This window comes from Danio aesculapii, chromosome 14 (genome assembly GCF_903798145.1).
Source record: "Danio aesculapii chromosome 14, fDanAes4.1, whole genome shotgun sequence".
Taxonomy (NCBI): Eukaryota; Metazoa; Chordata; class Actinopteri; order Cypriniformes; family Danionidae; genus Danio; species Danio aesculapii.
In genome coordinates this window covers 55,430,436-55,502,524 of record NC_079448.1, presented here as the reverse complement: position 1 = coordinate 55,502,524, position 72,089 = coordinate 55,430,436, and the positions used below count along the sequence as shown (strand labels likewise).

At 35.7% G+C, this 72,089-nt stretch overlaps 2 protein-coding genes across 3 annotated transcripts in view; one reads left to right on the top strand and one right to left on the bottom strand.

The window, feature by feature from the left end:
- LOC130241275 (diacylglycerol kinase theta) overlaps positions 1-17,490 on the top strand; it is a 71,680-nt gene extending 54,190 nt beyond the window's left edge. Inside the window, exons 14-23 of the mRNA XM_056472995.1 lie at positions 949-987; positions 4,541-4,656; positions 5,272-5,423; positions 5,752-5,900; positions 6,147-6,325; positions 6,946-7,046; positions 7,116-7,262; positions 7,896-8,007; positions 14,517-14,669; positions 17,031-17,490. Of these exons, the coding sequence (XP_056328970.1) occupies positions 949-987; positions 4,541-4,656; positions 5,272-5,423; positions 5,752-5,900; positions 6,147-6,325; positions 6,946-7,046; positions 7,116-7,262; positions 7,896-8,007; positions 14,517-14,669; positions 17,031-17,126 (1,244 nt within the window). The 3' untranslated portion in view covers positions 17,127-17,490. The remainder of the gene's footprint in view (positions 1-948; positions 988-4,540; positions 4,657-5,271; positions 5,424-5,751; positions 5,901-6,146; positions 6,326-6,945; positions 7,047-7,115; positions 7,263-7,895; positions 8,008-14,516; positions 14,670-17,030) is intronic.
- Positions 17,491-30,872: 13,382 nt separating this feature from the next.
- Positions 30,873-66,550, bottom strand: LOC130241001 (metal cation symporter ZIP8). 2 transcript variants are annotated; one of them, XM_056472699.1, is made up of 8 exons: positions 66,298-66,550; positions 60,559-60,721; positions 60,234-60,403; positions 43,959-44,081; positions 43,386-43,514; positions 35,201-35,390; positions 32,551-32,735; positions 30,873-32,025 (listed from the first exon to the last, which is right to left on the bottom strand). In XM_056472699.1, the coding sequence occupies exons 1-8, from the start codon at positions 66,517-66,519 to the stop codon at positions 31,876-31,878; spliced, it is 1,332 nt and encodes a 443-aa protein (XP_056328674.1). In that variant the 5' UTR covers positions 66,520-66,550; the 3' UTR covers positions 30,873-31,875. The 2 variants fall into 2 exon arrangements, with proteins under 2 accessions (XP_056328674.1, XP_056328675.1); XM_056472700.1 differs by having other exon boundaries at positions 43,386-43,511.
- Between the last annotated feature and the right edge of the window lie 5,539 nt (positions 66,551-72,089).

The following is a 72,089-nucleotide window of genomic DNA, read 5'->3' as shown; positions in this document are numbered from 1 at the left end:
ACCAGTTTCTAACTGCATTTTTGCTAGTATTTTTACTCAAATAATATTTTTGCTAGTCATAATTGAATAAAGTGATTTGTAAATGTATTTTTAATAGTAAGCATTGAAAAAGCACTGTGTAGTTGTATTTTACTGGTAAGAATTGAATAAAAGTACTCTATAATAAAATTTTACTAGTAAGCATTAAAAAAGCACCGTCTAATTGGATTTTTCCTAGTAATAATTTAATAATAGCATAATCTAATTGGATTTTTACTATTAAGAATTGAATAAAAGCAGTCACTAATTGTATTTTTTTAATTATTTTACTCTAATTGTATTTATCATGAGTAAGAATTGAATAATGGGGCTCTCTAACTGCATTTTTACTAGTGAGAATTGAATAAAAGCACTATTGAATTATATTTTTACCTGTAAGAATTGGTCACACTTTATTTTGATATTTTGATTTTTGATGTCTGTTTGTTGAATTTAAGTTACTTTGCATCTACATGCCCACTAATTCTCACTAGATTATAAGTAAACTGATAGATTGAGGATAGGGTTGGGGTTAGGGTTATTGTAAGTTGACATGTACTTGCAAAGTTTCTTATAGTCAGTTAAATGTCTGTTGAAGGAGCAGTATCAGCAGATATTAAGCAGACAGTCTACTAATACTCAAATGCACCATCAAAATAAAGTGTTACCCTGTTTTCTAGGTAAATATTGTTAGGATAATAACATTAATAGGATAAAAAATAGTCAAGAAATGATCTGCTGTTGATATCAGACTTGAGTTCTCTCACAAAATATGCCTTAATGTTTGTGTATTTGTTGGAAATGTTAAATTTGGTATAATTAATCTGGTGTAATTAGCAATCTCTCTCTCTCTCTCTCTCTCTCTCTCTCTCTCTCTCTCTCTCTCTCTCTCTCTCTCTCTCTCTCTCTCTCTCTCTCTCGCTCTCTCAGGTCATCTGGTGTCCATCACTCATGTTTATGCAGGACAAGGTAAGCCTGATCATTCATATTAAATCATCATTTAAATCTTACTTTTTAGCTTTTATTTGATTGTTAGATCCTTCACTATTATTATTTGTTATGTGATTTTAAATTATTGTTATTATTATATATTATTATTATATTAATCTTGCATTCATCCTTGTATGTATCTTTTACTGCTGCACATTTTATATGTCTGTAAAGATGCTTTGAGATGCTACTTCTAAAGGTGCTATAGAAAAATAAAGTTGTTTATTATTATTATTATTCATTTTAAAGCTTTATATACTCAGCCACTAATCTATCTATAAATATGTTATAAATAGTTGAATAAACATAACCTAGCACAGACTATACAAGTCCTTTATGTAATACAGTACATTATTGTGTGAGATATTTAGCAAGACATGGTGTTCATGGTTTAAAATAAAAGCCAGTGGTGCGATGTGATGTTCATTCACAATTAAGCATTTGTATTTCCTATTGAGTCCTTGTAATATGGAGGGTTGTTTTAACATATTGCAGTTTGCATTTTGTTAGCATAACGTTGTATTTTAACATTGTATTGTACTACAATGCATCCCATAATAACCGTGAATCAATTGAAAAAACACAGTGAATCAAAAAACACAATGCGTGAAAAATGAATGAACTGATATGTGTTGCACAGAGCATTGAATATAATCATCTGAGGCCTCAGAGGGAGAACAGGCTGTAGACTCTACAATAATGTGTGTCTTTGTGTTTGTGACTGTATTTGATAACTGTGTGTATGGGCGACGCTGTAAATAAAGCCCCTGTTCTCCACACACACACACACACACACACATGCCATCATCTGCCTCAGACACACTCGCACTGATGAGGATGTGGGGGATTTTAGAAATGTGTTGGTGTTAAAATATGCAGCGTTTGTCACCGGTTTCTGACACCTACCGCTCTTATTGTTCCTCTCACAAACAAACTGTGCTGTGAGCATTTCTGCTCTGCTTCTGATAGATCTGCTGAGGCTTTAAAATGGTAAATATTCAATAGGTGTCACGGTGGCTCAGTGGTTAGCACTGTGGCCTCACAGCAAGAAGGTCACTGGTTTGAGCCTCGGCTGGGTCAGTTGGCATTACTGTGTGGAGTTTGCATGTTCTCCCCTTGTTAATGTGGGTTTCCTCCAGGTGCTCCGGTTTCCCCCACAGTCCAAACACATGCGCTATAGGGGAATTGATGAACTAAATTGGCCGTAGTGTATGAGTGTGTGTGAATGAGTGTGTATGGGTGTTTCCCAGTACTGGGTTGAAGTTGGAAAGGCATCCGCCGTGTAAAACATATGCTGGAATAGTTGGTGGTTCATTCCGCAGTGTCGATTCAATTCAATTTTTCAATTCACCTTTATTTGTATAGCGCTTATACAATGTAGATTGTGTCAAAGCAGCTTCACATAAAAGGTCACAGTAAATAGGAACAGTGTAGTTAAGTTTGTAGTGTTTAAGTTCAGTTCAGTTTAGCTCAGTTCAGTGTGGTTTAATAATCACTACTGAGAGTCCAAACACTGAAGAGCAAATCCAACGATGCGCAGCTCTACAGATCCTGAACCATGCAAGCCAGTGGCGACAGCGGAGAGGGAAAAAAAACTTCACTAAAGGCGGAAGTGAAGAAAAAAAAACCTTGAGAGAAACCAGGCTCAGTTGGGCACGACCATTTTAATTTCTCCGCTGGCCAAACGTCTTGTGCAGAGCTGCAGTCTCAGTGGCGGAGGCTGGAAGCTGGCCTCAGCGAAGACTCGTCTGTCTCTGGAGCGTCATAGGAAACAGTCTCATGTTCTCCACTCTTCCATGACCATCGCAGTAGTTGTTCAGGATTCGGCCAGGTCCAGGATATGGAAACCTTGGGATCATCTCGTCGTTGGTCTTGGATCGAATCAGTGACTCTGCATAGTCTGAGGGCCTCGGGAAGAGTATCCCCAGGTGGAAATGGAGAATAAAGAAAATAATTAGCGTAGCTGATGTTCACAGTGTATATCAGCAAGATGCATAACCTGTGTGGAAGCCCCCTAAGTGGTGCACTAAGTGTATGCTTTACTGAACTTTATCGACCCCTGATAAATAAGGGACTAAGCTGAAAGAAAATGAATGAATGAATGAATGAATATTATTAGCCTCCTAAAATGATAAATGACTTGCCTAATTAACCTAATTACTCTAGTTAAGCCTTTAAATTGCACTTTAAGCTGAATAGTATGTGGCAAAATGCTGTCATCATGGCAAAGAATTTAGTTATTTAAAATTAGTTCATAAAAGGGTTCTGTGTAGAAATGTGTTTAGGTTTTTGAGTATTTTTGAGGTTATATATATATATATATATATATATATATATATATATATATATATATATATTAGTGCTGGACAAAGGTTAATCGCGATTAATCGTATCCAAAATAAAAATAAATTATTAGTGTGTTAAATAAATTTATCATGTATATGTGTATTTTTCATATCAATTTTCATTCATTCATTTCATTTTCCTTTCGGCTTAGTCCCTTTATTAATCTGGGGTCGCCACAGCGGAATAAACTGCCAACTTATCCAGCATATGTTTTACGCAGCAGATGCCTCTCCAGCTGCAACCCATCTCTGGGAAACATCCATACACACTCATTCACACTCATACACTACGGACAATTTAGCCTACCCAATTCACCTGTACCACATGTGTTTGGACTGTGGGGGAAACCGGAGCACCCGGAGGAAACCCACGCGAACGCAGGGAGAACATGCAAACTCCACACAGAAATGACAACTGACCCAGCCAAGGCTCAAACCAGCAACCTTCTTGCTGTGAGGCGACAGCACTACCTACTGCGCCACTGCGTTGCCCCCATTTTAATTATACATGTATTTTATAATATAACCTGAACATAACCTGAACATAACCTACTCTACAGCCAGTTAACTGTGCAATGTTTTACCCTGGCAACTAGGAACAATTAAAGCCAAGCTACCTTTAAGGGACCTAAAACCCAGGATTGGTGCAAACTAAACTAAATCTAACTGGCTAAGCAGCCTCAAAATCCTTAAAGTTATTGATGTGTAGAGGTTTGCACTGTAACTTTTGTCTTTTAGTAAAGAAAACTCTGTAATATTAATATAATAATGTGAGCTGTAATCATCAGTTGTGTGTGTGTGTGTGTGTGTGTGTGTGTGTGTGTGTGTGTGTGTGTGTGTGCGTGTGTGTGCGTGCGTGTGCGTGTGTGTGCGTGTGTGTGTGTGCGTGTGTGTGTGTGTGTGTGTGTGTGTGTGTGTGTGTGTGTGTGTGTGTGTGTGTGTGTGTGTGCGCAGAACTCCTCCACTTTTCTGATTGTGACTGTAATGTAGTAATAACGTGCACCTTTTATAAAGCTGTATGGAATCATAAGTATTGTGTAAAGAGCTATACAAGTAATAACTTTAATTAGTAAAGATAATTCAGAGCTATATTAATCAGCTGTGTGTGTGTGCGAATGTGTGCGTGTGTGTGTGTGTGTGTGTGTGTGTGTGTGTGTGTGTGTGTGCGCGCGCTTGTGTGTGTTTAGGTGCTGTGGTTCTGCAGATCAGCTGTTTCTCTGAGGCCGAGCGGATCTACATGTTGGCCAAAGATGTCAGTATCAGCGGGAAACAGCTCTACTCGCTGGTCATCCCGGAGATCATGGTGCGCAAAACACACACGACACAATGCGTGCTATACACCGACAACACGTATAGTTGACTTCAAAATTATTAGCAAAATCTGGTAACACTTAGATTATTAGCTCAGTTAACTGCTAATTAATTAGCTGTTTAGTAATAGTTAGTAAGGTAGAATTTGAGTTTCGGTATTGACTAGGATTAGGGATGTTATCATACGTGTATATATATATATATATATATCACCAAAGACCACAGATTCAGCTTACAATCGTCTTTATAGAGGATGTATTATGCAAAAATCACTTTCATGCTGGGTTTAAATCCAGTTGCTTCACAGTTAGGATCAAAGCCTAAAAGGGTCAGTTTCAGAGAGGTAGACAACATTATGAGTGTGCTATTCTCAGCTCAAACTGAGACACACACACTCAAGAGACAGCAGAGATGCATTTACGTCTTGTAGAACGGGGTATAATAGGTCCTCTTTAAGACTCTTGATGTTGGTTCAGGCGTTATCTTTATCTCCCTCTTGTGGCTGACAGAGAAACTGCAGTATTCACTCTACCCACACACACACACACACACATGCACACACACACACACACACATGCACACTGATGTTGTTGTTGTGCGTCCTCAGCACCGCCGGCTGGAGAAGCGCAGTGTGCCGCTGCTGGTGTTTGTGAACCCAAAGAGCGGCGGGCTGAAGGGCAGAGAGATCCTCTACAGCTTCCGGAAACTGCTGAACCCACATCAGGTGTTTGAGCTGAGCAGCGGAGGACCACTAGCTGGGTCAGTCTGTATGTGTGTGTACAGGTGACAAGTCATTGTATAACAGTGGTTTGTTCTGGAGATAATCCAAAACTAATATTGCTGAAGGGGCTTATAATATTGACCTTAAAATGGCTTTAAAACAATTAAAAGCTGCTTTTATTCTAGCTGAAATAAAACAAATAAGACTTTCTCCAGAAGAACAAATATTAGAGGAAATACTGTGAGAAATTCCTTAAACATCATTTGGGAAATACTTGAACAAGATTAAATATTTCACTAATAATATGGACCTCGACTGTATATATATATAAGTATATATATGTGTGTGTGTGTGTGTGTTGTACAGGCTGCACACCTTCAGAGACGTCCCTCACTTCCGTATCCTGGTGTGTGGTGGTGACGGGACGGTGGGCTGGGTTCTGGGTGTGTTGGAGTCCATCCGCCACAAAATCTGCTGTCCAGAGCCCGCCATCAGCATCATCCCTTTAGGCACAGGTGTGTGTGCGCGCGTGTGTGTATGTGTGTGTGTGTGTGTGTGCGTGTGTGTGTGTGTGTATTAGGGCTGCATGATATGTGGAAAAAAAACTGACATTGCATTGTGTGTGTATATGTGTATATGTATGTATGTATGTATGTATGTATGTGTGTTTGTTTGTGTTTATCTGTGTCTCTGAATGTGAATATGTGTGTGTGTGTTTGTTTGTGTATGTGGTGTGCGTGTATGGTGTGTGTGTGTGTCAGGGAATGATCTGGCTCGAGTGCTGCGCTGGGGTGCGGGGTACAGTGGTGAAGACCCCTATAACATCCTGCTGTCTGTGGACGAGGCTGAGGAGGTGCAGATGGACCGCTGGACTATTCTTCTGGACGCACAAGAGATGACTGAAGACGGAAAAGAGAACGGCTTCCTGGAGCCGCCAAAGGTCATTTTTGTGTGCGTGCGTGTGTGCGTGCGTGCGTGCGTGTGTGCGTGTGTGGGTGCATATATAAATAGTCAACATTTGTAGTGGAACATCATCACGTTTCCTCAGAGTGGTTCTGAAACTATTGAACAACACACATTCTTGTGTTAGGATGATTTTAAAAACAGTTTTTGATCCACTTCAAATATGTAACTGTATACACTCACCGGCCACTTTATTAGGTACACCTTACTAGTACTGGGTCGGACCCTCTTTTGCCTTCAGAACTGCCTTAATCCTTGGTGTCAGAGATTCAACAAGCTACTGGAAATATTCCTCAGAGATTTTGCTCCATATTGACATGATAGCATCACGCAGTTGCTGCAGATTTGTCGGCTGCACATCCATGATGCCAATCTCCCGTTCCACCACATCCCAAAGGTGCTCTATTGGATTGAGCTCTGGTGACTGTGGAGGCCATTTGAGTACAGTGAACTCATTGTCATGTTCAAGAAACCTGAAATCTGTCAGTTGATCTTTGTGTGTGTGTGTGTGTGTGTGTGTGTGTGTGTGTGTGTGTGTGTGTGTGTGTGTGTGTGTGTGTGCGCACCCATGCCCATGTGTGTGTGTGTCTGCTGTAGATTGTGCAGATGAATAATTACTTTGGTCTGGGGATTGATGCTGAGTTGAGTCTGGATTTTCATCACGCGCGCGAGGAGGATCCGGACAAGTTCAACAGCCGGTGAGTGTTGTGTTTGTGTGTCACAGTGAAGCTCTCGGTGTGTGTTTTGACCGTGTGTGTGTTCTGCAGGTTCCACAATAAGGGTGTGTATGTCAAGGTGGGTCTGCAGAAACTGAGTCACACACGAAACCTCCATAAAGACATCAGACTGCAGGTGGACAAGCTGGAGGTGGAGCTGCCCAACATAGAGGGACTGATCTTCCTCAACATCCCCAGGTACACACACACTCATATTTATTTACTCACACACTCATTTACCCACATACACACTCGTTTACACTCAAGTCACTACTATGTGTGTAGTGTATGATTCAGTGTGTGAGAGTGCAAGTGTACTAGTGTGTTTGAGCATGTTTGTTTGTTTGTGTGTGTGTGTGTGTGTGTGTGTGTACGTGTGTGTATTTTTGTGTGTATGCATGTGTCTATTTGATTGTTTTTGTTTCTGTTTGTGAGTGTGTGTATCTTAGTGTGTGTGTGTTTACGTGTCTGTGTGTGTAAGAGTTGTTTGTGTATAAATGACTGTGATTGTGTGTGTGTTCATGTGGGTTCAAGTCCGTGTGTCAGTTTGTCTGTGGGTATGCACGAGTGATTGTGTGTGTGAGATCATGTGTGTGTGTGTGTGTGTGTGTGAACAAATGCAAGAATGTGTGTGTAGTTCTAGTATTCATTACGTCAGTAGGAAAAGCTAGAGCCTGTAAAACATGAATGTGTGTGTGTGCGTGTGCGTGTGCGTGTGTGTGTGCGTGTGTGTGTGCGTGTGTGTGCGTGTGTGCGTGTGTGCGTGTGTGCGTGTGTGCGTGTGTGTGTGTGTGTGTGTGTGTGTGTGTGTGTGTGTGTGTTTGTGTTCAGCTGGGGCTCTGGTGCTGATCTCTGGGGTTCAGACAGTGACTCTCGTTTCGGACGGCCCAGGATTGATGATGGGATGCTGGAGGTTGTGGGAGTCACTGGTGTGGTGCACATGGTGAGTGATCATCCATACACACTCTTTCTTTATGCACACGGCTGCTCTAAAAACACACTGTAGCTGTGTTTCCATCTAAAGATGCGAAATATATTCATGCACAAGCTGTAATATCACATTAAATCATTAGTGAATAAAGCAGTGTTTGCATCTAATGATGCACAGAAGAGCATCACCTCCTCAGCTCCTGCTGCTCCTGCACAGATATCACTGAGAGAGGTGGAGTTTAATGCTGCACTGTTGGGATTCTCCACTGCGGTGTTTGTTCTGTTCTAATAAATGACGGGAGCGCAGACTGATGCTCAAGACAGTTCTGGAGCAGGCCCGTAGCCAGCCTGGTGAAAGGGGTGGTTCTTTTTTCTCTCTCAAAAAGTGGACCTTTTTGCAGTTATACGCCTCAGTTTCTATTTAACTATGAGATTTAAATACTGCATTTTAGTGAAATTTTTCTGCTGAATTAGCTAGTCAGATTTCATCATAACCACACTTTTTGATTTACTAAAAATATTTCCTAAAAATTGCAATAAAAAAATCTAAACAAGACTAATTTTTAAAATACAAAATTATTACATCATATATATATATATATATAGGAAAAAATAGGAATCTGTTAAATCTTTACAGTAAAAAAACTGTAGCCTACTGTCATTTACAAACTGGCCACATTCAACTGTCCCCAGTCACAATTTGGCCATTTCAATTTATAAAAAAAGTAAACATAATAATAATAATAATAATAATATTAATAATAATAATAATAATATTAATAAAAATAATCATTATAATAATATAAAAAAATAATAATAAGGATAATAATAATCATAATCATAATATTATTAATAATAATATTAATAATAATAATAATCATAATATTAATAATAATCATAATCATACTAATAATATTAATAATAATCATAATAATAACATTAATAAGCATAATAATAATCATAATGACAATAATCATAATAATAATCATAATAATAATCATAATAATAGTAATATTAATAATAATCATAATCATAGTAATATCAATAATAATAATAATCATAATAATAATTATAATATTAATATTAATAATCATAATAATCACAATCATAATATTAATAATAATAATAATAATAATAATAACAATATTAATATTAATATTGATCAAAATAATAATAATAATAATAATAATAATATGACTGATAATCATAATAGTAATATTATTATTAATAATAATTTTATTATTATTATTATTATTATATTAATAATAATATTAATAATAATATTAATAAAAAAATAATAATAATAATAATAATGATGATGATACAATAATAATAAATACTTCAGAATTTTTCTAGCCTGTTTGGTAAAAACAAAAGTACATTAGAAAATTCCTGGATATCAACAATAGCCTAAATATATTCAAATGAATTTAATATGGTCTGCTTCTGGTGCTTCACACCTTTTTATTGCTCATTTTTATTTCATTGGTCCGTTTTAGAAAGGACCATTTAGAAACAGGTGATTAATAATTATATGAACATATGATCTCATGCAGCTGTCCCCCCCACTTTTAAAATAAAATGTCCGCTACACCCCTGGTTTGAGCGATCGCATTTATATCCGATCAGAATAAAATGAATGAAGTGACCAAACAGCCTCAAAAACACAGACGTGACGGGATTAGGGCCTTTTGCTGTGAAGTGACATCTGACGGCTGAGGACTCCGCTTGCCATTAAAGCCTTCATCGGACAGTTATTAAAAAAAATAATCATTGTACAGGACAAGTAAATAAATATACAGGACGTCCTGGCTAATGCGGCCAGTTAGCCTAGAACCTCATGGATGGGGCAGATTTTCAACTGTTAGGAAGTAACTTTAGCCTTACCCTGTTTGACAGTCTTTTTGAACATATGTTCAATATTTAGCGATAATGACGCCGCTGCCTGCCTTCTTGCTCTTTTCGACCCATAGTGTTGCTCAGTATGGATGTCGCATCAAAGATTCAAATGTTACCACTCAGTGGGTTATGTCACATGACTCGCATCTCATTATTGTGGCTTTGAGGCTCTATGGGATTCGAATTACTGGCCGTAGATATTTAAAATGACACTTTATTACAATATATATTGAATATAAATATATATTAAATTTATAATAAATCTATTATTTAATATTAAATTACATAAAATAATTAAAAGGACAAAAATTCTGATTTAAACCACCCGAACCCCACCCCTGGCTACAGGCATGTGGAGGGAATAATAATAGAAGAAGAAGAATACTGAAGCACTGTGATGACGGACTGATGGAGGCTTTTTACAATCAGCACAACAACATTTCAGATCTGCAACTATGGAAAGCTGGAAACATGCTGTGAACTTCATAGATTTATGTGCAAACTGGAATATTGCATAACATATTTGCGAAGAAAGCAGCTTTTCCATTGAATAACAAACAAAATACTTGAATGGAGCAAATTTCAGACAGAAAAATGATGTTTTGTGCGGCAGGAGAAGACACTGTGAGCTTTTGTTTTTCCTCTAATAAATCGGTTTACGATGGTATGAAATGTTTTTGTTATGATTGATTGCTGAAGCTTTCATCACAATATACTGTCATCATCATATTGACCCACACTGCAAATAAGCCTCTTTAACAGGTATGATAACAAAAAATACTGTTTCTTTATGCAGTGCAGTGGTGTAAAGTAACTAATTACAAATCCTCAAATGACTGTAATGGAGGAGTTGTTCTCAGAATTTGTAATTTACTAAGTAGTTTATAAATGTGTACTGTCACTTTCCCTTGAGTACATTTTTAGTGCTGAATTGGTACTTTTACTCCACTACTTACCTTCAACCTGCAGTCACTACTTTATTTCTTGTCTAAGGAGATTAGAAAAATCAGTCCTGTGATTCCAATCAAATCACACATACAGTAGAAGGTAAATCACATCATAATAATCTTCCTCAAGACATGAGCGATTTATAATTACAGCAAACTGTTTGGAAGAATTAAAAGTGTCTAAGATGTCCAAAACCTTTACACGCATTGACCCAGAGACTGTTTAGATGCATGTCACTGATGAGAACATGACGGATGTTTACTGTATGATGACCGAAATGGCCTTAAACACCCAGCAGGCACAAGACGTCAACATGACGTCAAATTGACGTTGTACCCTAACGTCATGGGGACGCTGTATTTTGTTTGCAAATAGAAATCGGGTTGACGTCAGAACTCAACGTTAGAACTCAATTCAACAGAAGGCCAACATCAATGTCCAACGTCCAACCTAAAAACAACCAAATATCAACGTCTAATGATGTAACAGCTTGACGTTGTGTAGACGTTACCACTATTAACATTAATCAGACGTTGGATTATGGTTGCCATACCTGACGAATAAATGTCAGTATTTGACGTCAATATGATGATGGTTTTAGATGTTGGGTCGATGTTGGATTTTGGTTACTTTCCAACACAACCTAAAATCAACCAAATATCAACGTCTAATGATGTAACAGCTTGACGTTGTGTAGACGTTACCACTATTGACATTAATCAGACTTTGGATTATGGTTGCCATACCTGACGAATAAATGTTAGTATTTGACGTCAATATGATGTTGGTTTTAGGTGTTGGGTCGATGTTGGATTTTGGTTACTTTCCCACACAACCTAAATTCAACCAAATATCAACATCTAATGATGTAACAGCTTGACGTTGTGTAGATGTTACCACTATTGACATTAATCAGACGTTGGATTATGGTTGCCCTACCTGACGAATAAATGTTAGTATTTGACGTCAATATAATGTTGGTTTTAGGTGTTGGGTCGATGTTGGATTTTGGTTACTTTCCCACACAACCTAAAATCAACCAAATATCAACATCTAATGATGTAACAGCTTGACCGTAGTGTAATATTTATTCCGTTTTTATATCAGTACTTGTAATATTACTAAATAATATACAAATGACTTGTGTACAATACCGTTTGTAGCGTGAGGTTTTCTTTTAGTGCTTGTATTATATGAGACCAGCTGTAGTTTTGTTCATCAAACAAGTGCTTGGATTAGTTTAATTAACTAATGTTAACTATTGGAGCCTCAATGCACAGTGTTAAGGTACAACTGGCCTAATATTAAATTATTAATTATTGATAAATGAGCTGCGCCTCAGAAGACGAAACGCAATGAACGCGGTGGCTTCTAAAAGCGTGAGATGGGAGAGCAGATAGAGGCTCAAGGGAATAATAATAGAAGAATAATAATACTGAAGCACTGTGATGACGGACTGATGGAGGGCTGAGGCCTTTTACAATCAGCACAACAACATTTCACATCTGCAACAATGGAAAGCTGGAAACATGGAGAGCTGCAGACCAACATTAATGACTCAAAGACCCTCACACACACATTTATATCTGTCAGATCATCTGAGAGAAACTACATCCCTAAAGCACAGATACTGATGAAGCGCAGGCGCAGCACACTTCACTCATTACAGCTGTTTACTGCACAGTTTAGGAGCATTGGTTCTGTTTGCATAATCTAACCTACTCAGTTGTGCGTATATGTCTTTTGCACATTTTCAAAATGTATGCGCATCTTGGCATTTCCATCAAACATTTTATGCGAATTTCCAAAATGTGCCTAAAATAGGGGGGGTGGAAGCATAGCTAATGACATATAAACATTTAGCAGATTTCTGGAAAAGTCTTGTCTGTTCACCGTAGCTGCATTTCTTTAATCTAAAAGACAGTGAAATATTAAACTATTCAAAGCTGCATTTGTTTTTATTTTATTTTTTATTTTATTTTGGGTTTTCACCTTTAATGGACAGGACAGTAGAGTTTATTGACAGGAAAGTGTGGGGAGCAGAGAGAGGGGAAGGATCAGCATAGGACCTCGAGGCGGGAATCAAACTCGGGTCGCCGTAACTAAAATCATAGCAAAAACCTCCTTCGTTTTCGTATTTGTAAATGTATTTAATACATAATCCTACTGTAAGCCTTTTAGAAGTAAATCTATTTACTCCGCTCTGCAGGTGTTTGACCCCCACAGCACCTCAGAGTCTGTAATCCTGCTGCCATTGGCCAAATCGAGCCGATTCCCCTCCTCATGACATGACAGCAGCACGGTGACAGCATTTAATACAAAGACTTAAAATTAATAATTTAACACATCTGTGCCCAATAATGGGTTTTATTTCTGAATCGCGATCGCGAACGAATCTTTTAACCTGATCTTCTAAATGAATCGGTTGAGCTAGTTCACCAAATCGAACTGAATCATTTGAAACGATTCGCTCCAGTAAGCACTCTTATCCACAAACCTCTTACTTTTTAACATGCCTAATACCCCCATCTGACTCGAAATAAACCAATATATACTGTTATTCAGCTATTCGCGCATCTTGGCATTTCCATCAAACATTTTTATGTGATATTCCAAAATGTGCCTAAAATAGGGGGGGTGGAAGCATAGCTAATGACATATAAACATTTAGCAGATTTCTGAAAAAGTCTTGTCTGTTCACCGTAGCTGCATTTCTTTAATCTAAAAGACACTGAAATATTAAACTATTCAAAGCTGCATTTGTTTTTATTTTATTTTTTATAAATTTTTTAATTATTTTACTTGGGTTTTCACCTTTAATGGACAGGACAGTAGAGTTTATTGACAGGAAAGTGTACCACTAACCACTGCACCACTGGCGCTGACTCATTTTTAAATTTTTTATTAAATAAAATAAAATAAAAAGGAAGTAAAAAGGATAAGTAGCTGATGAAATTGTGTATGTGTATGATTCTATATGAATGTGTAGTAAAGTGAAATTCAGAGTTGTGATGAATTATCAGCTGCATTACCGTTTAGAGTCTGATCCTGAAATCAGTCTGATATGATTTAGGGCTCCACGATTCTGGCTAAAATAAATGAGAATCACATTTTTTTTTATTTTGCTTAAAATCAACATCAGGATTTTCTCAGCATTTTGTAGATGTAAAATCAAGATTAATATGAGTCGGCTATTATTTTTGTTAATCGCAAACATATGCTAAAACAACACTAATAATATTAGGCCTGTGTGGAGCTCTACTGTTGACTGAAATGCTAAAAGTTGTATAGACTTGGAAAAATGGACTTGACTAGACTGAAACCTTGAAAATATAATAATTGGCTGAATCGTAGAGATTATGTGGGGGTCGAATCAAGATTGTGATTTTTTTTTTTTATTAATTGTGCAGCCCTAATATGATTTGATGATTAAGAAATATTTCTTTTTATAAGAGTTAAACAGTTTGTATAAATAGAGTTAAGAGTTAAACAGTTATCTATATATATATATATATATATATATATATAAAATGTATATATTGTTGTGTTGTAATTAGTGTTTCGCTGTTAATACTGATGTGATTATAGTTGTATTATGAATACTGTTGTGATTACTGCTGTATTGTGATTGTGTTGTGATTACAGTTGTGTTGTGATGGTTGTATTGTTGTGCAGGGTCAGGTTCAGAGTGGTCTGCGCTCCGGCATCCGCATCGCTCAGGGCAGCTACATTCGCATCACAGTGAGCAAAGCTCTGCCGGTGCAGGTGGACGGAGAACCCTGGATCCAGTCGCCCGGACAGATCATCATCTCAGCCGCAGGACCCAAGGTATCAGAAATACTCCAATAGCACACCCTTGACCATTTAGTATACACTAACATGTGCGTTATTCAGACACAAGATGGCGCCAAACAGTCAAAAACACATGCTGACAGAAACAAAACCGGCCAATGAGGCATCTATTCACCCAGGGGTGTATAAACTTGAGGCAAGTCGGAGCTAAAATCTGCGGGACACCAGCCCTCCAGGACCCAGTTTGGGCACCCCTGCACTAACCTATGTATTATTCATTCACAAGACCGTGCCAAACTGTCAGCATCACGGTGACAGCATTAAATACAGAGACTTAAAATTAATAATTTAACACATTTGTGCCCAATAATGGGTTTTATTTCTGAATCACGATCGCGAACGAATCTTTTAACCGGATCTTCTAAATGAATCGGTTGAGCTAGTTCACCAAATCGAACTGAATCATTTGAAACGATTCGCATCTCCAGTAAGCACTCTTATCCACAAACTACTTACTTTTTAACATGCCTAATACCCCCATCTGACTCGAAATAAACCAATATAACATGTTATTCAGCTATTAGAACAGTAACGTTACATTGAAATCAGATTTAAACTGTGAACCGATAATACTGCGCATGCGTGATTCAGTGAACCGAACACAAACAGTGTCTGCTGTGAGTGAACTAAATTTAACTGCTGCGCGGGTAAACCGAGGGATTAAATGAGAGGAACTGGTGAAAAAAAAACGTGTTTATTTCATAACATAAAATAGTAATGGAATTTAAATAAGTGAATCATGTTTCAGTTGGGTTGCAAAGCTTTACTGTAAGAAATATTTCAGATCATGGTGATGTTTTAACTGGCTGAAAAATGATTGCTGACAACAACATTATTTTGGCATGTTGAGTCCTAACATGAGAGGATAGTCACAAAACATATGGTTCGTGTTAAAGATCTGAACTTCCCATCACTACTGTGTGTCTAACCTCAGAAGCAGCCTTGCATACATATTGTACTTAAGGCTGCTGTCTTGTGGACTGCTGTATTTCAAATTGAGGATGGGTAGATGATAGTGGTAGATGATGGTGTTCATGTGTCCTCTGAATCCATGTCACAAAAAATGTATGGTTGAGTTTTTATTATACAATATTTATTCTGATGATTTAGAAACTTGCACCTAACAAATATGTTTGTTTGGGGGAAAAGACTAAAACTAATACTGAAACTTATAAAAACTTAACTAAAACGAAGTCATTTCAAAATATAGAAACTAATCAACACTAGTAAATCTGCCTCTAAAACTGATTAAAACTAACTGAATTTGAAAACAAAAAGTCAAAATGAAATAAAAACTAAAACTCATGGAAAATCCAAAACTATTATGACCTTGGTGTGACTGTGAAAGTATTGTATAATTCTGAAGCCCAGACCAGACCTGTGTTCATGACAGTTTCTGCAGCTTCATTACATATCCTCTGGGATTAGCAAACACACTGCATTTAATAGACTATTACACCTGAGAGCAATGTTTTATGTCAAACTTTTACAGTTAAAAAGTTACAGCGGGAATCCTTCAGTCTTATACAGCAGCTGCTGATAAACCTGTCTGGTTTTATTCAGGGATAACAGCCTCCAAATTTAGTAAATAATCAGGCAATGTTCAATTCCAGAAGTGAACTGATGTTTTAAGTGTCTTCACTGTGTTTTTCGGCACCACACGTGTTCAGAAAGCTATATTAAACCACTTTATTTACATTTATAATAGCAGAAGTGAAACAAGATATGTGGCGACCCCAGATTAATAAAGGGACTAAGCCGAAAAAAAATGAATGAAGAAATTAAGACACAAGATGTTCAAGAAATATTAATCTAGGCAAAACTAAATGACACCGAATATAAAAGCAGACACTATAACGCCGTCACTAATGATTAAATCTCTGAGGAATATCCACAAGATAAATGTAAACATTGCTCAATTCTAGCTCTGACTGAGACATGAGGGTTATAAATGACTGAAAAACGGCAGTATATGGCTCACAAGGGCCTACAATTTACAGTTTGTAATCATATCCATTTTATTCTGTATGTGAAACAAATATTTGTAGCTTGAAATGGATGCGAATACGAGCGGATTGTGCTGCATTTCTATGGAGATCCCAGTGTAGCCGCCAATATGGCTCATTGTATTTTTTCCCCGCCAGCCTCTGCACAGGAAGACTGAAAACTATCAATAAACCTAAAAAAGGCAGCTTCCTAATTCTCTTCTGCGATAACGACCTTCTGAATGTACTTTATCCCTTACATATCAACCCCAGAGCTCACATCGCACACTGTTGCTCTCTATATAGAGTTGTGTGTATTGAAAATGTGTGTGTTTTTTTTTCTCTGTCGTAGGTGTGCATGCTGAGGAAGTCTAAAAGCAAGCAGAAGAAGCAGTCGGGCAGTTTAAAGGAGAGCCGTTCGGACAGTCCGGCTCCGAGTGACCCCTGATCATCAGCTCCGTCTTCTGCTTTATATGGTTTTTAGCCACAGTTTGTCTCAGTTTCTCTGATCTAGAATGTATTATTCACATCTCCAGCACGAGGTAGTCTGTAGTGTGCAAACGCCTGTCAGCACTGCAAAAAAAAATAGCTTTTTGTCTGGTTTCTAGTCCAAATATCTAAAAATACTGACTTTAAGAAGCATTTTCTGGATAAGCTGAAAATATTGTCTGGTTTTCAGAAATAATGAGTCAAAATTAAGTGTTTTTCATTAAAACAAGCTAAATAATCTGACAATGGGGGGAGAAAACTTATCTTGTTTTTAGTTCTGACTTCTGCTTCCCCCATTGGCAGATTATTTTGCTTGTTTTAAGGAAAAACTCACTTAATTTTTATATATAATTTTAAATTCTGGGCAGAAATTAATTACAATTAATTGCATTCAAAACAAACGTTTGTTTTGACATCATATTTGCATGTGCATTACATATATTAATTATATAGATGCATAGAAAGAAAACAATTTTGTAACAGATATTTAATTTTATATATAAATTCTATCTCTCACCCACATATATTTTATAACTAAATATAAATAAACATTTTCTCAAATATATGCAATATATTAATAATAAATAAACACAGCATCCACACATTAAATTATGTCAAAATAAACTTGTATTTTGGATGCATTTAATCAGGATTTAATTTTTTTTCTTCAATTATTATTTCTTAAAACAGGACAGTTTTTTATTGCTTGTCTGATTTCAGTATTTGTAGATATTTGGACTAGGAACAAGACAAAACCTCAGCATTTTTTGCAGTCTGCATCTCAGGACTGTGTGTTTTCCTTATGTTCATACTGGACGCTGCTTTATTTCAGTTGCCAAACACCATCTTCTTTTTAAGAGGAATATTGTCTTAAAGTTACTGAAATGCTGTGGCACATTATAGGAGATGTTTATTCACATCGTGTGCTTCATCAATGCCAAAAACCACAACAACTTATCATTATTTTCTTGCTCATTATTTTTTCAGTACAAATATTTCTACGTTCTCAAATCAAGACATGCTGCAGAAACAAAATGATTGAAGATATTAGTTTATTAAAGTAAATAATATAAATATAAAAATGTATTTATATAAATATATAAATATAATATATAATATATAATATTTATATAAATATAATATATTTATATATATATATATATATATATAATATTTATGCACAGTTATAGAAAAATGTTTCAAATTGTCATTGTTCTGTGCTTGACTAAAATGTAATTTTTGTAATTATTGATAATATTTCTAATTAATCTAAAATAGAAATGTCATTGTTTATGCTGTAAAATGACAGTTGTTATTAAAATAACAAAAAAGGTGCCATGTTTATATTCACACATATATGAGCAATATCACACGAGTAGCAGTGCGATATGGCTGTATATCAGCACTGATGGGAGTCGTGCTTTGGCTTAATGTCCCACCAGTGCTACTATACAGCCATATTGCACTTCTACAAGTGTGATATTGCGTTTTTACAACAGTTCGATGGGACAATCGTGCATATAAAAAAGAAAATCAAACACGGAGAGTCTAAAAATCCTTTTGAATGAGGAACTACTTTCTTTCACCATTCGTTCACATCTGCAGCTGATGATAGAACAGCAGGAACCTTTGCTCATTCACCAACGTTACTTTAGAGCTAGTGTTTGAATGATTCTCTAGCGTAATGTCTAAAGTGACGACAAAACTGCTGATTTTTCTCACATTTTAAGATTATAAGGCTGAACGACATGAAATGCCATCAGTCTACAGAGATTTCCCTGTATTTCTCTGTTGCAATCGGGAAATCACAATAATTAACCCTGAAAAAGCCAGAGCAAAAACTAGCAGATTACTACGCTGTAAGTACTGCACTTCAACATACAAAAGAGAGAGATCGACTTAGTGTCACTTGCCTTTTTTATAGTGATTTGATCAGCTGTAGTTTTAAATTGCGCTGAGTTTTTCTCCTCTAAGCACTTGTTATGCCGTTTCTGTCGCCATCTTGTGGCAGAACGTCAACCATCTTTGCTCTGCTTAGTATGACAGGCTGATGGCCGCCGACGTGCTGAATTTCTGAAATTTAAATAATTAAAATAGGCACTATCCTTATAAATGAACTGCATAGTTGTAATCTAAACAACAACATTCTCACCTAAAAAGCCTCAAAAGAACATGATGTTGTCCAACAGCTGCAATATTTGTCAAACAGTAGTGAGTTTATTGATCTGCTGTCACACTATGTGGGCGGAGTAATACACAAGGGTGAAGAGGATGATATTGCAGAATATCACACGGCTATCAGCCAATCAGATTTAAGAACCAGACAGAACTGTTGTGTGTATATATATATTTACTATTATTATTATTTTGACCAATTGTCATACAATAATAATTTGAAATTAGTAAGAAATTTTATTAGATCTTTATAGAATAAAGACAAATATTTTAAGCATTTTACTCAAATACATTTGCAGTATATTATGAGAATTGTCAAGTGCTCACTTTACACTGTTTTCTACAGCGGTATGTCAAATGTTTGTAAAATGTATGCTAGTTACTCTCACTTACATCTCAATTATTTAATATCTCAGACATTTTGCTTCTAAAATAAATAATCCTTTATTTAAGAATATTTAGATATGTGTACTAGAAAAAACAAACTCTTTTGCAGCAAGACTATCAAATAATATTCACATATAATGGCTGCCTTTTTGGTTTACATTAGTTACTGTTGATCTGGTCATTGTCCATCTTCATGATTAATAATGTCTTACTTGAAGTTTATTTGCAATAGCAGCCCCCTAGTAGCTTTCTCCAAGTCTCAGAACCAAACCAGTGCAGTGTATATAAGTGTACCAACACATCTGTATGTCTCACAGGATGAAAGAGAGTTTTTTTTGTAGATTTCTCGCTGTGAGACGGTCGGCGTGATTGATTGTGCGTCTCAAAAAATGTGAGCTAACAATCTGGCGTCATTAAAGTGGTGTAATATAGCTTTCTGAACTCGTGCGGTACCGAAACATACTGTGAAGACGCTTAAAGCATTAGTTGACTTCCAGAATTGAACATTTCCTGATCATTTCCTATTTCCCTTGTCATGCAAGATGATCATTTCTTTATTTAGTTGAAAAGAAATGCAGGTTTTTGATAGTAAAATGCAGGATTTTGTATCATATAGTGGACTTCTGTTGTGCTCAGTGCCTTTTAGGTGCAGCTTTATGCTTGTGTTTATGCTGCTGAAACTACAAGGCGCAATATTGATGCACCAGCAAAAATAAAACACATTAAAACTACAAAAACATACTTAAACAAAAGTTTTACTGCAAATTTTAAGTAAAATGAACACTAGGAGGCAGTATGCCAACAACAAGCTTTGTTTCTTTTCGCACTAAAGATATTCACAGTGACATATTATCGACAAATAAAGGATTATGTTAGTGCATTTTTGGAAAACACCAAATAAATAACCAAAAAACACCTTAACACTGTCTAGAATTAGTAATAGGGATCTGGAACGCACAACAAACACATCCTGATTTGCTAATATTTCAGATTAGCAAAAATGTAAACAGCACCCTCTAGTGGATTTATCATCTGATACATACAATAAATGTATCCCAAGTAACGTATTTCAGATTCGCAAAAAAGTAAATGGCGCCATCTAGTGGATTTGTTATCTGAAACACAATAAATGTATCCCAAGTAACGTATTTCAGATTCGCAAAAATGTAAATGGCGCCATCTAGTGGATTTATCATCTAAAACATACAATGCATTCCAAGTAACGTATTTCAGATTCGCAACAATGTAGATGACGCCCTCTAGTGGATTTGTCATCTAAAAACATACATTAAATGTATCCTAAGTAATGTATTTGAGGTTTGCTAAAATGTAGATGGCGCCCTCTAGTGGATTTACTATCTAAAACACACAATAAATGTATTCCAAGTAACGTATTTCAGATTCGCAAAAATGTAGACAGCGCCCTCTAGTGGATTTGTTATCTGAAAGACAATAAATGTATTCCAAGTAACGTATTTCAGATTAGCAAAAATGTAGATGGTGTTCTCTAGTGGATTTATCATCTAAAACAAACAATAAATGTATTCCAAGTAACGTATTTCAGATTAGCAAAAATGTAGATTGCGCCCTCTAGTGGATTTATCATCTAAAACATACAATAAATGCATTCCAATAACGTATTTCAGATTCGCAAAAATGTAGATTGCGCCCTCTAGTGGATTTATCATCTAAAACATACAATAAATGTATCCCAAGTATAATATTTCAGATTAGCAAAAATGTAGATGGCGCTCTCTAGTGGATTTGTTATCTGAAAGACAATAAATGTATCCCAAGTAACGTATTTCAGATTAGCAAAAATGTAGATGGCGCTCTAGTGGATTTATCATCTAAAACATACAATAAATGTATTCCAAGTAACGTATTTCAGATTAGCAAAAATGTACATGGCGCCCTCTAGTGGATTTGTTATCTGAAAGACAATAAATGTATTCCAAGTAACGTATTTCAGATTCGCAACAATGTAGATGGCGCCCTCTAGTGGATTTATCATCTAAAACATACAATAAATGCATTCCAGGTAACGCATTTCAGATTCGCAACAATGTAGATGACGCCCTCTAGTGGATTTGTTATCTGTAACACAATAAATGTATCCCAAGTAACGCATTTTAGATTCGCAAAAATGCAGATGGCGCCCTCTAGCGTATTTATCATCTAAAATCATCAGTAATGAATTTCAGATTCAAAAAAATTTACACAGCAGTCTCTTGTGGTTTTGTCATCTGAAACATTCAATAAATCCCCAAGTATTTTAGATTTGCAATAATGTAGACACGCCCTCTAGTGTATTTGTCATCTGAAATGTGCAACAAATGTATGCCAAGTAAAGTATTTCAGATTCATAAAAATGTAGACGGTCCCTTCTTGTGCATTTGTCATCTGAAACCTACAACAAATGCACCCTAATTAACACATTCAAATTCGCAAAAGTGTAGATGGCGCTCTCTGGCAGATTTATGATCTGAAATATACAATAAACGTATCCCAAGTAACATATTTCAGATTCGCAAAATTGTAGATAGCACCTTCTAGTGGATTTATCATCTGAAATGTGCAACAAATGTATGCCAAGTAACGTATTTCAGATTCATAAAAATGTAGATAGCACCCTCTAGTGTATTTGTCATGGGAAAAGTACAACAAATGCACCATAATTAACACATTCAGATTGGCTATATGAAGATGGTGCGCTCCAGCGTATTTATTATCTGAAATGTACAATAAATGTACCCCAAGTAGCGTATTTCAGATTTACAAAAATGTAGACAGTGGCCTCTAGTGGATTAGTCATCTGAAATGTGCAACAAATGCACCCTAATTAACATTCAGATTTGCAAAGAATGTAGACGGTGCCCTCTAGTGGATTCATCATTTAAAACATACACCAAAACTACCTTAATCAACACGTTTTCTTTAAGAATCTGCATTTATTTTTAAATAATGACCAAGCAATGACTATCATGTATGACAAGGCTGTGAATAAATGAAATAATCAGTGAATTCTCGGTCTGTAAGTGAACTAGTCCTTTAAGAGAGTGGAATGTTTGTAAATGTGTGTGGACAAATGCACCGCTTTTGGTGTTGATATTAAAATAATGCTGTATGACACTTGATTAAACATTCCACGTAGCAGATTGTGTGTTTATCAAGTGTAAAACTGGCAAACCTTTAAGCCTATCAGAGCTCATGGTGAAGCATTGATTTGTAAGTACGTAAATATATCTATATAAATATATGTTACTGTAATCTGACATAGTGGTGGAGCTGGAGGCCAGTGCAGTGCTGTATGTGTGTGTGTGTGTGTGTACAGTGGTATGGATTATTCTTCAAGCTGGTTTTCTCTCCATCTGCTTGTTTTATTGGCAGACTGTTGTGTAAAATCCTCATCTACCTCACAGATTCAAATCACTCCACAATCCAGATCTGGTGAGCTTTTCCCAAAGACCCACACTTGCTTTTCTTTCATGCTCTTAAAGGGACAGTACGCACAAAAATGAAAGTTCTGTCATCATTTACTCAAACCTGTTTGGGTTTCTTTCTTTTGTTGAACACAAAATGTGACATTTTGGAAACTGTAACCATTGGCTTCAATAGTATTTATTTTCATACTATGACAGTCAGTGGCTATCAGTTTCTATAGTATTTATTTACTATTATAGAAGTCGGTGGCTACTAGAGTCTATACAGAGTGGGCTTCTTGATATCAAAACAGCATCAGAAAACAGGTCGAAAATGCAAATCGAATTGATGTCAAATAACTAACTTGATGATAATACAACGTTAATTGACATCTAACATTGGCATCAAAAAACATCAAAAAATCTATTACAGGACTGTGTTGACGGCACCCCCTAGAGTATTTGTCATTTGAAATGTGCAGCAAGTATCCCAAGTAATGTGTTTTAGATTCACGAAAATGTAGACGTCGCACTTTAGTGCATTCTTCATCTGAAAGTAATGTAGATGGCGCCCTCTAGTGTATTTGTCATCTGAGATGCACAATAAATGTATCCCAAGTAACATATTTCAGATTGCAAAAATTAAGATGGCGCTCTCTAGTGGATTTGTCATTTGAAATATACAACAAATGTACCATAATTATGCCCTCTAGTGGTCAAAATGCTAATTTATTTGATGTCAATTAACTAACTTGATGTTAAAATGATATCAAAATGACATCTAACATTGGCATCGAAAATGTATTACAGGACAGTATTGTAATTGATTTTTGATGCCAATTTTAGATGTCAATTTGATGTTATTTTGACATCAAGATTGCATTGTAGGGAGACAAAATCTAGAATGAATTTGGAATTTAAGAATTTTTAAAAATGTATTGATAAATAAAGCATTATTTTTGTGCAATTATTTGCACAACACCAAATAAATACCACGAAACAACATAATGCTATCTGTTAATAGTAATAAGTATCGGAAACGTATAACAAACACATCCTGATTAATGTATTTCAGATTTGCTAAAATGTAGACAGCGCCCTCTAGTGTATTTGTTAACTGAAACATGCAACAAATGTATCCTAAGTAACATATTTCAGATTTGCAAAAGTGCAGACAACGCCCTCTAGAGCATTTTCAACTGAAACGTGCAACAAATGTTTTCCAAGTAACGTATTTCAGTCAAAAAATTTAGACAGCGCCCTCTAGTGTATTTGACACCTGAAACGTGCAACAAATATATCCCAAGTAATGTATTTCAGTTTCGCAAAAATGTAGACTTTTCTGGTGTATTTGTCAATTGAAACGTGCAATGAATGGACCCCAAGTAATGTATTTCAGTCAAAAAATGTAGACAGCGCCCTCTAGTGTATTTGTCAACTGAAACGTGCAACAAATGTATCTCAAATAATGTATTTGTCAAAAACTGTAGATGGCGCCCTCGAGTGGATTTGTCAACAAAAACGTGCAGCAAATAGATCCCAAGTAATGCATTTCAGATTTGCAAAAATGTAGACAGCGCCCTCTGGTGAATTTGTCAACTGAAATATGCAACCAATGTTTCCTAAGCAACATATTTCAGATTCGCAAAAATGTAGACGGCGCCCTCTAGTAGATTTGTCAACTGAAACGTGTAGCAAATATATCCCAAGTAACGTATTTCAGATTTGCAAATGTGTAGACAGCGCCCACTAGAGGATTTGTCAACTGAAGCATGCAACAAATGTATTCCAAGTAACATATTTCGGTCAAAAAATGTATGCAGCACCCTCTAGTGTATTTGTCAACTGAAACATGCACAAATGTATCTTAAGTAACATATTTCAGATTCGCAAAAATTTAGACAGCGCCCTCTAGAGCATTTGTCAACTGAAACGTGCAACAAATGTACCCCAAGTAACGTATTTCTGTCAAAAAATTTAGACAGCGCCCTCTAGTGTAATTGTCAACTGAAACGTGCAACAAATGTATCTCAAATAATGTATTTTTGTCAAAAACTGTAGATGGCGCCCTCTAGTGGGTTCGTCAACTAAAACGTGCAGCAAATAGATCCCAAGTAACGCATTTCCGATTGCAAAAATGTAGACAGCACCCTCTAGTGGATTTGTCAACTGAAACATGCAACAAATATATCCCAAGTAACATATTTCAGATTCACAAAAACGTAGACAGCGCCGTCTAGTGTGTTTGTCAACTGAAACATGCAACAAATATATCTCAAGTAACTTATTTCGATGTGCAAAAATGTAGACGGCGTTCTCTGGTGGTCAAAAACGCACTTTTATGTGATGTTAACATGACATCAAATTGTCATCTAACATCAAAAACATCTAACTTCAAAAAAAGTATTCAATTTTTGATGCCAATATGTCACTGTGATGTTGTTTTGACATCAAGGTAGTTTAAATGCATCGTAAGGTTATGAAATCCACTGTATATTTAGAACTGAAGCTTTCAGATTAGTTAAACGTTTGTTTAATATTACCTTTGGGTAATTTTGGGGGTCAAAAGAGCATCAATGACGTGTTTTCTTTTCCTACTTTGGTAATCAATGACTACCACTCTCCAACATTTGTCAAATTATCTTCGTTTGTGTTAAACAGAAAAAAAAATGAATCAAACTGAATAGTTAAAGGGAGCGTAAACAGCCAGTAAATGTTTTTGTTTGTGTGAACTGTCCCTTTAATGAATCATATCTAGGGAGATTTAGAAAGTCTATTCAATAAGGTTGCTTCACATAGAGTCAGATTTGTTAATGCATTAACTAATGAACCTAATGAAGAATATTAGCACAGTTTTCAATCCATGTTTTCTAAAATCCTCACTTCCTGATGCAGAAGATCAATAATAAACACGAGGAAACACTTTTTCTCAGATCAAACGCAGGAATACAAACAGCTTTGAGAATTAAAATATCACTTTAAAAGCACAAAAGTGTATGAATAGCAGACAAAAGATACAAGAAGGGGAAAGAACTACAATCCCATGATGCTTTGCTAATGACATTCCGATTACCAATAGATATATACTGCTATGAAATGAAGAGCTCTCCTGGAAATACTCAGTTTTCTGGATTTAAAACAACTGTTGTTTTCTTCTGATTAAAAATAATGTCATTTACAGCATGAATAGGGTCAAAATAGCACAAAAGACCATGTTTTAGACATGTTTATATTCACTTTTAGACAACACAACATTGTATTTATACTTAACAAAGAGTCAAGAAGTCGATGTTTGATGGAAAAGCCCTGATTTTCAATCCCAGGGAGTTAATTAGATAGTTTTTTTCTGCAAAACAAGCGAATAACAAAAAGATATTATTATTATTATTAAATATTATGTAATAATAAGAGATAATGGGGCGGCACGGTGGCTCAGAGGTCAGCACTGTGACCCCCCACAGTCCAAACACATGCGCTATAAGGGAATTGATAAACTAAACTAGCCGTAGTGTATGAGTGTGTGTGTGTTTCCCAGTAGTGGGTTGCAGCTGGAAGGGCATCCACTATGTAAAACGTATGCAGAAATAGTTGGCGGTTTATTCCGCTGTGGCGACCCCTGATAAATAAGGGACTAAACTGAAGGAAAATGATTGAAGAGTTAATAATAATAATAATAATTGTGTGTATATATGTATATGTATGTATATATGTATATGTATATATGTATATGTATATATGTATATATATATATATATATATATATATATATATATATATATATATATATACACACACACACAGGAGACTCTAATAATATAATAATAATCCAATAATACTATAAATTCCTATAATAAAACTCATGAAATGTCAAGGAGACCCTTAATTCTTTTTATTTCATAGCGGTGAATAAATTCTTTAATATAGTGTAAAGAGCCTGCAGCTCTCTGATTGGTGGAACTTTCTGAACAGCATGATGGGTAATGTATTTTTATTGTATTCAGAACACACCGAAAGGTTTTCTCAGTTACTGTTAACTAACTTATTGTAATGAGCAGAAGCCCAGTGTTATCGTTGAGTGTTAGTTGGTGTTAATTATCAGATGAGCGCTGGATTGTGTTGCAGACGCAGTGTTTGCTTGTGAATCTGATTTCTGCAGTAGTCGTGCCTGTTCTCGGGTCAGTTGTGTGTCTGTGCTGTTCCTGAACCCGAACTCTGCATTTAGTGCCTCATTGAAGTGCTTCTAGAACGTCTGCTGTGTGTATAGTGTGTGTGTGTGTGTGTGTGTGAGAAAGAGAGTGTGTGTTTGACTCCATATGTTCTGCTGGTTCAGTGACTATCAAGTAGAACTGTACTGTTCTAGATCTTTTACAGCTCATGTGCCTCCTAAAAGGGTGAATCTCATGAGACGGGCTCGCATTTCACCTAAAAATCGATAGCAAAAGATAATACAAAGTATCATTATATTAAAAACAATTTATTATTAATAGATTATTTTTATTAAATATTATTTATTTATTTATTTATACATTTAATACATTATTATTATTTTTAAATAGTATATATTATTCTATATAACTAAATTTAATATATATATATATATATATATATATATATATATATATATATATATATATATATATATATATATATATATATATATAAAATTTAGTTATATAGAATAATATATACTATTTAAAAATAATAATAATGTATTATTAATATTTAATATTATAGTATAATATTATATTAAGGATAAACTTAATATGTATTATATTAATTTTAGTCTTAATTAATAATAATATTTAATAATAATAATAATAATTATTATTATTATTATTATTATTATTATATATTAAATGTAGTCCTAATTTATAATAATATATAATATTTAATAATGATATATATTATTAATATTTAATATTAAAATATATTATTATATATTAAGACTAAATTTAATATGTATTATATATTAAGTTTTGTCTTAATTTATAATAATATTTATTAATAATAATAAGAATAATAAGAATATATTATCATTATTAAGTATTATTATATATTACATTTATTTTCCTAATATATAATAATAATATATTATTATTATTATTATTATTATTTAATATTATAGTATATTATTATATATTAAGGCTAAATTTAATATGTATGATTTTAAATTAAGTTTAGGCTTAATATTTGATATTTTGATATTAATATTTTGATCTTATTTTCATTATTAATATGCATATTTCATACCCAAATTCCTGTAATGAATTGTTAGAGTTTACCTATTATTTAAGCTTGTTTCTGTCATAGGATAAAAACAATATATATTTTAATGAAACTAGAATGAATAATAATAATAAATAATCTTACATAATATTATGTATAATTTTAATAGCACAAAAACTTATTTTTGTTATATCAAAAAAGTTTTTAACTTTTAACAACATTTTATAATCATTCTTGCAATATTTAATGTTATTATTAATATGAGACAGACTTATAATTCAAAAGAGCAGTCTTAATTGTAAGGGGAAAAACTTTAACTTTATTTCCTTTTTCATCCTTTTTCATATTTATATCTCTTGTTTGTGCTAGGTTATAAACTAGTGAACATAATTGAGGAAAATAAATAATTGCTAGATGTTAATAAAGTAAATATATATTAATGTAAACAGAATTTTGACAATGAGTTACCATCACTTACTTAATATTACTAATCACTAATATTATAACTATTAAAAATATTAATATTGCTGTATAGTTTTAGGAGCATTTACATTTTTAAATTAGCACATATTTTGACCCAAACACTTTATTTATATATTTCTTTTAAGTAATTCCCATAATTTTCACCAGTGTGAGTAAATACAACCTTGTTACTGTCCACAAAATAATAATAATTCTAATAAATCCACCTTTTATTCTTCAGAATTCAGAAAAACGTTATAAATTAATGTAGTCAGAATTGTAGAAACGTTAACTATTAGTATTTTTATTATTATTCATATAGGTTAAATGTTTCTGTTATTAATGTTTATGTATTATATGTTATAAAATTGTGCTGCTAATAAATGTAAACATAAATCTTTACACACTGAGAGTTTAAAGTGTATTATTATTATTATTCACATTATGTTTGATCTTTATATGTTATTAATGTTTATGTTTTATATGTATTATATGTTGCTGTTATTAAACGTATACATAAATAAATATATACCATATATGATTTTTAACATTTATTTTATTATTCTTCATATTAGTTTAATTTAAATGTGAATAATTTAAATATTCGCATAAATTTGCATAAATTAAAAGCACAACAAACGCTACAACTGTGTTCTGGACAGTGTCAGAAATGATTTTTGGATGAAATATGACCCAAGTTTTGTGAGATTCACCCAAATATTTTGTGTTTTTACCTCCTGGTGTGACTGAAGGTTTGTTATTCCTTCTGGTAAAGTGGGTCAGCATTAATGATCTATATAGATGTATATTTTTGAAGAGAAATGTTTTTCATTTATGGTCTGTAAAGATATTGCACTGACTGTACCGTTTTAAAGATGCTTTTACGTCTACATTGTGTTTAATGAATATTAAAGAACTAAATGTATAGATATATATTATATTAATCAGCTGTATAACAGATGGATGTGTCCAATGGAGAAAAAAAACAACATAAATTTGGACTTTTTCATACAGTTTCGTTCATTGTTTTTATTTTGCATCAATTTAGAAAGTGCTATCGTACAAAAGTCAAACTCAAAAATACTCAAACTCATTCATATTTAGCACCAAGTGTGAGGTTAAGTCGCTCTTTGTCTACAAAAACACAATTAGTTTATTTACACAAATACATAAACAAGCTATAATTGCACATTCTGAGAATAATCAGTTTATAACAACAACAAATCATAAAACTTGAAGAGAGAAACACCTAGAGCTGTGCAATATGACAATATATATTATATACGGACAAAAGAAAAAGTCTATAATTTCACATTATGCTGTGTTGTTTATTTCAATGTGCAGCAAAATACACTGTTACAGTAGTGCTTCTTCATAATAATCACAGTCTTACACTTGTAAAACACAATGTTTACGTTTTGCATTTTATTTAGCGATGTTTTACATTGAGCCTGAGATCATTTGCTTTTAAAAAGTGCATTAAATTATATTAATATTTTAATAATAACTTTCTTTGCATTTTATTTAATGATGTATTACGTTGAGCCTGAGATCATTTGCTTTTAAAAAGTGCTTCCTATTAAATCAGCATTTTAAGTAATACAATTTTTGGCATTTTATTTAGTGATATTGAGCCTGAGCTCACTTAGAAAGTGCATCATCTTTCATTCATTTTAATGGAATATTTCCGCGTTCTTAATCAAACATTTTCCCTGAAGATTAAATACAGTGAGAACAGCAATCACATGTAAATGAGCACATGTTTGAGTAGAAACTTTCCAATGTATAAAGGAAATAGTCTTTTTTTTCTGCTCTGTACACTGTATATAATCTATTAATTGATTGAATTCACTATAATGTGAAACAGCTGAAGACAAAATTAATTTAGTTTATGTGAAATAGGGATTTTGTTTTCAAATATTTCCCAAGTGATGTTTTACAGAGAAATTCCTATTATATTTTCCTCTGGAGAAAGTCTAATCTCTTCAATTTGGCTATTTACAAAATAATGGTCAGTATTATTAGTCTACAATCAAATTGAAGCACTTTTTTTAACACTTTCCAGTTCAATCTGAAAGCAAATAAAAACCCAGCTGAAATATCAGAAAAATTATAAACATTTCAGAGGGGGGATGAAAATAGTGTTTACAACTGATAAGAAATTGTATTGTAATATCCCCCAGCCCTATATTTACACCTAGTGATTTATTTTCAAGCGTTTTTCAATTCACCCAAAACATTCTGTCATCATTTACTCTCCCTTTACTCTTTCCAAACCTTTGAGTTTCTTTCTATATAGAAAACAAAAAGAAGATATTTTGAAAAATGTTGGAAACCGGTAACCATTGACTTCCATAGTATGTTTTTCCTACTCTGCAAATCAATGGTTACAGGTTTTGAGTTTTCTTTAAAATATCTTCATTGTTTAAAGGGAACTAATTATGCCCCTTTTCGCAAGATGTAAAATAAGTCACTGTATGTGTAAGTTTGAGCTGAGAATAATGTTCTCTAGCTCTCTGAAGCTGACCCTTTTAGGCTCTGATCCTAATTGTGGCGTATTGGTGACTGTCGCTTTAAATTCAAATGAGATTGGGCTCTTTTCAGAAGAGGGCGGAGCTTCAAACACCTGTGTGTCAGCATAGTGACATATTCAAAACTAATGGCATTTGGCTGCTTCTCACTTAGGGCTGTTTATGCTAATGAGGGAGAGATGGGCACTAGTGGGCGGGGCTTTCCCCCTCTGATGACACGTACAAAGGGAGAATGTCAATCAAAGTGTTTCTGCAGACTAGTTTTAGCAAGTCTGATTATAACACATACAATTATTCATGTATGTCATTAGAGGCTGCTGGAGATATTCACACACTGCTGACACAACTGGGCTTAAACCCCTTATAAAAGTAATTTGTGCATAATAGCTCATCTTTAAGACACTCATAAAAGTCTGTTACCACTTGAGGGAGAGTAAATAGTGAGTAAATATACATTTTTGGGTGAACTATCCCTTTAAAGCAGAATGTGATGGTGTAAATAGGCTCAGCCCAGACTGATGTTTCCTCCATAGAGCGTGACGAGCAGAATAACGGCGAAGCCGGTCAGAAGTCCTGCGTTCTGGATGGCGAAAAACAGGATGTCGGACTTTGTGCTGTGCACATTTTCAGTGGCGATTGTGTTCATTTCAGGCAACTAGAGGAGTCGGAGGAAGAAGATCAGTAAAAACACATTCAGTTCATTCAGAAGCATTTACACTCATTTCTGAAGTGGCCGAGAGAGCTTAACCTGCTGCGTTTAATGGAAACACATGCAATTACTAAAAAAACTGCAGCAAATTAAAAGCTTAATTATGTTTTGTCAATAAATTAGGTGTCATTTAAATAAATACATACATTTGATTCACTGAAACATGTGTTGCACAAACTAACATTACGAAAAAGTTGACCCCCAATCGTCACTGTATAATTCGCACCTTGCTTAATGTTATCCAGAAAACTCAGTGTAGTGCTGAAAAGTGCACCCCTGCCAGATTACGCACCTCCTCATTCACCAGTATAGGGTGAGGTTGGGATTAGGTGTGGGGTTAGGGTTAGGATTAGGAGCTGTGGTTGGGATTAGGAAATCAGGTAGTGACTTCAGCAAAGGGGGTGCATAATTTGTCAGGGGTGGATTTTACAGCACAGCACCCCTCTTGGATGTGGTGTGCTGTATTCTCACCAGGTCAGCCAGGGCGATGTAGAAGAACATGCCACCGGAGAGTGCAAAGATGAGGCCGGGGCTGAAAGTGCTGCCCAATAAGATGCCCACAACCAGGCCGATGTAGCAGGAGCAGGACGAGAGCAGGTTGAAGAAGGCGGCCTGAGGGACACTGAGACCTGAATTCAGGAGGATGATGAAGTCGCCTGCAGGGGGAGACAGAGAGCAGCTGATGTTTTCTGGAGTAGTGTTGGGTAAGTGTACTTTTAAGAAAAAAAAGATTAAATTTGTATTTATTTATTTTTAAATTACCATGTCTGAAATGCAGTTTAGTTACTCAATAGGGAATTTAATTGACTCAGTAACTTGAACATAACCACAACATAACCGGAACATAACTTGAATGTAACCAGACCATAAACTGAACATAACCAGAACATCACTTGAACTTAGCCAGAGCATAACTAGAACATAACTAGAACATAACTAGAACATAAATAGAACATAACTTGAACATAACTTGAACATAACTTGAACATTACCTGAACATAACCAGAACATAACCTACTCTACAGCCGGTTAACCGTGCAATGTTTTACCCTGGCAACTAAGAACAATTAAAGCCAAGCTACCTTTAAGGGACCTAAAACCCAGGATTGCTGCAAACTAAACTAAAACTAACTGGCTAAGCAGCTAATCCAGCTTCATGGTACTGGTCTCTGTGCAATTAGTCTGTGTGTTTCTCTCATATAAATCATTAGGATCTGACAATTTTATCTTTTAATGATGTTTTACTATATAGTGACCTTTAATCAGGTTGAAGAGAAATGAGAGGTGTTTTTACTGTCACTCTGCTCACAGCTGATTGGTGTAATCTTGGTTTGAGATTTCTTAGTTTGAACATAACCTGAATGTAACCTTAACATAACCAGAACATAACCTGAAAATAGCATCAACTTAAACTTAACAGAACTTAACCTCAACATGGCTTGAATATATCATAACCCAAACATAACATGAACAAAACCTGAACATATCCTTAACAAACCCAGAACATAACCTGAAAATAACACAAACATAACCTGAGCATAACATGAACATAAGATAAAAGTAACCTTAACATAACCAGAACATAACATGAACGTAACTTAAATGTAAACTGAACATAACCAGAGCATAACCTGAATATATCCAAAACATAAACAGAACACAACCAGAACAAAACCTGAACATAACCTGAATGTAACCTGACCATAACTTGAACATAACCTGAACATAACCTGAACTTAATCTGAACATAACCAGAACACAACATGAACATAACCAGAACAAAACCAGAAGATAACCTGAGTATAACCAGAATGTAACCTGACCATAACTTGAACATAACCTAAACATAACCAGAATCTAACCTGACCATAACTTGAACATAACCTAAACATAACCAAAACATAACCTGACCATAACTTGAACATAACCAAAACATAACCTGTACATAACCAGAATGTAACCTGACCATAACTCGAACATAACGTAAACATAACTAAAACATAACCTGTACATAACCAGAATGTAACCTGACCATAACTTGAACATAACCTGAACTTAATCTGAACATAACCAGAACATAACATGAACGTAACCCTAACCTAAATGTAAACTGAACATATCCAAAACATAAACCGAACACAACCTGAACATAACCCTAACCCTAACCTAAATGTAAACTGAACATATCCAAAACATAAACCGAACACAACCTGAACATAACCAGAACACAACCTGAACATAAACAGAATCTAACCTGACCATAACTTGAACATAACTTAAACATAACCAAAACATAACCTGTACATAACCAGAATGTAACCTGACCATAACTTGAACATAACCAGAGTATAACCAAAACATAACCTGAGCATAACCAGAATGTAACCTGACCATAACTTGAACATAACCTAAACATAACCAGAATCTAACCTGACCATAACTTGAACATAACTTAAACATAACCAAAACATAACCTGTACATAACCAGAATGTAACCTGACCATAACTCGAACATAACGTAAACATAACTAAAACATAACCTGTACATAACCAGAATGTAACCTGACCATAACTTGAACATAACCTGAACTTAATCTGAACATAACCAGAACATAACATGAACGTAACCCTAACCTAAATGTAAACTGAACATATCCAAAACATAAACCGAACACAACCTGAACATAACCCTAACCCTAACCTAAATGTAAACTGAACATATCCAAAACATAAACCGAACACAACCTGAACATAACCAGAACACAACCTGAACATAAACAGAATCTAACCTGACCATAACTTGAACATAACTTAAACATAACCAAAACATAACCTGTACATAACCAGAATGTAACCTGACCATAACTTGAACATAACCAGAGTATAACCAAAACATAACCTGAGCATAACCAGAATGTAACCTGACCATAACTTGAACATAACCTAAACATAACCAGAATCTAACCTGACCATAACTTGAACATAACTTAAACATAACCAAAACATAACCTGTACATAACCAGAATGTAACCTGACCATAACTTGAACATAACCAGAGTATAACCAGAACATAACTTGAACATAACCTGAACATATACAAAACATAACCTGTTTTTCTCACCAAGCTCATGAGGTAATTCTTCACTTGCGCAGGCGATGGAGGTGCTGAATCCGTTCACGAGGGAAACGGAGAATGAGGCACCGATGGTAATTCCGTCAATAAAGTTGTTGATAGCATCACTCAGACTAATCATCCACGCCACTGTCTTCACATTGGACAAATTTCTGCCTCTCAGCCATTTGCAAGAGCCCTGTGAAGTCAAATCTATCATTACTGTACATGCTGGAGATAACATTAGTATACAAGGTCAGAAATACCTGCCAAATGACAGCAAATACATCACAGATTCAAGAAAAGGCAACAAAACTACTTGTAGCTAAAATAAGCTGAAACATCACAATTTTTGAGTTTTTTTTTCAGGACAACTTAATTGTTTCATGTTCGATCCACTTAGATTTGCAAAAACTAATAAGTTTACTTGTGTTTACTTGTGTTTACTAATGTTATTCGAACACAAATCAATTGTCTGGAACCCAGCATTTATTTACAGGAAATGTCTTAAGAATGAAACTAAACATTTATGTCTGTTGCAATTAAAGTAAAAGCTGAAAAGGGATTAAAACTGACATTTCTCTGCATGAAATTAAAGTTGTAAATAAGTTGCAAGTGATCAAACTTGGAATTTTGAGAGAGGAAAGAAATGATTTATCAAAAAACAAAACAAAAAAGTTGCAATTTAGAATTTAATTTAGAAAAAACAATTCTAAGGTAGCTGCGTCACAGTGGCGCAGTGGGTGGCATGATGGCCTCACAGCAAGAAGGTCGCTGGTTCGAGCCCCGGCTGGGTCAGTTGTCATTTCAGTGGGGAGTCAACATGTTTTAATGTTAAGCCGAAAAGAATTCATTCACTAAGCCGAAAAGAATTCATTATTGAATTATTCATTCATTTATTTTCTTTTCAGCTTAGTCCCTTTATTAATCTGGGGTCGCCACAGCGGAATGAACCGCCAACTTATCCAGCATATGTTTTACACAGCGGATGCCCCTCTAGCTGCAACCTATCACCGGGAAATCTCTATATATGCCCTCATTCACAAACACACTCATACACTACGGACAATTTTAGCTTTCCCAATTCAGCTATACCACATGTGTTTGGACTGTGGGGTAAACCGGAGCATCCAGAGGAAACCCACGCCAACATGGGGAGAACATGCAAACTCCACACAGAAATGCCAACTGACCCAGCCGAGGCTTGAGCCAGCAACCTTCTTGCTGTGAGGCAACAGCACTATCCACTGCGGCACTGCATCACCAATTATTATTATTAATAAAATATTTTAAAAATAAATGAAAATGTCATTGAAAATGAGCAGTAATAATAGTGGAATTCAATATAAACAATATTTATACTAAACATCAAGCCCAAATTAATATCAAGCGACAACATGTTTTAATGTGCTCTCTATTTGTCAAGTAAGGGATAATGTACATCCATTGGGTTGCTTTTTTAGAATAAAGCTCTTCAGACTTAACAACTGATAAATCTGTCTGTTTATTCTGCGCTAACAAACAGCTGCATGTACATTATCCTGCTTATAACACAGCTTTCTGAAACATTTGATTCTGATTGGGCAATCATGAAATTTCAAGGCATGTTTTTCCCAGATAACAACCCATAAAAGTAATAACACAAACTCATCCGTGTAATATGAATCGACTGTAAGTGAATATATTTATACTGTATATTAAATGCTTATGTCACTCCGCTGTTCTTGACTGAACAGCGTTTAATTAAAGAGCTAGTAAATTATTACAACTCAGTTCTGTGGCAAGTAGGCATGTAATAAACAGAATAATGTACATTCTGCCGGTTGTTTACACAGAATAAAGCCTGCGTAATGAATTAAATTAGATAGAACCTTAAAATTATCCCTTAAATAAAATTCTTTGCAATGTGGTGATTGAGCAAACAGAATGAAGTATTCCAGAGAGCCGTGTAATTCTGATCAATATTACAGTTCCTGCTTTTATCATTTATAATTGGCTCAAAAAAAGGATTTTTAAAGCATCAAAACTATGCAAAACAGCTTTAAAAGTCCCTGTACAGTAGATTGTGTATCATTTTTCAATTTATTTTAAGCAAAAACTAATAAAATCATGCACTTTTCCATGATATTCCTATTCACTGTTTCAACGTCCAAAACTCTTCTCAGGTATATTGAGTGTAAATCAATTGATGAACTATTAAAGAGACTCTATTGAAGGATCCCTCATTAAAAATCATTCATTAAAACACATTATTGAAATATACTTTAAAGGCCACTGACCTTCAGACTACATGGCTGTAATTTGTATATAAATGTCAATGTGTGACCTTTTGCTTAATTCGTATGCTTTTTTGTGCACAACAGTTAGATAGTATTATGCAATTGGTGTGTAGACGCATGCATTTCACCTTTGAGCAGCATTAAACACTGTATTGATAACATTTTTCTGATAATGACTTGTATTCTGATAAAAACAATTGGTTATGTTTCCATATTTGATGTTAAAGACAACACAGGTACATTAGAGGCACAGTTTGCCCTAAAATGGAAAGTCTGCTATTATGTCTTTATTTTGTTTTTACATTTTATTGACAATGTGGTCTTCATTGCATGCATTTGCTGTTTCAGTTTGACTTTTTGTATTTTTTTTTATTGTTAACAAAACATACAGGCTGAAAAATATAATGAGATATATCAATTCAACTACCCCCACCACCCTCCCCTGTGTCTCTTTAAACTGAGGTGTCCAATGAACAGAAGTTAACAGAAAAACTAAAACAAAGTACTATATAAAGTATCAAATATACGAAATTCTGCCATTATTAATTAATCTTGTTCCAGATCTGTTTGAGTTTCTTATTTTAAATAAACTGAAGAAGTAGATACCTAAACTTCAACTTTAATTTCTATAAAATAAACTTTAAAATATACTGAACAGCCATTGACTTCCATCATATTTTGAGTTTTTTTCCTTGTTTTTTTTCATGCAGTTTTGAGTGTAATTAGTTACTATATTTTAATCACTGAAATGTAAAGTAAGGGATTGCATGTAATTTTTACATAATTTAAGTACAGCTACATATAATACTTGCCTTAAATACTGAAAAATAATAAATTCCTCAAACACCTCCCTCAGACTATCAGGCTGATGAACACTTAACACACCCCACACAAACTCTTCCATACCTCTCACTGCACACCATCAATATGTAGCATGCACTGCACTTTAAGCAATCCATACTTAAAACAATACTGCCTACAGCTATGTGTACACCTATTCATTGTACATATTGCTGTCAACATTGCCAATTTTACATTGTACTGTTTTTTTTGCGGGGAGTATGCTGTTGTTTGTTGTTGTATTTGCACCATCTGTATTTTGCACCGTCTGGAGCCAGCACCTAAGCTTTTCACTCATCACAGCACACGTGCTTCTGATGATGTGACAATAAAAGGGATTTGATTTGATTCTACAGCTCTATGTTGATCAATTCAGAGGAGAGCAATTGTAATTTTTGTTCTACAAATACTGTATGTTCTGTAGAATACTTATATTTTTTAACAAAAAGAAAAGTTGCATGAATACACGATTAATTATTAAAAATGTAACCAAAGAATGTAATATTTGTTATCGAAATGCTTAAGAATGTGCTATTATGGATATAATAAATATGTAATATTTACTTTAAGTAAAGCTGAAAGGTCATGTAATAATTACACTCCCTATTGGGAATGTAAATAATGATCAGTAATTAATTACCTTTCTTATGTAACCCACTGTTTACATGCAAATGAGATGTAAACATCTGTCTGAACTCTATTTGATCTCTATATATTATCAAATTCTGAAGGACAGCTGATATCACACGATTCTGTTTAACCATTGACCACCGTCTCATTTGATATTTAATGATATATCTCCATTGTCGTGGTAAATAATTTGTATTATCTTATTTTTGATAAAGGAAGACACTTTCATGTAGTCATAAAATATTTACCATTGCTGTAATAAAACAATTTTTATAGATTACATATCATTACAAATATTTGTTATGTTTCACTCATATAATTGGTCATTTCGGGTTACAGTAGAATAAACATGTGAACGTGTAGGAAACTGTAAGCCATTGACTACCATACTAGTAACAAAAAAAAATACGATGGAAGTCAAGTGCTAAGAAATTATTTACACACATGACTTTTTTTGTCAAATTCTTCTGGGTAGGCCTGTTGTGGTGTAATTGTGGTTATTAATTTAAACCATGGCTGTTTCAAATGAATCATATTGAAGATTAATCATATTTGGTCATATGTTCGATTTTTATGAACCCCAAATCAGACAATTAATCATAAAAAGCACCTCAATATTTAGTTATATAATCGCATTTATTTTTTAAAGAATTTATATTTACATTTAGTCATTTAGCAGACGCTTTTATCCAAAGCGACTTACAAATGAGGACAAGGAAGCAATTCACACAGCTATAAGAGCAGCAGTGAATACGTTTTTTAACCGTAGTGGACATTATAAAGGGAGGGACTCATTGACTGCATCTGAAAGCTTATGCAGCTGACTTTTTGCCTTGCTGTCTTCGCTGTCTCTGAGAAAGATTATTGATAACTAAGAGTATATTTCCTTACTATAATACTGACTTCATGCTAGAAATTACCTCAAAAATAGAAAACATTGTGTAAAAAATGTTAATTTTCACACAAAATGATGCCATATTTAATTTTTTGGGTCAACTGTCCAACAATATATCTCTGCAGCCCATAGACCTCCAAATAAGAGAGAGTCCACAAGTGGGTTAGTAGACCTCCAAGTTGCAGGTACTTACTCTGCAAGTTAATTCAGAGTCTTCAAAGTAGAAAGCATTTACTCCCCAAGTAGTTTGAGAGACTACTAAGAGTGAGGGACTTACTCTACAAGTAGGTTGGGAGACCTTCAAGTGGTAGGGACTTGCTCTGCATGTAGGTTGGGAGTCTTTCAAGTGGAGAGGGATTTATGCCACAAGTAGGTTGGGAGATCTCCAAGTGGTAGGGACTTACTCCACAAGTAGGTTGAGAGACCTCCATGTGGAAAGGACTTACTTCGTAATTAGGTTCAGAGTCTTCCAAGTGGGAAGGATTTACACCGCAAGTAAGTTGGGAGACGTCCAAGTAGTAGTAACTTGCTCTGCAAGTAGGCTGGGAGTCTTTGAAGTGGTAGGGACTTACTCCGTAAGTTAGTACGAAGTCTTCCAAAAGGAAAGATTTATGCTGCAAGTAAGTTGGGAGACCTCCAAGTGGTAGGAACTTACTCCACAAGTAGGTTGGGAGTCTTCCAGTTAGTAGGGACTTACTCCACAAGTAGGTTGCGAGTCTTCCAAGTGAAATAGACGTACTCCACAAGAAGGTTGGGGGACCCCCAAGTGGTAGGGACTTGCTCTGCAAGTAGGTTGGAGGTCTTTCAAGTTGAAGGGATTTACGCCGCAAGTAAGTTGGGAGACCTCCAAGTGGTAGGGACTTGCTCTGTAAGTAGGTTGGGAGTCTTTCAAGTGGTATGGACTTACTCCGTAGGTAGGTTTGGAGTCTTCCAAGTGGAAAGGATTTACCACACAAATAGGTTGGGAGACATCCAAGTGGAAAGGACTTACTCTAAGTAGGTTAGGAGACTTCCAAGAGGTAGGGACTTAATCTGCAAGTAGGTAGGGAGACTTCCTAGAGGCAGGGAGTTATTCCACAAGTAGGTTGGAGGACCTCCATGTTGTAGGGACTTAGGCCCAATCCCAATTCTATTTTTGTACCCCTACCCTCTCTCCTTGGCCCTTACAACCGAGGGTGAAGGGGAAGGGCTTCGGTATTCACCCCTAAAAATTGGGACAACACTACAGCACCTGCACACGGCATCATATGTCCTTGCGATCTCATGCTTCATATGAGATCAGACGATCACGACTGCTGTAGTTATTCCAGTTGTGCTATTTTTTGGTATTTAACTTCAGGAAATCACTAAAGGGAATGATATTATCATAATAATGATATAATGTGGCAATAAGATCGTAACTATACTGTGCATTTACACAGTGGCTACTCATCAATGTAAACACACCAAAAACAACATTAACATTATAACAGACACTGTAAAAAGCTCATTCCCAGCCACTAGACATTATTGACAGGGTATTTGAGTGTCATTAAGTGTCAGACTGTGGGACTGCTGTACAGGAGTTATTATTATGGATTATAGATCGCGGAAAAAAAAAAATCGGAATAATGACAAAAAAATACTAATTTGTGGATCTCCTTACTTCCTGGTGCAGCTATTCTGCCGTTGTGGCTGGTGTATTCTGGGAAATTTTCTTACCCCTTGGTTTCGAGTGTGGTCCTGAAAAATTTTACCTCTTCCCCTTAGCCCTTCGCCTTCAAGCTAAAGAGAATTGACGTGTTCTGAACCCTTGACATGAACGCGCAAAATGAGGGGTAGGGGGAAGGGCTAAGGGGTAGAATTAGGATTGGGCCTTACTCTGCATGTAGGTTAGGAGACCTCCAAGTGGTAAGGACTTATGACAAAAGTAGGTTGAGAGACGTTCAAGTGGTAGGGACTTACTCCACAATATGGTTGGTAGTCTTCCAATTGATAGGGACTTACTCTACAAATAGTTTGAGAGACCTCCAAGTGGTAGGGACTTACTCCATAAGTAGGTTTGGAGTCTTCCAAGTGGGATGTATTTACGCCGCAAGTAGGTTGAGAGACCTTCAGATGGTTTATGTTTTCCAGAGGATAAGTGGTTGCCAGGTCTGAGTCTTGTTTCGGTCACACTTTATTTTGATGGTCCGTTTGTTGAATTAAGTTACATTGCATCTACATGCCAACTAATTCTCAATAGATTATAAGTAGACTGTCAGGTTGGGGTTAGGGTTGGGGTTAGTGTAAGTTGACATGTACTTGCAAAGTTTCTTATAGTCAGTTACATATCTGTTGAATGTCTGTATCAACGGACATTAAGCAGAAAGCCTACTAATACTCAAATGGACCAGCAAAATAAAGTGCTACCCTGGTTTCTTCCAAGGTTTGTTCTTCACATGCATCAGTTTTAGTTTTGGTTCCTTGTCACTGTCATCTCTAGCTTGCTTTGGTTTGGGGTAGCAGAGCTCTATCTTAGTGGAGTTGCTATTCAGTGGATCAGACTTCAGCAGAGACAATCAGTTTTAATTCAACTAGAACTACACCAGCATTCTACCATTACTCTCCTGTCTGCCTGATATGCTGGAATGTTTCTATAATTTCAAACATTGTTATGGCTTTCATTTTTTATTCTTCATCTATTTAAGCTGCTTTGACAATGTATAGAAATAAAGCTGACCTCCAAGTGGGAGGGACTTATGCAGCAAGTAGGTTGGGAGACCTTCAAGTGGGAGGGACTTTTTCAATTGTCTGTGACCCAAAACAAACAGTAAAACAGATAAGATTTGATCTTTGACAAGCAATGTGCTTGTTTTTTTCCTCCGGACCAATGCCAGCTGTGAAGACAGATCTGAATTTAACAGCTGATCTCAGTCTGATCTCACAGGTGTGATTGTACACGTCAAAGGGTTCAGATTTTATTTATAGGGTTATCATAGGTTGTAGTCCATCACTGTTGCCTCATTAGTTCCGCCCACAACACACCTCCATGTCCTTGTTTTTTTTCCCAGAAATAATCACAAAGCTCCATCTTCTTCTTATCAGTACTTAAAAACTAAAGCCTTTCGGGAGAAAAAAATGGATGCAGTACTACTCAACAGGTTTAAAGATTGGGCAAAATGAGCATGATCAACTCCCCCCCCCCCCCATTCCCAGCTTTTAATAATACATTTTTGGTCATACTTCATTTTGATGAATTGAGTTCCATTGCATCTACATGCCAACTAATTTTCATTAGATTATAAGTAAACTGTTGGGGTTGGGGTTAGGGTTATTGTAAGTTGACATGTACTTGCAAAATTTCTTATAGTCACTTAAATGTCTGTTGACGAAGCAGTCTCAACAGATATTATACAGACAGTCTACTAATACTCAAATGGACCATCAAAATAAAGTGTTACCCATTTTTACATAGATCTTACATGACATTAGTCAGCAAAAAATCCATGTTTGATTTTAAATTTAAGTAGCAATGAATTACAGTATAACGTAATTGCTATATATTTCTGTGAGATCTGTGCAGTCATACCCGTTCGGATGCGGGTTCAGAGGTGATGCTGATTTTGTCACTAATGGCAAGGTTCATTTCTGAATCTGAGTTTGTGAATCCGGGGTTCTGCTGGCCACATTCTGAAGACTGGCATTGATTGTGACCCTGCTGAAATACAACACAATTCACATGATTACTGCATGCTTTTTTTTAAAAAAAAGAAAAACACATCTGACCATCAAGGAAGATCTGGAACTGCACCGTTTATTATTATACGACATGTAATAAACAGCCATAGGTCATCATCACAAAATAAACGCTATCAGTGCGCTGGGAGATAATGACCTGCTGACTGCGCACTGTGCTGCTCTTTATGCAACTACTACAGTATATCAAACTGTAAAAACAAATACAGCCCGTTGATTAGAGGTTAAATCACTTTATTAGACTGTAAAGTGCAGTAATCTCAGTGTATGGACAAGTATAAAATAGTATCATCTTTTTGTGTCCTATACAGAGTATAATTCAACACTTATCTAGATGCCACACTTTTGAGTTCTTGGAACGCATTCAAAAACATTCCTGACACTAGATAAGATGAGATAAATGTACCTCATATTCTGGTTTGAGGACAATCTTCAGGATTTTTTCAATGATGTAAAGTGCGTAGAATCCACCGAAGACCCCGACAGACTGAAGCACGTAACCATCTGCTTTTGGGTCAAACCCGAATGCCTGTATACATAGAAGAATTGATCATGTAAATGTGTTTTTGAACGAGTTAAGCCAGATACCAGGCCTTTCCATGCACACACACACACACACACACACACACACACACACACACACACACACACACACACACACACACATTATAGCTGTATGGGCCTTTCCCCCAGATATAGTGATGTTTCTACTGTACAGACTGTATGTTCTGTCTCCTAAACCCAACCTTCACAGAAAACAATCTGCACTTTTACATCTTCAAAATACTTCATTCTGTCTGATTTACGAGCCGTTTTGCCCATCAGAACCAAAATAATGTCCCTACAAGGTCAAAATTTACTGGTATTACTATACTTGTGGGGACATTTGGTCCCCAGAACATGATGAATACCAGGACCACACACACACTAACACACATGCACGTGCAGACACACACACAATTGCACACAAATGCACACAGACACAACTGAATGCGCACAAACACAAATGCACACATACACATGCACACGAAGAGACAAAAATACACACAAATATATACACACACACACAAATACACACACATAAATGCATGTGCCAACATGTGCACACATAAATGTGCACACATATATACGAGTGCACATGCACACATGCGCATGCAGACACAGAAATACACAAACAAACATACAGATATATACATGTGCGCACACACAAATGCAGACGCATGTACACACATAATTGCATATGCACACACATACACACAAATGTGCACACATACTTGCACCCACACAGACAAAAATACACACAAACATATATATAAATTTACATACGCAAGCACACAGACACACACATAAACGCATGTGTACGCACACACACACACGTGCACGCATATACACAAATACACATGCACAAAAATAAATGCACACTCAGCGATGGCAGGTATTTATGATACATGTGTGCAAAATATGTATTTTAAATATAAAATAGTATTTGGTAGTTTGTATTTGATGAGGTTTATGGAAATGAGTTCATATTTTGTATTAAAATGCTTTATTGTCTTGTATTTTTGTGTTTTTAAAATACTGTAAAATACTTTGCAAGAAGTCTTCAGTACATGATCATAAAAATGAGACTTTCTCAGTTATTTCCCTAAGCTTCAGAATAGAATTGAATAAACTAATTAACTTTATATTCCTTTTTTTAGCAAGTGTTTTTATCAGTTTTACATTTTCCAATAATTACCAAACAACACAACAATAATACAAGGAATAAGCATGATAATACAAAGAAAATAATGGGTATAATAATTAAAATAAAGAAAAATAGATACAAAAATAATTAAAGAAAAAAAAAGTTATTATTGAAAAAACAATTAGGGCAAATAAATGGTTTCAATGAAAATACAGAGACAGTCAATAGGGGTAGTGAGCATATTAAGCATTACTGCTGCTCAGAATCTGCATTATGTTGGTCCAGATGATCAAGAATGGTTGAGACTCTTTCCATGTGCAATATTTGAGTAAGATAAGTTAACCATGTCTTAAATTGAGGAACAGAATCTGGTTTCCACAGTTTTAGAATGACACTCTTCGCAATAATCATTCCATAAATGATGGTGCTTTGTATGGACACATTATGATCCAGCAGATAACTAAAGTACCCAAATATAGCAATTTCTGAGTCGTGTGTAAAGGTAAAGCCAAACATATCGGAAAGCCATTTAAATATGTCACACCAGAAATCATAAAGATTTGGACACGGCCAAAAGAGGTGGGTCAGGGAGCCTTGAGCAGACTTACACCGGTCACATGTAGTGGAGATGGTAGGGAAAATTCTGTGTAATTTAGATTTTGAGTAGTGCAGTCTATGCATTACTTTAAATTGAATTAACTGATGCCTGGAGTTAATAGAACAAGATTGAATTCGACTGAGGCTTTCCTCCCATGTATCAGTCTCAATCTGTATACCCAGTTCCTCTTCCCAAGCATTCTTCAAATGAACTGTAGAGTAACTCAGTTCTTGAGAAAACACATCTACAAAATCTGTTTTAAAAGTGTTTTATTGAGTTATTCATTGCATTGCATAGCGTTAGCAAATATTACAACATCTCTAGTTTTTTTTTACAAAAAAGAAATCAACAAATTAAATGACACACACATAGAAATCAATAATAAATAATAATAATTTAAATAATAATAAATAAATAAATAAATGAAATTTAATTTTTTTTTATTAATAATAATAATAATAATAATAAATAAATAAAATAAAATAATTAGTAATTCCTACAAACCCAGAATACACTTTTCAAAGAACACAAAATGTCTAACCCCTAAAACCCACCCCACCCCTGGGACTAAAGCTTGTTGTTGTGACCTTCACCATCTGGGTTTTTAACCTACACTTTCAAGATAGAGGAGAAGAGGAGACCAAATCAGATTTCTTATGGCAAAGAAATTGAAAAAAATTGACAAATTTTTTTCAATTTCTTTGCCATAAGAAATCTGATCCTTTCCAGATGTGCTAATTTAGTTAATTCTTCCAGCCAAGATCTAAATGATGGGGATTCTGTTGATTTCCAAAACCTTAGAACCAGCTTCTTTGCCACAATAAGGCTGTAAGACAACAGTTGTTTTTGAGAATCCTGGAGTGATCTAGTTTTGTCTGAAATTCCAAATATGACCAAAAGTGGGTCGAAAACTAATTCACGATGTAAAATTTTGGATAGAGTTTTAAATATTTCAGCCCAAAATGGGATCAATTTATAGCACAGAGCATAACTTGAGGGTACAACTTTTTTTAAGGTTTTGGCAACTGGCATGTAATTACACACAAGCACCCAAAAATCCTCGAGCAGTCCGTAAGCTTAAATGTTCCTGAAATAAAGGGTCGCACTTGTGTTTGCAGTGAAAATGAACACATTGTCTATAACAGCTGATGGCAGATGTCTTAGATGCTCTTTGTCCTCACATTTTACACCTGCCCTAAATTGAGTTCATTTTGGTATTCTTTCTTTGACATACTATCAAGGGCTCTTAATATTCCTGTGAAACCCTGCCCAATAATAGCACTTTTCGGTCTACCTCCTAATGACACTTTATATAATAAGTGCCATATTGATATTATTGCATTCGCCTCATTGCTAGCCAGAAGGAAAATATTGCTAAATTGGAAATCCCCATATGTCCCTGCAAATCTTTCCTGGCTGAAAGACCTAATGTTTTTTTTGCATTTGGAAAAAGTGAAACGCTCTATTAGGGACTCAGTCAGTTTATTTTATAAATAGAGGAGCCCTGTGATTTCTTTTGTCGACACCATACCTTCTTTTTAGATTTAAACCACCCCCTCCCCTCCCGTTTTTTTATTTTATTTTTATTTGATATTTTTGTGGGGTCAATTTGGGTTGGGTTTAGGGTAATGTTTCAGTTGTTTACATGACTGTATTTCATTATTACACAATGTTTAAAACCAGCAGATTATACTATTCAGTGCATGTCGTGTACTTACTGTCATTCAAGTTTCTGCTTAATAAAATATTATATATAAAAAAATGAACACATTGAAAACGAGTAGGAAACTAATTTACTTTAGCGGAAAGCCTTCATACTGCACCCAAATAAAATCTTACTGATGTTATTTTTTAAGACATCAAACTCAATTTGCGAGCAACTCAACGTAAAACACACTTAGTTTTATTTATTCACACACTGCTAAAAAAACAAGAAATCAGGATTAAATGTTTAAGCTGAATCAAATTAACCTCATGAGTGATTTGAATTTACATCAGATTAAACTCCAATAAAATAGCTTGCGTTACTTAAAATATTGAATAAGTTCATAATTACTTATTTTAATAGTAAGTTATAGCTAAAATAAAAACATATGTTGTCCTGACTCATAGATCAAATAATTTTGTACAGTGTGTTCCAGCCTGATCTCACGAGAAAACGCAAGTATTTTGCGTTTTGTCAGTTTAGTGGCTAATTCGTATGAGTTCAGTCGTACGAAATTGTACAGTTTTAAAAAGGAGGCGTGGCACCTAACCCCACCCCTAAATCCAACCGTCATTCGGGGGATGAGCAAATCGTACTAAATTGTATGAATTAGATCGTACGAATTCATACGAATTAGCCACTAAGTCAAAAAGTTACGAATTGCCGTGAGATTGTGTTGTGAGTTCCATCATAATTCATAATATGATATTTATTTGGGCACAAAGAAGATTCTCTATTAAATGTCAATGTGGGATCTTTGGCCCCACATATAACCCAGTGTGCGAGAAATCTCTGTGTTATGTTTGATGAAAACAAACAGATCAGTTCTGTCGTAAAATCCTGCACCTCAGACAATTTTTATTATTTGTATACAAGGGAACACTTTCATTTGATGGTCCATTTGAGTATTAGTAAACTGTCTGCTTAATATCTGATGAAACAGACATTCAACAGATATAAGAAACTTTGCAAGTACATGTCAACTTACACTAACCCTACCCCCAACCTAACAGTCTACTTATACTTTAATGAGAATTAGATGCAATGTAACTTAAATTCAACAAACGGACCATCAAAATAAAGTGTGACCGTATACAAAGCTGTCAGTAATCTTGCTCAGACTTGCTCTGTCCGTATACCCTGTCTCGATCATTGAGATGTTATGATCTCAATTTACTCCCCATGCCTAGAACACACCTTTAAAAACGAGACGATCGAGTGTTTGCAGTTGCTGATCCTAAACTCTGGAACACTCTACCAACTTACATTAGACTTTCCCCCTTAATTTCTGTGTTTAAGTCCGATTTTAAGACCTACTGTATCTATTTCCTCTCGCTTTTAATACTCCTTGATCACTGTTTTGTTGCTTTTATTTGCTGAATGTTGGTCAACTTTGGCTGTTTTTAAATGAGCTTTATAAATAAATATAGAAAACTGATTTATTTATTTATCTGCATCTGCAGATCAGCTACTGGCATCTGGAACAGCCTATGAAGTATTGTAGGAATCGCCACTGTAGGGCTTATTTGCATGTCGTTTGTCTTATTTCTTGGCATCTACATCAGCAATCCATCTAAAACTTTCATTATTTATGCAGTTAACTCATTCTCCTGAGATGTTTTTCAGTTCTGCTTTAGCTGGAAGAGTCTCAGTTTACCCCCTAAGTGAACATCTTTAGCATCTTTAGGTGTTTTTTTATTTCTAAAGTTTCTCTGCATTTCCACGTGCAGCACTGAGACTGAGAGTGATGATGTTCTGAAGCTCCACATCCTGACGTTTTATTCCATCACATTACTTAAGCAAAGATGCTGAATTGTACACTATACTGCCATTATATATTATTGATCTTAGCATTGTGCAGTATACTATTTTCAATTGATTTTGTTGACATTTGTCTGTTATTTTCTTCCATCCATACTCTAAGCATTGACCACATTCTTGATCAATTTTCTGTTCTGATCTCAAGCCTAGGCAAATAAAGCATCAATCTGAGGCCGCATTTTAATGATATCATCATGTGGACTTCTTACAAAGTATTTTACAGTATTTAATGATACAAGACTTGTCTGCGCCAGTGGTGTAGTGGTTAGTGCATTGACACATGCACTCTGGTGCTCGCGGCGACCCGAGTTTGATTCCCGCCTTGTGGTCCTATGCCGATCCTTCCCCTCTCTCTGCTTTACATTTAGTCATTTAGCAGACGCTTTTATCCAAAGTGACTTATAAATAAGGACAAGGAAGCAATTTGCACAACTATAAGAGCAGCAGTGAACAAGTGCTATAGACAAGTTTCAGGTGTGTAAAGTCTAAGAAGCAAAGCATTAGTAATGTTGTTTTTTTGAGAGAGTACAGTGGTATAGCCAGAGAGGCAGTTACAGATTAGGAAGGAAACTGGAGACTAAATAGTTGCGTTTTTAGTCGTTTCTTGAAGACAGCAAGAGACTCTGCTGTTCTGATGTAGTTAGGGAGTTCATTCCACCAACTGGGCAGATTGAATGTGAGAGTTCGGGAAAGTGATTTCTTCCCTCTTTGGGATGGAACCACGAGGCGACGTTCATTCACAGAACGCAAGTTTCTGGAGGGCACATACATCTGCAGAAGTGAGAGCAGATACGAAGGAGCAAAGCCAGAGGTCGCTTTGTAAGCAAACATCAGAGCTTTGAATTTGATGCGAGCAGCAACTGGCAGCCAGTGCAAACGGGTGAGTAGCGGAGTGACATGTGCTCTTTTGGGTTCATCAAAGACCACTCGTGCTGCAGCGTTCTGAAGCAGCTGAAGAGGTTTGATAGAACTAGCTGGTAGCCCGGCTAGCAGAGAGTTGCAATAGTCCAGTTTGGAGAGAACAAGAGCTTGAACAATGAGTTGAGCTGCATGTTCAGATAGGAAGGGTCGGACCTTTCTGATGTTGTAGAGTGCGAATCTGCAAGATCGAGCAGTTCTAGAAATGTGCTCAGAGAAGTTCAGTTGGTCATCAATCGTTACTCCAAGGCTTTTTACCATTTTGGATGTAGTGATGGTTGCTCCGTCCATCTGGATTGAGAAGTTATGGTGAAGAGTCGGGTTGGCAGAAACTTCAAGCATTTCCGTTTTCGTGAGGTTAAGCTGGAGATGATGATCTTTCATCCAGTGTGAAATGTCTGACAGGCAGGCTGAAATGCGAGCTGGAACCGAGGGATCATCAGGGTGAAAAGAGAGGTATAGCTGGGTATCATCAGCATAGCAGTGGTAGGAAAATCCATGTTTCTGGATGACTGGTCCTAAAGATGCCGTGTAGATAGAGAAGAGAATTGGTCCAAAAACAGAGCCCTGAGGTACCCCAGTGTTTAGATGCTGTAGGTTGGACACCTCTCCCCTCCAGGACACCCTGAATGACCTGTCCGAGAGGTAGGAACTGAACCATTGAATAACAGTGCCTGCGACGCCCAGTGACTCAAGCGTAGAATTTCCTGTCAATACTCTCTACTGTCCTATCTAATAAAAGTGAAAATCCCTAAAAAATAATTATAAAAATACAAGACTCTAAAGTATTCTGATACAAAATATAAACCCATTTTCATAAACCCCATCAAAACAAATGACAAAATACTATTTTTATATTTGAAGTACGCATTTGAAATGCATCATAAATACTGCCCATCTCTGTGCAATACGATGTTCTGACTCATTATCTGCATTGAATGATGTAAACCATAGGATATCATCTTAAGACAGGACTTTCTGTATGAAATGCATGCAAAAAAAGAGAAACACAAGTGACCTTTGGGTTACAAGTTCAACTCACTAACTATTAGGCCACAACTTATAGGTGAACGAAGTGACAGAGAATATTTGTTGTTGTAAATCAGTGTTGACTAAGTCAGTTTAATGGTGAAGGGATTGATCCCATAGGTTTACTGATGGAAGGTTTGTGTAGAACTGTCACGCTCTGTTGTAAAAGTATTTTGTAGTTTATTTTGATACAAGTAAAACTGATGTATTTGGTATTTTATTTTAAAAATACATTTCAGTGTGTTTTGCCCAGCCCTGTGCATACACACACACAAATGTTCTCACACAAACACATAAATGCACATATACACATGCACATGTGCACAGACAAGCACATGCACAAACACACACACACACAAATGCATGCACACAAACAAAAACCACACACAGATGCACACACACACACACAAATGCATGCACACAAACAAAAACCACACACAGATGCACACACACATACACAAATGCATGCACACAAACAAAAACCACACACAGATGCACACACACATACACAAATGCATACACACAAACAAAAACCACACACAGATGCACACACACATACACAAATGCATACACACAAACAAAAACCACACACACATGCACACATACACAAATGTATGCACACAAACAAAAACCACACACAGATGCGCACACACATACACAAATGCATGCACACAAACAAAAACCACACACAGATGCACACACACACATACACAAATGCATGCACACAAACAAAAACCACACACAGATGCACACACACACATACACAAATGCATGCACACAAACAAAAACCATACACAGATGCACACACACATACATACACAAATGCATGCACACAAACAAAAACCACACACAGATGCACACACACATACACAAATGCATGCACACAAACAAAAACCACACACAGATGAACACACACACATACACAAATGCATGCACACAAACAAAAACCACACACAGATGAACACACACACATACACAAATGCATGCACACAAACAAAAACCACACACAGATGCACACACACACAAATGCATGCACACAAACAAAAACCACACACAGATGCACACACACATACATACACAAATGCATACACACAAACAAAAACCACACACAGATGCACACACACACACACAAATGCATGCACACAAACAAAAACTGCACACACATACACACACACACACACACAAATGCATGCACACAAACAAAAACCACACACAGATGAACACACACACATACACAAATGAATGCACACAAACAAAAACCGCACACAGATGCACACACACATACACAAATGCATGCACACAAACAAAAACCACACACAGATGCACACACACATACATACACAAATGCATACACACAAACAAAAACCACACACAGATGCACACACACACACACAAATGCATGCACACAAACAAAAACCACACACAGATGCACACACACATACACAAATGCATGCACACAAACAAAAACCGCACACAGATGCGCACACACATACACAAATGCACGCACACACATACATACAGAGGCCTACATACACACATACATATACACACACAGTTGGTTTAAAGTTAAACATTACAACATGCAAACATTCATTCATTCATTCATTTACTTTTCGGCTTAGTCCCTTTATTAATCCGGGGTCGCCACAGCGGAATGAACCGCCAACTTATCCAGCATATGTTTTATGCAGCGGATGCCCTTCCAGCCACAACCCATACCTGGGAAACATCCATACACACTCATTCACACTCATACACTATGGACAATTAGCCTTTCCAATTCTCCTGTACCACATGTGTTTGGACTGTGGGGGGAAACCAGAGCACCAGAAACCCACGCCGACACGGGGAGAACATGCAAACAATCACATATTAAAGGGGCAGTTCACCTAAAAATCAAAAGTTACTCACTATTTACTCTCCCTCAAGTGGTTTCAAACCTTTCTAAGTTTCTTTCCTCTGTTGAACACAAAAGAAGATATTTTGAAGAATGTTGAAAACCTGTAACCATTGACTTACATAGTAGAAAGAACAAATACTATGGAAGAAAGAAACTCAGAAATGTTTGAAACAAGTCAAGTCGAGTCAATGATGACAGACTGTTTATTTTTGGGTGAACTGTCCCTTTAAGCACTCATCAGAACAAAACAATAATGTGTGAAGCGAAGGAGTCCAGTACAAAGAGCATGACTACGTCATTAGTTATGAATAATCTACATCAGCATCATTGAGCTGATAAGAGCAATTAAAGATGTTCAGTGGAAACCTGCGGGTCCGAGGTTTCACTGCAGGAATGAACCAGTTTTAGGTTATTGGGTTCGGTTTGTGCTCCAGCACTGCAGTAACCTGACCTGGGCTGCGTTTCACTAAAATAAGCCTAAGTAGATCATAAAAATGATCATGCGATTGATCTTAATATTACAGTCTGTCTCTCAAAAGCCTTAGAATTATTACAATTATATTTTCCTCCAATCTCTGTTTAACAGAAGAAAGATTTCAGCACATTTGGAAACATAATAGTTTTAATAACTCATTTCTAATTCATTTTCAGTGTAAATTATAACATGTTTAAAAGCCCAAATCCTTCTCTAATTCCAAAGAGAAATGCACTAATGTTTGTTTATATTATTATTTGGTTAATAAAAAACACTTTAAAATATAAAGAGTTTTCATGTGATTGACTAAACTAGCAGTGTTTTAAAATGAATCAATGCTTAATAGCCGTGATTATTCCTTAGACCAGAGATGCCCAAACCAGAGCTCGCGGGCCAAAGTTGGCCCATGGTAACCTTTGATTTGGCCCGCCAGCCAATCAGAGAAGAGATGGACAAATGATGGGGAAGTTTGGGGCGAATCCCTCAAACTGAGGTCGTCATTTCTCATTTATCATAATCTTTTGTTAGTTTTTTAATAGCTGAGCTACAAAAAAGCAAAACTGAAATGAAATGTTTCAATTAAATATGAATTAATCAGATTATTAATGGGTCATGATACCCTAAAACACATTTTTCAGATGTTGACCGATATATATATATTCTTTGTGTTGTAAATGAGATTGTTTATGGTTTTATTGTAAGAAGTATTTATAAAATCTCAAATATATATTATTATTGATATGATTGAAGTTTTTATATATATATATATTCATTCATTTTCTTTTTTCGGCTTAGTCCCTTTATTAATCAGGGGTCGCCACAGTGGAATGAACCGCCAACGTATCCAGCATATGTTTTACACAGCGTATGCCCTTCTAGCTGCAACCCATCATTGGGAAACACCCATACACACTCATTCTCATACAGACACACACTCATACACTACGGACAATTGAGTTCATCAATTCCGCTATAGCGCATGTGTTTGGACTGTGGGGGAAACCGGAGCACCCGGAGGAAACCCACGGCAACTCGAGGAGAACATGCAAACTCCACACAGAAACGCCAACTGACCCAGCCGGGGCTCAAACCAGCAACTTTCTTGCTGTGAGGTGACAGTGCAAGCAACTGCGCCACCACGTCGCCCTTTTTTATATATATATATATATTTTATATTATTAAATTAGGGTGTTACCTACTTTAATGTAATACAGCTTGGTATTTTTAGCTTCGGCCCACCACCCTCAATCAAGTTTGGATTTTGGTCCTTCATAAGAAAAAGTTTGGGCACCCCTGAATTAGATTATAATCATTCATTCATTTTCTTTTCGGCTTAGACCCTAAATTAATCTGGGGTCGCCACAGCAGAATGAACCGCCAACTCATCCAGCATTTGTTTTATGCAGTGAATGCCCTTCTAGCTGCAACCAATCACTGGGAAACATCCATACACACTTATTCACACACACATACACAATGAACAATTTAGCTTACCCAATTCACCTGTACCACATGTCTTTGGACTGTGGGGGAAACCAGAGCACCCAGAGGAAACGCACGCGAACGCAGGGAGAACATGCAAACTCCACACAGAAACACCAACTGACCCAGCCGAGGCTCAAATCAGCGACCTTCTTGCTGTGAGGCAACAGCACTACTTACTGCGCCTAGACTATAATCTTACAACCAAAATCTATAATCGTTGCGTCCCTAATATAAACTGATGATTCAATATAATGTTACTGTATACTTTCTCTGTTAATTGATGTTTTCTCTGTGAATTTATGTGTTAATTCACTTCAGATATGAAATAAAACACTTGTAACTTTCATTTAAGGTTGATAATGTAAATACAATGAGATGCACACGTTCGGTAAACAAAGCGAGTCTCTCAGAACAATATATCCACTAACAAACTGAAAACATTTCTTTACAGACTGCAGTCACACACTGATTCTGTGTAGGACTAGTTATTAGACAAGGCTTGCTATGAGCTAAATAAATAAAAAATAAAGAGTTTTTCTTTTTGTGAAATATAATAAAAGAAATATAAACACATTTCTAAACATAATAGTTTTAATAACTCATTTCTAATAACTGATGTATTTTCTCTTTGTCATTTCACTTTGTCTTTGTTTGGAAGCATATAGATAATTACTTGAATAAAACTGTTGTAGTAATTATAATTGTTGCTGTGGTACGACACTACTGTAGTAATAAACAAATCATTCAATAGGCTTCAGTTTCTATGATCATACACCATCACAATACACCACAGTTTACACTAACGGTACACTATTTACTACAGTTTATCAGTCTACTATGCTACAGTATTCGCTAACAAAGAAACGTTTTGGAAGTCTGTAAAAGCTGTTCGGCATTTCTTATTTTGGCTGATTTAAACAATGATAAACAACATAAAACAGAAACATTTTGATGCTGTGATAGCGATTTCCATGTAGAATAATCATGTATATTGCGTGTCATCAATGACATCATGTGAAAACAACCTATATGTCATTTCAATAGTTGAAAAATATATGCAAATGACCATTTTTTACAATTTTTTGCAATATATCTTGCACATATATGCCATATTTTATATATGTAAAATCTAAACATTTATGTTATTCTTGTTTATGTTATTATTTATTATTAATATTTATGTTATCTAAACATATTGTTACACGTGCTGCTGATGATGTGACAATAAAAGTGACTTGATATTCATGTATAGCAGCGTACATTTGAGAGCTTGCAAGCAGTTTAGTCCACAAACAGAGGAAATCAGCGCACAAGCATCACACAAGATAGAGAGCATTGTTTGTTATTGTTTGTATGAAGTAGCCTGCTTCATTGAGAACATGAGCTACCATTTTACATTGCTGCTAGACGGATTTGCATCTCAATCTCCTCAACACACACGAGATTCAATTGACAAAATACCAATTTCACTTAATTTTACTACGCAGCATTCAGGCGCTGTTGCTCTACTGCCGCCTCATTGAGGTCGTTTAAGTAATTTTAGTTAATCATAAGTTGTTCACTGAAGACATAACATAGCACAACTAAACGTAATGAAGTAGACAGCAGTAGACCTGCTATTTCTGTGTGATGTGAGGCAAAATGGAATCTATTGTGGTGGAACTCGATCTTGTGCAATGTGGAGACGAGACGCAGCGCTGTTCAGCACTTTTTCAGAAAATTACATTTGTATTTTTATGTATCTGAGCAATGCTCTGTCATAAAAAAAGGTTAAATTAAATAAATACAGATCTTACAACCATATATAATCTGTATACACTTTATTTCTCTGCTAAAAAGACTCGAAAAGACTCGAAAGTCTAACCGTAGGACTTTGCACTTGACTTGAGACTTGTTGCCTTTGACTTAAAACTTGACTCGGGACTTGACTTGGGACTTGAGGGCAATGAATTGAGACTTACTTGTGACTTGCCAAACAATGACTTTGTTCCACCTCTGGTATACAGTTGAAGTCAGAATTATTTCTTTTATTTAATAATTTTCTTTAATATTTCCCAAATGATGTTTAACAGATTCAGGAAATTTCTCACAGTATGTCTGATAATATTTTTTCTTCTGGAGAAAGTCTTATTTGTTTTATTTCGGCTAGAATAAAAGCAGCTTTGAATTTTTTAAACACCATTTTAAGGTCAATATTATTAGCCCCTTTAAGCTATATTTGTTTCTCGATAGTCTACAGAACAAACCATCATTATACAATGACTTGCCTAATTACCCTAACCTGCCTAGTTAACCTAATTAACCTAGTTAAGCCTTTAAATGTCACATTAAGCTGTATAGAAGTGTCTTGAAGAATATCTAGTCTAATATTATTTACTGTCATCATGACAAAGAGAAAATAAATCAGTGATTAGAGATGAGTTATTAAAACTATTATGATTAGAAATGTGTTGAAGAAATCTGCTCTCTGTTAAACAGAAATTGGGGAAAAAACTAAACAGGGGGGCTGATAATTCAGGGGGTCTAATATTTATGACTTCAACTGTATATATTTTATGTTATTTGTATATGTTTTGCCATATCAGAGCCCTGCACGGGCCTTAAGCCCTAGCCTGGCCCTGGCCTGGGAAGAACAGGCTGTAGCCCTGCCCTTGTCTAACAGCTTATCAAAATCTGAGTCCGACTCGAAGCCTGTCTTTTTTCCGCCAAACAGCTTACACTGTTACAGACATTAAAATAGACAGGGTTTGTATTTAATAGAAAGTTGCTGGTTTGTTTTGTCATAATAATCTGGAGAAATGTTTGTTTTTTTTGTTCATTTTTTTATGTAAGTTTTAGTTTTATAAGTGACACCGATATCCAATTTACAAGTTGTGCATTGTGCATAACCAGTCGGTTCATCATTTAAAGTTGTCACGATTTAAAAAGTTTGCCTTTCCTCTAGCGTTTTTCACAGATTTAAGTTCGCTATTGGCAATATTTCTCTTTATGTTCTCCATTGCACATGGCTGGAAATCTCTATGTGAAAGGCATCACTGGTGTATCCGGACCTCCCGCATTATTAGATCTCAAGTTTTTTTCTAATGCAGGCCTGAAGCCTGATATGCGTGCTATAGCTATGATGTGAAATTTGGCCCGAAGCTCAGCCCTAGGTGCATAATAAAGTCCCAACAGGCTCAAGCTCAAATGCTGTATATCACATTTCCATACGGCGTGTGATTAGTGATTAGTTTTGTACATTTACAATATACTATAACAAAAACAAACTAATAAAAATAAAGAAACGAATTAAAAACTAACCCAATTAAATGAAATCACTGAACAGAAATGAATAAAAGTATTTACATAAAATTAAATACATTTACATTTAGTCATTTAGCAGACGCTTTTATCCAAAGCGACTTATAAATGAGGACAAGGAAGCAATTTACACAACTATAAGAGCAGCAGTGAACAAGTGCTGTAGACAAGTTTCAGGTGTTTGATATATGCTTAAAAAGACTGGAAAACAATAGGGAAATAGGGATAAACTCTAAAAGAAATCTGTCAATGAAATGTATTGAGGCTCTGGTTTCCCCCACAGTCCAAACACATGCGCTATAGGTGAATTGGGAGGGCTAATTTGTCCGTAGTGTATGAGTGTGTATGGATGTTTCCCAGAAATGGGTTGCAGCAGGAAGGGCATCCGCTGCATGAAACATTTGCTGGATAAGTTGGCGGTTCATTCCGCTGTGGCGACCCCTGATTAATAAAGGGACTAAGCCGAAAAGAAAATGAATGAATGAATGAAAATGTATTGCCACGTTGCATGTAAGCCACGTTGAAAACGCGACGCGTGCCGCTTTGTTTACGGATTTAACGTTAAAGGCTTTTGTGAGCTCGCGTTCCACTGCCGTTTGTCGTTGCTATGGCCATCGTAAGCTAGGAGACGGGAGACTCGTGTCGATCTCCCTAGTTCTGAGGAGGAGCGTGATGTGTGTTTGTGTTTGTGTGTGTGTGTGAGAAAAAGAGCAGGTCGAGTGTGTGACGGCTAGGAGACAGGAAACTCGTGTCGATCTCCCTAGTTCTTCTGAGGAGCGTAATGTATGTGTGTGTGTGTGTGTGTGTGTGTGAGAGAGAGAGAGAAAAAGAGCAGGTCGAGTGTGTGACGGCTAGGGGCTAGGAGACAGGAAACTCGTGTCGATCTCCCTAGTTCTTCTGAGGAGCGTAATGTATGTGTGTGTGTGTGTGTGTGTGAGAGAGAAAAAGAGCAGGTGGAGTGTGTGACGGCTAGGGGCTAGGAGACTCGCGTCGATCTCCCCAGTTCTTCTGAGGAGGGTTGTGTGTGTGTGTGTGTGTGTGTGTGTGTGTGTGCGTGTGTGTGTGTGTGTGTGTGTGTGTGTGTGTGTGTGTGAAAAAAGCCTTACACTATGAAGCGTGTATGCACTGTGACTACTATATTGTTGATTATCTGCTGGGCATTTCACTCTGTCTCACGCTGAAGCCTGTCAGTGTCGACCAATCGCAGCAGGCTGTCATCGGTCCAATCAGCGCAGATTAGCTTCGCGTTGAGGACGGGTTTGGTTACAAATGAATCGCTGAACGATTCATATGGGAGTCGCTGGGATAATTAGTTAAAAATAAATGCAGATTATAAGACCATGACAGTGTTGTTTGACCTTGCATGCATATTAGACTGTTGTTGGAGACCCTTACAACCTAATTATGACCCTATTTCATGTATAATATGGGCTCTTTAATAACCTTAGGTTTTTTTAACCATGTTTTTTGTCAGCTATTGTCGCAGTCTGCATGTAGCTGCTTTATAAACATTTCTATAATGATTATTTGGTTAAACGTTTAGTAAAACAATGCCATGTAAGGTTATATATCAGCCCTTTAAAAATGGGCGGTGACTTCTAAGTAGCACGCAAACATGTGTTCATTATGTGACATGCTTTAGGAAACACACATGGAGATGCAATGAATGTTGCATGCACAGAAGATCTGAAGAACCACAATACACCCTTATTGAGAAACTCAGCCCTGAATGACAGTAAACAGAGTAATGTACTGTGCTTTACCTCAGGTATGAGCTGCAGAGCACCGTTGCAGAAAAGTGTGCCCACCCCCAGGCCCAGGAAATAAGTGAGCACTTTAGGGAAGAAGGGTTTTTTGGTGATGGGGACGAGGGTCATGCCCAGCAGAGAAGCCAGATTAATGATGGTCACCGCCAGGAAGGCATAACCCCAAACTGCAGGAGGAGGAACAAAGCTGAAAATCACACTGGCGACGGTGTTGAATGCTGCATGACATACTGTACCACCCTCCAAAAAATGAGTGGGAGAAGGTTTGAATGCATGCTATAACGTGTTTCCCCTCACTGTCCTGCATTTGTGTGTTTCTCACCATGTAGATCGGAGTCCTCGGTGTGTGTCGGAGGGTCCGTCGGGCAGGGCGGCAGCACGGCTTTATTGAGCAGCGCAGGACACACAGTATACAGATGCTCTTCAGTCAGGACAGAGGTGTTGTGGAACCCGTAATGCAGCAGGATCTCCTCTGCATTCATGCACTGACACACACACACACACACACACACACACACACACACACACACACACACACACACACACACACACACAAGGAAATAATTATTAATTATATTAATAACACTGTATTTAAATTATTTTAAATGATATATATATTTATTCAATTATTTTTCTAATTATTAAGCATTATTATTATTATTTCTAATTGCTAGATCTGAAAATAAATGTAATTACCCAATAAGGAATTGACTCACTACTTAAAATCCCAATAAATCTTGATGCATCCGCTGTGAAAAATACATGACAGTGTACACTAAAAAATGCTGTGTTGTTTTAACCCAATGCTGGGTCAAAAATGGACAAACCCAGTGTTGGGTTACATTCTTTTCAATTAAATTTAAATGACACTTTTTAACCCAACAGTTGGGTTTGTATTTATTTATTTTATTGTATGTATTTCATTTAAACTTAAATGATACTATATTATATTATACTATTATACTAATTTATTTAGGGTGACGCAGTGGCGCAGTAGGTAGTGCTGTCGCCTCACAGTAAGAAGGTCGCTGGTTTGAGCCTCCGGTGCTCCAGTTTCCCCCACAGTCCAAACACATGTGGTACAGGTGAATTGGGAAGGTTAAATTGTCTGTAGTGTATGTGTGTGTGAATGAGTGTGTATGTGTTTCCCAGTGTTGGGTTGCAGCTGGAAGGGCATCCGCTGCATAAAACATGTGCTGGATAAGTTGGCGGTTCATTCCGCTGTGGTGACCCCTGATTAATAAAGGGACTAAATGAATGAATGAATCATTTATGTTAATATAAATAAATAGTTAGTGATTAACTTGGTTTGATAACTTATGATTATTATTGATTAAATACAATCTAAAATAATTCTGGGTTATACTGACCCAACAACATTTGGTCAGATAATATTAAAACGTTTAATTAAATTTTATTTATTTTAATTAAATTATTATTTTTTTACTCAACTGTTGGGTTTGTAAATATTTGACCAACTGTAAAAATACTTTAAAAAGGTCAAATATGTACTAAAAACAACGGGTTAAATTCGGTCCTATAAGAATTTAAGGACACAGTGGCTCAGTGGTTAGCACTGTGGCCTCACAGCCCGAAGGTCGCTGGTTCGAGTCCTGGCTGGTTCAGTTGGCATTTCTGTGTGGAGTTTGCATGTTCTCCCTGCGTTCGCATGGGTTTCCTCTGGGTGCTCCGGTTTCCCCCACAGTCCAAACACAAGCGCTATAGGGGAATTGATCAACTAAATTGGCCAGAGTGTGTGAATAAGTGTGTATGGGTGTTTCCCAGTATTGGGTTGCAGCTGGAAGGGCATCTGCTGCATAACACATATGCTGCAATAGTTGCCGGTTCATTCCGCTGTGGCGACCCCTGAAATAGCGACTAAAGAAAATGAATGAATTTTAACCCAACTGTTGGGTTTGTCCATATTTGTCCCAGCATTGAGTTAAAACAATCAACCATTTTCAGAGTATATAACAGACTAACAGGTGACGCGGTGGTGCAGTAAGTAGCGCTGTCGCCGCACAGCAAGAAGGTCACTGGTTTGAGCCTCGGCTGGGTCAGTTGGCGTTTCTGTGTGGAGTTTGCATGTTCTCCCCGTGTTGTCGTGGGTTTCGTCCGGGTGCTCCGGTTTCCCCCACAGTCCAAACACATGCGCTACAGGTGAATTGGGTAGGCTAAATTGTCCGTAGTGTATGAGTGTGAATGAGTGTGTATGGGTGTTTCCCAGAGATGGGTTGCAGCTGAAAGGGCATCCGCTGCGCTGTGACCCCAGATTAATATAGGGACTAAGCCGAAAAGAAAATGAATGAATGAATGAATGAATGGATAATAGACTAACTGTTACTGAAATGAAAATTAATTCCTTCCTTTACTTTCTCAGTGGAAGAGTAAATTAATTACAGCAGTGAGTTACTTTGTAACTAATTATTACACCCAACACTGATTATCATCATTTCTTTCTCAATGCATTGTTTGATAAGCGTGTCCAATCATCTTGATAACGGTGAACTTCAGCAGCTGACCAATATAATGTTTCCGCATAATACTGTATATTTCTACACTGTTACAATGTAATGCCAAGAAGTCAAGACAATGTTGCTTTAACTTATTTTAATATGTTAATCAAGTTTCAACTAAAAATGTTCAGTTATGTTTAAAACTACTAAAACTGTATATTTTTGACCAGTTTGACTGATGTGAGTTGAGTCGACTAGAAAAGTTCATTTGATTCAACTAAACAATTCAGGCAGCAAGAACTGTTAGAATGTATTGGGTTTCAATTATTTACAGTATTTAAATACATCACACTCCAAAAACTGCTGGGTTGAGGTAAATCAGTGTTGACCCAAATGTTATATTAAATTTACATGACACTTTTTAACTCAACAGTTGGGTTTTTCCACATTTGACCCAACATTGGATTACAGCCTTTTTAAAGTGTATAAGTTGGCTGACTTTAAATAAATTACTGAAAAATGAAAAGTATTCTTTTAATTAAAAAAAAAAACGATGACCCAGCAGTTGGTTTGTGCCCAAACTTGATCCAAAATTTGGTTGAAATAACCCAGCACTTTTAGATTAATCTTGTTTTTGTTTCAATTTATGTCAAGCATGGCATTTTAGCTTTAGTGAGTTTACTTCAGCATTTAATAAAAGACAGAACATTATTGAGGTAAAATTACATTTAAATGACACTTTTTAACTCAACAGTTGGGTTCATCCATATTTGACCCAACATTGGTTTACAGCATTTTTAGAGTGTATAAGTAGGCTAATGTAATTAAATGACCTAAAAATAAAAGTAATTAATTTAATTTTTGAAAAATTAACCCAGCAGTTGGTTTGTGCCTATATATGACCCAAAATTGGGTTGAAATAAACCAGCATTCTTAGGTTAAACTGGTAATTCTTTAAATTTGATTTAACTTCATTTAAATTTCTCACCTAAGCATTTAATAAAAAGACAGAACATTATTTAGGTCAAATTACATTGAATTGAAAATCAACAGCTGGGTTTGTCCATGTTTGACCCAACATTGGATCACAGCCTTTTTAGAGTGTGTAAGTCGAAAAACTTAAATTAAATTAACAAAACATGAAAAGTAATCCATTAGTTTAATTTTAAAAATCAACCCAACAGTTGGTTTGTGCATAAATATGACTCAAAATTGGGTTTAAACAACCCAACATTTTTAGATTAAAATTATAGTTTGAATTTAAGTCAAGCATGGCATTTTAGCTTTATTTAAAACATTTACTAAACATTTAATTAAAAGAGAGAACATTATTTATTTACAATTACACGTAAATTAGACTTTTTAACCCATCAGTTGGGTTTGTTCATATTTGACCCAACATTGGTTTACAGCATTTTTAGAGTGTATAGAGCAGGCTAACTTGAATTAAATGACAGAAAATTAAAAGTAATCCATTAATTTATTTTTTGAAAAATTTACCCAGCTGTTGGTTTGTGCCTATATTTGACCCAAAATTGGGTTGAAATAAACCAGCATTCTTAGGTTAAACTGGTAATTCTTTAAATTTGATTTAACTTCATTTAAATTTCTCACCTAAGCATTTAATAAAAAGACAGAACATTATTTAGGTCAAATTACATTAAATTGACAGTTTTTAACTCAACAGCTGGGTTTGTCCATGTTTGACCCAACATTGGATTACAGCCTTTTTAGAGTGTGTAAGTCGAAAAACTTTAATTAAATTAACAAAAAATGAAAAGTAATCCATTAGTTTAATTCAAAAAATTAACCCAACAGTTGGTTTGTGCATATATATGACTCAAAATTAGGTTGAAACAACCCAGAATTTTTTGATTAAATTTATAGTTTGAATTTAAGTCAAGCATGGCATTTTAGCTTTATTTAAAACATTTACTAAACATTTAATTAAAAGAGAGAACATTATTTATTTAAAATTACATGTAAATTAGACTTTTTAACCCATCAGTTGGGTTTGTTCATATTTGACCCAACATTGGTTTACAGTATTTTTAAGGTGTAAAAGTAGGCTAATGTAATTAAATTATCTAACATGAAGAGTAATCCATTAATTTAGTTTTAAAAATTAACCCAGCAATTGTTTTATGCCCACATATTTGACCTAAGAAAAATTTTAAATAACCCAGCATTCTTAGATTTTACTTATAATTGTTAAACTTAAATCAAACACAGCATTTTAGCTTTACTAATTTATTTACTTAAGCATTTAATAAAAGACAGAACATTCTTGAGTTAACAAATAGATTTACTCTGTAAATAAATAATACGGACAACCCCAGAGTTGGGTCAAGTTGTTTAATTTAATTTAAATTACATGTTAATATGAAAAGTAATCCATTAACTTAATTTTTACATTTTATTTAGCTTAATTTAATTTTTTTACTTAAATATTTATTTGTAAAAAGAACAGTCATTTAATTACATTTTAACTCAGCAGTTGGGTTTGCCCATATTTGACCCAACATTGGTTTACAGCGTTTTTAGTGTGTATAGAGCAGGCTAACTTAAATTAAATGACAGAAAATGAAAAGTAATCCATTAATTTAATTTTTAAAAAGTTAACCCAGCAGTTGGTTTGTGCCTATATATGAGCCAAATTGGGTTGAAATAACCCAGCACTCTTAGATTAAATGTATAATTGTTTAAATTTAACTCAAACATGGCATTGTTTAATTGTTTACTTAAGCATTTAATAAAAGCCAGAACTTTCTCTAGTTAATTTTTTTTTTATTTAATTGAAATGACACTTTTTAACCCAACTGGGTTTGTCAGCGATTCATTCCGCTGTGGCTGCCCCTGATAAATCAGGGACTAAGCCTAAGGAAAGTGAATGAATGAATGAGTTGGGTTTGTCCATATTTTTAGTGTATAAAGTAAGCTATTTAAAATGAAAAATAATTCATTAATTTAGTTTGTAAAAAATTAACCCAGCAGTTGGTTTGTGCCTATATGACACAAAATTGGACTGAATTAAACCAGCATTCTAAGATTACAATTGTAATTGTTTACATTTTATTTATCTTTATTTACTCTTTTTATTTAAGCATTCAGTAAACAGACAGAGCATTCTTTAGTTAAAAGTACATTTGACACTTTTAATTAAACAGCTGGGTCCGTCCATATTTGACCCAGTATTGGATTACAGCCTTTTTAAAGTGTATTAAGCAGGCTAAATTTAATTAAATGACCGAAAAATGAAAAGTAATCCAATAATTTAGTTTTTAACAAATTAACCCAGCCGTTGATTTGTGCCTATACTCGAAAAAGGGTTGAATTGACCCAGCATTCTTAGATTAAACTTCTATCGTTTTAAAAAAATGCCTAAGAATTTATTAAAAAGACATTGTTTTAGTTCAAATTACATGTAAATGACACTGTTTAACTCAACAGTTGAGTTCGTCCATGTTTGACCCAACATTGAATTACAGCATTTTAAAGTGGATGAAGCAGGCTAACTTTAATTAAATGACTTAATACAAATTAATGAATTACTTCACAGTTTTTTCAGTGGATTAGTAAATTAAATACAGTATAGTAACTTTTACCTGCGCGTGCACGGGAATGTTGGGGTCCACCGAGTGCTGCACGATGGTCTTCAGTAAACCAGTGACGTCAGCGAGGTCCAGCGAGCCGTTCTGCCCATAAACATCGACGATGTCCCGCAGGAAGATCCGCTGCAGGCCGCAGGAGCTCCGGGGCACCAACAGCAGCAGCGGGAGCAGCACGCGTGAGAACAGCGGTCGGAGAGCGGACAGAGGAGCAGCCATGATCCGCTGCAGCAGGCGGGAGTCTGGATGATAATCCCGAACACATCTCAAGACGACAGATAAGGAGAGCTATTAAATGGGTTAATTATTGCTTCACTATTAGTTCCCTCAGTGACCCAACTGAAGTGTCGCGCCTCTATCTGGCGCAAAGCCACCGTGATAACCCAGCGTCTGGCTGACTACAAAAAGTGCTGGGTTGTTTTTAAAATACAAAAATAAAAATAAAAATATGCAGCCAAACAAATTATGGAAGAATAATATAAGTTTAATTATAAAAACATAACCTTATGTTTGGCTTTAATCTGGGTTAAAACAACCCAGCGTTTTAATGTAGTTCTCCAACACTGTACACTAACATGCTGGGTTGTTTTTAAAATACCAAATATGAAACAAATGATGAAAGTATAATTTAAATTTAATTATAAAACTTAATGCAAAATTTGTTTATACATAGTTGACTTTAGGCTGGGTTAAAACAACCCATCTTTCCACAAATCGGAATTGGGTCACTAGAACTATGCAGTGTGTAAATGCAGCCTGATAACATGCTGATTTGAGTTTTTAAAGACTATATTTGACAGAATAAATACATTATTTAATTATAACTAGTTTAATAGCTTACCATTCAAACCATTAGGCCTATATGTCAGTTTAATAAGTTGATATGTAAAATGACTAAATATGGGCAAAATCAACTGCTGGGTTCATTCATTCATTCATTTTGTTTTCGGCTTAGACCCTTTATTAATCAGAAAACTGCCACCTATGTTTTACACAGCGGATGCCCTTCCAGCTGCAACCCAGTACTAGGAAACACCCATACACACGCATTCACACACACACTCATACACTACTACGGCCAGTTTAGTTCATCAATTCCCCTATAGCGCATGTGTTTGGACTGTGGGGGAAACCGGAGCACCCGGAGGTAACCCACATTAACACGGGGAGAACATGCAAACTCCACTGAACACTGAACTCCACAGAAATGCCAACTGACCCAGCCGGGACTTGAACCAGCGACCGTCTTGCTGTGAGGCCACAGTGCTAACCACTGAGCCACCGTGTCGCCCTGTCTGCTGGGTTAATTAAAAAATTCAATCAATAGGACCAAATTGAGCCGACGCAGTGGCGCAGTAGGTAGTGCTGTCACTTCACAGCAAGAAGGTCGCTGGTTCGAGCCTCGGCTGGGTCAGTTGGTGTTTCTGTGTGGAGTTTGCATGTTCTCCCTGCATTCGCGTGACTGAATGAGTGTGTATGGTGTTTCCCAGTGATGGGTTGCGGCTGGAAGGGCATAAAATTGTGCTGGATAAGTTGGCGGTTCATTCTGCTGTGGCGACCCCGGATTAATAAAGGGACTAAGCCGAAAAGAAAATGAATGAATGAATGAATGAATGAATGAATGAATGAATGAATGGACCAAATTGAACCCAAACTTTGGGTTTGTCCATATTTTACCCATTTGTCTTGTCCAGAATTTTATTGGGTGTAAGTTTAATTTGATTGAACATTAATATATTAGGCAACCAGTGTTTAGCAGAAGTTTAAATAGTATTTGTTAGTTATTAAATTAATTTATAAGCGTATTATTAAATAGGATTAAAAAATAAATACATTTAAAACCTTTAATTAGAGCTGCTCTCAGAACCAATGTGGATCTTTAGCTGGATTGCAGTGTTGGGCTGTCATAATCCAACAATGGGTCAAATTGGGACAAAACAACATAGGTAATTTTTTTTAATTTAATGTAAATGACACTTTTTAACCAGCTAGTTGTGTTTGTCCATATTTGACCTAATGTTGGGTAACAACTACCCAGCTGCTCTCAGAATCAATGTTGATCTTCAGATGGACTCTAAAACGATGGGTTGTTTTAGCCCAGTATGATCAAATATGAACTAACTTTGAGTAATATTTTTATCCCAGTAGTTGGGTTTGTCCATATGTGACCTAAAATTGGGTTACAACAGCATATAGAGTGTAAAGTTAAATTTACTCAATAAACAAATGAAGGCAACCAGCAATTATTTTCCAGGAATAACAAGTTTGATGGAACTTTTAATGAGAGCTGCTGTAAGAATCAGTGATGATCTTCAGCTGGACCACAGTGTTGGAGAACTAAAGCACTGGGTCGTTTTAACCCAACTATAGGGTCAAATGTAGACAAACCCAAGGTTGGAGTTTTTCATTAAAATTTTAATTGTACAATGGTTGGGTTTGTGCATATTTGACCCATCATTAGGTTTAAAAATAACCCAACATTTTAGTGTACAGTAAAAATGCTGGGTTGTTTTAGCAGCTTAAAGTCAGATATGCGCAAACCAAATATGGGATACGTTTTTCAATTTAACCTAAATTATACTTCCATATTTGGTATTTTAAAAACAACCCTCTTCTGTTGGGTACAGTGTTGGAGAACTACACTATAAAAATGCTGTTTTAACCCAACTTAAAGTGAAATATGGACAAACCAATTTTAAGTTAAATTTTTCAATTAAACCCAAATGATAATTCCACAATTGGGTCTATATTTAGTATTTTAAAAGCAACACTTTTTTGTAGTTATGGAGAACTACACTCTAAAACACTGGGTTGTTTTAACCTGGTCAAATATGGACAAACCAAGTTTTTCAATTAAACCTTAATTATACTTACATATTTGGGGCCATATTTAGTATTTCAAAAACAACCCAGCAATCTTGGGTTGTTTTTCACTTAAACCTATACTAAATTAAACTTTTTTAGTGTACAGTGTTAAAGAATTACACTTTAAAATTGCTGGGTTGTTTTAAGCCAACTTAATGTCAAATATAGATAGACCAATTTTGGGTTGAAATTTTCAATTAAACCCAAATGATAATTCCATAATTGGGTCCATATTTTGTATTTTTAAAGCAACCCTGTTTTTGTAGTCTACAGTTATGGAGAACTACGCTAAAACGCTGGGTTGTTTTAGCGTAGTCAAATATGAACAAACCAATTTTGGGTTGTTTTTCAATTAAACCTAAATGATACTTACATATTTAGGTCCATAAGTAGTATTTCAAAAACAACCCAGCATTTTTAGTGTACAGTGTTGGAGAACCAAAAAAAAAAAAAAAAAAAAAACGGTTGTTTTAACCCAGTTTAAAGTCAAATAAGATGGACAAACCAATTTTGGGTTGTTTTTCGATTAAAACTAAATGATACTTACATATTTAGGTCCATATTTAGTATTTCAAAAACAACCCAGCAATTTTAGTGTACAGTGTTGGAGAACCAAAAAAAACAAACGGTTGTTTTAACCCAGTTTAAAGTCAAATAAGATGGACAAACCAATTTTGGGTCAAGTTTTTCAATTAAACCTAAATTATACTTTCATAATTGGCTCTATATTTGTTATTTTACCAGCAACCCAGCATTTGAGTGGAGTGTTGAAGCATTTTTAGGAGAAAGAGAGAGAGAGAGAGAGCAACATTCACCATGTAAACATTCAGTCATTCATTTTCTTTTCGGCTTAGTCCCTTTATTCATCTGGGGTCTCCACCAGGGAATGAACCGCCAACTCATCCCGTATACGTTCTACACAGCGGATGCCCTTCCAGCTGCAACCCAATGCTGGGAAACACCCACGCACACTTGCATTCACACACATACACTACGGACAATTTAGTTGATCAATTCCCCTATAGCGCATGTGTTTGGACTGTGGGGGAAACCGGAGCACCCGGAGGAGTCAACACAGGGGAGAACATGCAAACTCCACACAGAAACGCCAACTAAAGTTAGGCTATTATGTTTTATTACACTTTATTTACTGTTATGGTCTATTTGTGTTTCAGAGTTGTTCTTGTATGGAAAATGCTGCATATTTAATCATTTAATTCATGATTCAGCTGGAGCCTGAATCTAATGTACTAACTTTTTATTCATTTATTTTGTTTGTGACAATAACTTTATATATATATATATATATATATATATATATGTATATGTATATATATGTATATGTATATGTATATGTATATATATATATATATATATATATATATATATATATATATATATATATATATATATATATATATATATATATATATATATATATATATATATGTATGTATATATATATATATATGTTTCCAGGGCTGTCATGGTGGCACAGTGGGTAGCACGATCACCTCACAGCAAGAAGGTCACTGGATTGAGCCCCGGCTAGGTCAGTTGGTGTTTCTGTGTGGAGTTTGCATGTTCTTCCTGTGTTGGTGTGGGTTTCCTCCGGGTGCTCCGGTTTCCCCCACAGTTCAAACACAGGGGAATTGGGGAAGCTAAAATTGTCCCTTGTGTATGTGTGTAAATGAGTGTGGATAGGTGTTTCCCAAGTGATGGGTTGCAGCTGGAAGGGCATTTGTTGCGTAAAACATATGCTGGATAAGTTGGACGTTCATTCCAACCCTAGATTAACAAAGGGACTATGCTGAAAAAGAAAATGAATGTTTAACAGATTCAGGCCTTTTTTTTTACAGTAATATGTTTCCTTCTGGAGAAAGTCTTATTTGTTTTATTTCAGCTAGAATAAAAGCAGTTTTTAATTGTTTTAAAGCCATTTTAAGGTCAATATTATTAGCCCCTTCAGCTATATTAGTTTTGGATTGTCTCCAGAATAAACCACTGTTATACAATGACTTGCCTAATTACCCTAACTTTACCCTAATTAACCTAGTAAAGCCTTTAAATGTCACCCCAAGAGGAAACCCACGCCAACACGGGGAGAACCCCATGCAAACTCCACACAGTAACACCAACTGACCCAGCTGGGATTCGAACCAGTGACCTTCTTGCTGTGAGTGCTACCCACTGCACCACCGTGCTGCCCACACTGAAAAAAATGATTCAAAGATGATTCCTTGGAATTACTCAATTTTTTATGTTAAGGGGTTGTAAACAATTTATTTGGGCTGAATTTAAACAAACAAATTAAGTTGAACATTACTAAATTTAATTTGTTTGTTTAAATTCAGCCCAAATAAATAGTTTGCAACAGTTTTGCATGCTACACTTTTTTGAGTGCAGATGTAATTTGAATTGAAACCAAATTAAATTAAGTTGTATTGAAGAAATTAAACCAACACGGTTTACGTTTATATATTTGACCCAATTTGGATTTACGGCAGTCTTATAAAGGTGCGTGTTTATGTCTGAGTGTGTCTTGTTTCTTGCATGATGAAGCCATTTTTCTTTTCTTTGTTTTTTTTTTGTTTTCATGTTTATGGCAGGTTAAAATTCTTAGAAAGTTTGCTTAGAAATCTTAGAAATTACATACACACCATTTCATTGTGCTTTCATAACCAAAGCGGGGGAGGCAGAGATAAGATAAGAGCAGATAAGGTTTAATCTCATGATCAGTTATGATGACAGACTGTGTTATTGTCAAAATTACAGTAGTCCTTACAGTACATTCTTTGTTATATTATATGCAGAGCTGTAAATTAATCGCGTCTTGGATAGTGTTCCTGGAATCACACCCCCGTTTTAACTCTTGCTGATTTAGATATATCTGTTATTTTGTCTTCTTTATTTATTTAGCTTTC

Excerpts from the sequence above, each read along its gene's own strand:
- LOC130241001 (XM_056472699.1), bottom strand. The coding sequence starts at position 66,519 with ATGGCTGCTCCTCTGTCCGCTCTCCGACCGCTGTTCTCACGCGTGCTG. Across the intron at positions 60,722-66,297 it reads ACATTCCCGTGCACGCGCAG|TGCATGAATGCAGAGGAGAT; the intron begins GTAAAAGTTACT and ends TGTGTGTGTCAG. Across the intron at positions 60,404-60,558 it reads CGAGGACTCCGATCTACATG|TTTGGGGTTATGCCTTCCTG; the intron begins GTGAGAAACACA and ends CTCCTCCTGCAG.